Here is a 64,114-nt window from a genome sequence, read left to right on the forward strand (position 1 = left end):
TACTAATAGACCACACAGAAGTCTGACTTTCAGGCCTAAAAAACAAGATATGTAATCTTGAAAATTTAGACACAAAAAATAAAGACAATGAGAGGCCATGGCCAGAATATTCAGGAAATCCGAGATGTGATGAATCCAAATATAAGAACTACTGGCATTGAGAAAGACAGTGAGAAGGCAGAGAGATATGCACTAAAGGTATGTATAAATATTTCAGTGAAATAATGCTAGAAAAATTTCCAATCCTTGGAAATGGGATGAAAATTCAAATTGGATGAAAATTCAAATGCATGAGGCACTCAGCACCCTACAGAGTTCTGCCACAATTTTAGTTAAGAGGACCACAATCCCTTACCCCTTTTTTCCAAATTCACAGAAATTTGAAAACTGAAGCTTTGGGTAGCACAACCTGACCTAAAGTATTGTCCAAAGCTGACGTAAACTGTTGTTAGAGAATTTATAATCCTTTATTTTATATAATTAAATATTCACATTATTTTCAGAAATATATATGTATATATACATGTATATACGCATATATATGTACATACATATGTATGTATGTGTGTGTGTACAAACACACATACACACACACACACACGGAAAAAAACAACACTCCTGAGGTATCATTACATAGCATGAAGGATGAGATCTAACTTTTCTAAAATATGAGGAATTAATTTTCCAAACTATGTGGTCTTGGAATTTCAGACAATGGAGTGCAGACTTCTGTAAGGGAAATTAAATGTGTTGAAGATCATGAAAAATTATTAACATATTGCATAGGTTATTATTGGAAGTGAGTTTTAAACTAGAAGCAAGTTGGATTATGCTCCTCTTGTTGGTTATATTTGTCTGAAATTAGTATCTAACAAAAACTTCTGAAAAGAATTCATGATTGTTCAAGAAGATGAATTAATTTATATTGTATAGAAGCCAAGTATCAAAATAGGTTACCAGCAGAACCTATGATATCCATTTAAGGATCCTATTCTTTTTTATTTCTGTCACCAAATAGAAATCAGATGAACAGGTCAATTTCTATTGTTACATGAATCCTCAAAGCCTTTCCTCAACCTCTTTTTCTCTAATATGCTTTCCATTCTTCATTTGTTTTCCAAGGATAGGTGTGAAGATAAGTAAGGGATCTTTATATAGATTCAAAACAGTAAAGAGAAGCTACCCAATTAACACTCATTTATGTTTTAAAACTTTTTGATGGGAAGCATTGAAATACAGGGGACATTTAGAGTCTCTCAGGTTATCTCAGTCTGTGAGCACAAAGCTGTTGGGATCTGGGCACTTTCCTAGCATTGATCATCTCATCAGGGTCAGCTGATGGTCAACCATCCTGTTTCTAGGGAAATTCTACTAACATAGGTTAAGAATATATTAAGGAGTTCTTAGTAAATACTAGACTATCCTAAATATTTGAAAAATTTTACTTTTGAGGAGTTAATAAGAAAACATCTACTGTAGGAGTTCATTTGGAATCCCATGAGTATCATGGAATTTGTATTTATGTCTTTTTTCTGCATCTATATTCCTCAGTAAAGTGTTGTTCAAAGACTGAAAGAAATGTCTATAGCAGCTAATAATACTTCTAGACCTTTCTAATGCTTCTAATACTGACCAGTATTACCATGTGACCAACAGAAGAGAGCAGGAGCCAAGGGGTCTTAAATAAAATGAGGGAGTTCTCTTTTCGGTGCCTTCTAAGAAGCACACAGTCCTTCTCTTATACTTGGCACTTACAATCTATGTTTGCAGATGCTGACAAGGGAACAGAATATGCCTGTACTAGCACCAGACTTTGACATGCAGAAACAAACAAACAAACAAACAAAACTGTATATGCAACTTATGTGTTAACATTGGTGTCTGAGAATGCTACCTAGAGAAAAAGTTGCAAAAATTATAGAAGGAGAGAAAGCAGGGATGTTTCTCCCTGTGGACAATGTAGCAGGACCAGCACTGTGCCTTCTTTCATGGGAAAAGCAAAATTTCAATCCTCTAGGGCTGAAAATCTTGGATCCAAGAGATTCCTAAAAGGAGGTATAAATAGTTCCAGCTATGCTTTCTGTGCTTTGGGCATCTCCTTGCTTTCATTTTTTCCTCCTCTCAAACTGTTAGATATCTTCTGGATTCTAAGAAATCCAAGTAAGCAAACTGAGTTATGCTCAGTAAAGGTATATAGAAAATGACAATGAGGAAAAAGTTAGATTACTGCAGAAGATGCTTATTTTTTCAACAACTTAATAATCTCATGTATTCCTCAGTCTTGACACATATGATACTATTCTTAACTCTAGCTGAATTTGATCTGCAATTGTGGTATCTTTTCATGTTCTTTTATTGAATGAGTCATTCGAGACAAAATATTTTTTCCTTTTAGAATGTGTTTGTGCAATGGTTATTTTATTCTTTGAGTGTGGATTTGAATGTTCTGCATAGATTCAATGAACTTCTTGTAGTTAAATTAAGCCTAGTGGTTAAAACGTGGAGTAGTTAGAAATAATGTGTATATGTAAATACACACATATGTTCATATCTTTCTTCCAAAAATTTTACTGGTACTTATTATTCATCAGATTCTGGGTTAGGCACAGGTTGAGAGTCTGAATCTCAGATATTTAAACTCTATTCCTCATGTAATAAATGTGTTACCTTGGTGATGGGGCAAGAATAACATGTGTCCATCACTATGCTATTTGTCTGTGCCTTCTAAAAATAAATGACAGATTTGGAGTGAAGATTTTAATTGATATAATGTGCCCAGTATAAGAAAATACATCTTGGTCTTTATAGATACCCTAGATGCCTTTTGTCTCAATTTGGTAGCATAAACCAGAGGTCCAGAAAGGTTAAATTTGTTTAAAGTAACATTTTTTTATCATAATAATACTTATTTTACCATTGCCTAATGTCTTTGGACACTGTTTGGATAGAGATATATCTGATTTATACAACTATCATTCTAAAACACTTATTTAGAACTGATTCACACTTTACATTGATAGTGTTTTAAGGAATTTCAGGATAATGTATGTATGTATGTATGTATGTATGTATTTATTTATTTATTTATTGGTGGTGGTTTGGGGTACTGGACATTGAATTCAGGGGCACTCAACCACTGAGCCACATCCTTAGCCCTATTTTGTATTTTATTTAGAGACAGGACCTCACTAAATTGCTTAGTGCCTTGCCATTTCTGAGGCTGGCTTTGAACTCTTGATCCTCCTGCCTCAGCCTCCTGAGCTGCTGGGATTACAGGCAAGCGCCTCTCGGTGCCCAGCACTTAAGGTATTTTATAAGCAAGAGAAAAGTGACTGTTTCTATGTCCTCCAATCAGAATATGATGAAGCAAGCACTAAAAGTCAATTCTTCTGCCTTTCCTAAATGAGTCAGAATGTGCCATAAGTACCATTATAGAATGATGGGAATGCTTCAAGGAGCCCAGGCTTATAATCAGAACAATCACAGGCGATAATGTTGCAGTGGAAACAAATCAAAACCATAGTGTTCTTGGTGTTCTAAAAGATCACTGGCTAATACTCTGGTTTCTCTTCAGATCGTATAAATCTTTCGCCTTTTAGTAAAAGATCACTGGCAAAGAAGAACAACAGCATAATTTGTTTTCTTCACTTGCACCTCCATTTACATTTCTTCCTTTCACTCAGACTATTCCTTACCCATCCCTAATGCCCTTAAGAAGCCCCACTCACTGTAACCCAGCCCTCAGGATCCTCATCACTCCCAAGGCTCTGCAATGGATCTCTGTCAGGCATACTTCAGAATTAATCTTCTCTCCTCTCTCTGAACCATCAAAATCCAACTTAAAAAAGTTGAAAAAAAAAAAAGTTGACTATTGATTAAAGGGAAAATATTTGGCTTATGTACATAAAGTAGATGCATAGACATAAATTTCTTAACTTTTTATTCTAATATTTTTAATGAAACTTAAGCCAACTTAAGGCAAAATCAAACTGGGTGATCAAGTGGGCATTATATATTTAAATGTAATAAAAAGAGGGTAGCCAAGCAACATGGCACAAGCCTGTAATCCCAACTGCGTAGGAGGCTGAGGTAAGAGTACCAGGCAAGCCCAGACTCTACAACTTAGCCAGGTCCTAAGCAACTTATGAGACTTGTCTCAAAATAAAAAAAATAAAATAAAAAATGAACTGGGGATGTGGCTCAGTGTTTAAGCATCCCTGGGTCCAGGGTCCAAATATTTCAAGTCATGTGAAAAGAAAGCTGAGGATGTTTAACATAATAGAAAAAAAATTAAAGGTAGCAAAACTATACTATACATGGTTAGTATATTGAACTGCAGTGAAATCAAGGTACGCAGAGGCAATCATTTATTTTTTTATTAGAGCATTATAATTATAAATATTTTTTAGTTTCATTTTGACAAAATCATACAAGCAAAGAATTTTATTTCTATCTCCTTTCCCCCGACTTTTCTTCCCTCCTACCCTCCTTTGCTCTCTCTATTGTCCCTTCCCTACCAATTTTCCTTGTACTACTTTACTTTGATTGGTATTTTTTACATTTACATAAAAGTGAAATTACTTTTGGTGCCTTTAAAAATGAATATAACATGATTTTATTAATACATTCCATATTTCTTTTCCTTTCCTTTCCTTCCTCCCTCCCTCTCATTCTCCTTCTTGTACTCCACTGATATCCTTTATATCTTTATGATGTACTATCCCCTCTCCAACCACCTTATTTTCCTTATTTTGCTCTAACTTCCACATATGAGAAAAAAATTCAACCCTTGATCTTCTGAGCTTGGCTTATTCCACATAGCATGATTTTCCCCCATTTTTTATCTGTTTACCAGCAAATACCATTATTTAATTTTTCTTTATGATTGAGTAAAACTCCGTTGTGTATATATACATTTTCTCAATCCATTCATTTATTGATGGGAACCTTGATTGTTTAATTTGGCTACTGTGAATTGTGCTGCCATAAACATTGAGGTAGCTTTTTTGCTATAGTATGCTAATTTTAGATCTTTGGAATAAACATCAATGAGTGGTATAATTGGGTTATATGGTGGTTCCATTCTTAGTTTAATTTTTTATTTGTTTGTATGTTTTCAGAAATCTCCATACTGCTTTCCAGAGTCCCACCAAAAATGTGAGAATGTACCTTTCCCCCTACATCTTTTCCACCATTTATTACTATTCATGTTCTTGATAATTGTCACTCTGAGTGGGGTGAGATAAAATCTTAGTGTAGTTTTCATTAGTATTTCCCAATTATTTCTTAAGTTCATGTACCACGTTGGAGAAAAAGAACTTTAGCTAAGTTTTATCTTACAAATGAACTAGGAAAGAATGGTAGATACTTATAAATCACATATTGTGTCTATGTTAATATCTATGATTATACCTATAAATAAACACATATACATGCATGCACACGCATACATGTATATCCTGCCCTACTGTTGTATCTGCTACTCTGCCTTTATACCAAACATTTTTCTTTCTGTCTTCTACATTTATTTGGAGCTAATAATCAGCCAATTTTCTTCCTCCTTTTGTTTAAGGACTGCATTTGCTTTCTAATGTGAAAATACTGAATTATTTGCTGCGATGGTGCACTTGGTCAGATAAAGAACATTGTCTAATTTTTAATCAGTGACCTAAGTGTAATAGAATTTAATGCTTTTTCTTTATCACATACTAGGCACCTACATGTAAGAACCCAATTCAGCTTGGTATTGCAAATCTTTTAGATTTTTAATGTCTCATTCAGTTTTGAGGAATGGATTGATTAGCAGACAGGGATTAGTGTAATTCACTGTGTGTTATCAATGACTGGCATAAGGTTTATCGTCAAGACAGTGGTCAATCAATGTAAAAGGGGTCATATGTGCTATATTGCTTGAAATCTGTCTTGTCAACTTAATTTACTTTTTTACAAGAAGCAAACTCCATTTCATATCTATTTTTCTCAGGGATATGAAAACATTGATTCTATATTTTTGTATATTGTTTTTTTTTTTATTTTGAAAGGCAGTAGATGATAGTGGTTAAAACTAAAGCTTTTAGATTTACCTGGTCTGACAGAATCCAGTAGGAGCTATGGTAAAGGATAAAAGTATGTGGAGCCCCTTTTTCATATGTTATGGATTATTGCAGAGGTCTTTTCAAAAGGCCATTATAAAGACTTAAGTTTATGAATGTGTAATACTATGTCATGTTGGGCAGTTATTAAATGATAATTATTTTCTGAGATGCAAGAATTAATTAGGTTAGAGGAGAAATAGAATTTTAGGATAGGCAATCCATCTTACTGTCATTTCATGCAGATGAAAATACTGGGAAAAGTTAGATCAGATGACATTCAGCCTTAGGTGGTGCTCCTGAATCCTTGACCTTGCACTCTCCTTCATTCAAGGGAAACTGAGCAGCACAGATGGATTCTTCCCTTTACAACCACACCAGCCCTCAGGATGTGTGGTATGTCCTGACTGGAATCCCAGGACTGGAAGATTTGCATACCTGGATCTCCATCCCTATCTGTTCCATGTACATTGTGGCTGTAGTAGGCAACCTCTTCCTGCTCTTCCTGATTATAACTGAGCACAGTCTCCATGAGCCCATGTATCTCTTCCTCTCCATGCTGGCCTTAGCAGACATCCTTCTCTCCACAACCACAGCTCCCAAGATGCTGGCCATCTTCTGGTTCCATTCCACAGATATATCCTTTGGTAGCTGTGTAGCCCAGATGTTCTTCATACACTTCATCTTTGTGGCAGAATCTGCTATCCTCCTGGCTATGGCTTTCGATCGTTATGTGGCCATCTGTTACCCACTGAGATATACCACAGTCCTCACCTCCTCAGTCATTGGTAAGATTGGCATTGCGGCTATGGTCAGGAGCTTTTTCATCTGCTGTCCATTCATCTTCCTGGTGTACCGACTTTTATATTGTGGGAAAAACATCATTCCTCATTCCTACTGTGAGCACATGGGCATTGCCAGATTGGCATGTGACAATATCAATGTCAACATAATATATGGCCTGACTGTGGCCCTCCTCTCTACAGGGATGGATATAGTTTTCATCATTATATCCTACATAATGATACTTTGCACAGTGTTTCAGATCCCTTCCTGGGCTGCCAGATTTAAGGCCCTTAACACATGTGGTTCCCACATCTGCGTCATCCTTATGTTCTATACACCAGCATTCTTTTCATTTTTTGCCCATCGCTTTGGAGGCAAAACCATCCCTCGCCACATCCACATCCTAGTGGCCAACCTCTATGTGGTGGTGCCCCCTATGCTCAATCCTATCATCTATGGGGTGAAGACCAAACAAATTCAAGAGCGAGTGGTTTTGCTTTTCTCCTCTATGAGTACATGTTGTTAAAATGATAAATAGCATGCAATACTGTATATTTCCAAATAAAATGTTTTCTCTCTTAAAAATCTCTTTCTGTGAGGAACAGATATAAAAAAAAATCTATAAAAAACGACAAAATCTTAAAAGGATAGTATCTGCCAAAGGTCTACACTAAGTTATTGAAGGTAGTCAAATATTTTGAAAACTACTTTTTCAACATTTCTAGAAATCTTATCATCATGCATTTCAACTTATCCTAAGGACACAAAGAGAAACTATTAAAGTGGAAATATTTGGGGTGGGGAGCAAATACAGATGAAAATACTGGGAAAAGTTAGATCAGATGACATTCAGCCTAAGGTGGTGCTCCTGAATCCTTAACCTTGCACTCTCCTTCATTCAAGGGAAACTGAGCAGCACAGATGGATTCTTCCCTTTACAATCACACCAGCCCCCAGGATGTGCGGTATGTCCTGACTTGACTATTCCTATGTAGATCTAGGAAATGGAAGTGGAAAGTCATTGAATATTGTAATAGTTAATATGAATTTTTGCTGAAATGTAAACCACTTCTACTGCTAGAAACAAACACAAAGACCAAAGACAGGAAAGCACCATATTATAATTATTTTGCTATGACATATTTCTTGAATTAAAATATTATGTCTAAATGAGACATTGTCTGATTCATGGATATCTCAGTTTATTCTATGGCATAAACAAAATATATACATTGAATGAGTGGATAATGTTGAATATAAAATAATGAACAACATTAAATTAACCCACATGGGAACACATGAATGATTAAAAGCTATTTTCTCCTACTCATTGGGGATGTTAGGCCAAAATCATCAAAGGAACATCCTGGTATCTAACAGAGGGTTTATTAAACAAGTAAATGGTTGAAAAATTCCATACCTAGCAACAACAAAAAATATTTAGAAAAACTAAAAATAAAATCCAGTAGAATACTATCTAGAATGTTGCACAGAAAAATCGCATTTAAAGAGGATATAATCACATCAGAAAAAGTTATATTCTATTAGCTTGTCTTGATCTCCTTCAGATCAATACACATTTGTTTTAAAAAAAAACATTTATTGGTTCTTTTTAGTTATACAGGACAGTAGAATTCATTTTGATACAATTGTACAAGCATGGCATACATCTTATTCTAGTTAGACCTCCTTCTTATTGATGTACATGAAGGTGGATTCATTATGGTATATTCATATAAGTTCACAGGAAAATTATTTTGGATTCATTCTCTGTTTTTTTTCTTTTTCTATCCTCATCCTTTTCCTTCATTCCCTTTTGTCTAATCTACTGAATATCTTTTCTTCAATACATATTTTTACAAACTCTTCTCTAAGACCCAAGACAATGCATTGTTTTTTCTCCACACACTCTTATTAATCTCTCCCTATAGACAAACTTATTTGTGTATATTTACAAACTCACACACATACAACAAAAAAATGAAGAAAAGCTATGAATAGACTTTTATATATTATTTTCATTGCTAGAGTAGAATAAAACAAAGACTATTAATTTTTACCACTCATACTTTGTCAAACCTTTGCAAACTGCTTAGATATATTTTTAATATAAAAACATTTGTGTTTCACACCACATTTTAATTAAATGTAGTTGAATTTTTTCTTTACTATGCTTTAGTCATTCTGCCATAAAACTTATACTCCTTCACAACAATTTTAAAAGGTTATTTATATTTAAATGTGAGTAACTGTACCTGTATTTCATAGACATTGAATCTACAGGTAAATTCCTCAAGTTCTTAGAGCAAGTGTCAATAGAAACTAAGGTCTGTAAGTTTTAAATATTAATATTTTGGTATTTAAAGCATCACTGAGTCATAACTTTAGAAAATATGAAGAGAATTTTTTATTTTCTTTTGTCTTCTTGACCACTAAACCTCTTTCAGCTAGTTAAAAATGACATCACCTCCAAAATTAGAACACCATAAAACTTGGGGAGATTTAAGAAAATGAACATTCTCTCCCACATAGAATTAACAAAAGCAAAAACAAAATATTATAAGGTTCTGAGATTGATAAAGTAAGAATAGAAACACGCATGAGTGAGAAGCTAGACAGTATTGTCAAAATCTGAGAATCAGAGAGTCAGGATATATTGTCTAGAAAAGAGAATAGCAATCTGTCTTCAACCTGGAGGCAGATTCAAGAGACTACATAGTCTCAAGAATAAAGTTTACTTCTGTGACTTTTGCTCTGCCCTCAGTGACCTAAAAAAATGATAAAACTATGTGACAAAGACCACAAAGTATCAAGAAAAGAAGTCCCATTTTTGCATGTGTTTTCACAGTCATATGAAAAAAAAATCATTGTTGAGGCCAATATTATGGAGTTTTCCACTATATTCTTCTAAGAGTTTTATAATTTCAGGTCTTATCTAATGAGATAATTCAGTAATCTAATCTAATGACTGATATAAAATGGGGAAATAATCATTAATGTCAATACAACACATGCAATTTCTGGCTATTCTCAAGTGTTCTGAAATACTGTAAAGATAAGAAAGTGTGAAAGGCTAAATATTTTTAAAATATAGGGGAAATATTAACTAAAAGTAGTAAGGACTTTATAGTTATTATTAAGCTTGATTACTATTCTACAAAAACAATGAAAAACTGAAATATTCATTGACAATTAACAGCTAGGTGTCTATGGAGACAGTATGCAGATTGGTTGCCAGATAGCCATAGGAGGGAGGGATGAATAGGTGGAATACAGAGGACTTTTACGTAAGTAAAACTATTCTGTGTAACATTACAATGGTTACATGCCATTATACATTTGTCAAAGTACACAGAACGTTCAACTCCAAGAGTGTATCTAATGCAAACCTTGGACTTAGACTGAGGATGCTTCTATTTGGAGCACCTTTTGACTATATCATGTACCACTCTGCCATGGGGCATTGTTAGTGGAGAAAACTTGTGTGCTTTAATGCAGGGGTTATATGAGAATTTTCTGCATTTTGCTATGAAACTAATTCTACTCTAAAATAATATCTAGTTATAGAGGTATTTTTAAAACTAAAAAAAAAAACTTCAAAATCTGAATGGGTTATCCATAGGGTCTAATTGGTAGAAGAACAAAAGGCTTCTGTCCCCTGAATCCAGGGCACAAAGAAAGATAAAACCAAGTCTAAGACTTAATGGCAAGAGTAAATAAGCTTCACAGAAAGCTAACTCCCAGCATCTGCAGGTTATGATCTTGTTTGAAAAGAATAGATCCCTGGCACATTGAAGAGGTACAGTTCGCATTCACATGAAACAGAGAAGACAAAATGTATTTACCTTCTCATTAAAAAGCTTTGTTACCTTTCTTCCCCTCTGTCATTGAAAAAGGTGGACTGTCTCAACATCACACAACTTACAACACTGACCACTGTATTAATCGTATTGTGCTAATCTGACTGGATTTAAAGAAAGGTGGCATTTGGGGGCCTCAGTAAAATATGTTTTCCTCTTAGGGAGGGAGAAAAAAACCTATAACAATTCAGGTATTCCAAAAATAAATAAATTCTTTAGTTATAAATTGCCCAGGAGTACAGAGAGCGTTGACTTGAACCATGTTTTCTGACATGATTGCCTCATGGCTGTGTTTGCACTGAGAACTTCTTGTGCAAAGGTACAGATAAACATAGCTGAATCGCTATTGTAATCCTGACCCAAAGATGATCCTTGCAAAAGCACCAGTCAGGACCTTGAGCTTAGGCGCCAACTCCCAGGGATAGAGAATTTTGAGCATAATAAGAGAACCCTAATGTCTTGCCAGTCCTGCATCTTTCAGATTACAGGCTTTGCTAAAACTTTGGATGAAACCTGTATAATAAACGTGGTAAATTATCTCTGGGTCATCATTCTCCATCATTGATGATGTTCCACTTGGCCTCAGCTTTTTATCTCAATGAGTGTCTATTTGTCTTTTCTTAATCCCCCATCACCCCTTACCTGTTTTTTCTGAATTAACAGTCATGGCTCAGAGATTGGGCCCACAACACAGGAGTATTTTGGACAATCCCCTAATTAAAGAAAATAAAAAATGAATTTTTCACCCTCTACCACAAAGAAGGAAACAAAACTATTACTTTTTGAGTTGATTAGAAAGAATATTTTATGCTTGAAAAAGTTTGTTAAATAACATAAAATGCTGAATGTGATCCAGATAAGAAAAGTTGTTCAAGCAGGTTCAAGGTGTTGTAAAAGTAGCACCCTATCAAATAACATGATATAGTATATCCTATAGTATTAGACATATTAGTGATTGGAAAATGTGCCATGTGACACAAATGGCATGCCCCAGTTGGTGAATCATAATGCAGAAATCAAGAATTCTGGAGCATGGACATATATTTACAGTGGAAATTATGCATATTCTTAAAAAGAGCTGCTAGTATGTTACTTGTTTGGAGTATTAAAATAGGTTCTCAACATGGGACACAAATGAACAATATAGGAAGAATTACCCATAATTTTTTACATATGTCATAAACCATAAGCTATAAATTCTTGCACAAGATGAAAACAGTATTTATTAAAAATGGACCCGTAACCATGCCTGGTAGGCATAGTCAATCACACAAAGAATAGCCCTGATTCCTATGTCAACCCTCAATGTTGTAACAATACACATTTATAGTCATATATAGGATCTGTTATGACCAGATGAGAGAGAAAGAAAATTCTAAAGATTGGTTCATGGAGTAGTTAGCTTGATTTTTTCATGGAAACCTAAAAATGCTTTCTTGCTCTTTGATTAGGAATGATATTGGATATTGAAAATCTTCCCAAAGGCATAATATTCAGAATCGCACCTAGTAATCAATTTGCTATGAAATTAAGGGACCACTGCTTGTAGTATGCAGTGGCTTGTAAGAAGTGGCAAATATTTGGGCAGCAAGTCAGAGACTTGGGAAGAGAAAACTTGGAAAATTAAACGGCATTTGATTAGATGGATATGAAAGGTTTATGGGAGTGAGAGCAAACCATAAATATATTCTTATTGAATATTATTGCCAACCAGAGTACATTCTATGAAAGAGAAGACAATGTGGAAGAAGAGATAAACCACTATAGATAAACAGAATTAAAATCTGATGTTCTCTGGATACTGATATTAAACACATTGGTATTTGTATAATATACCTATAAATGGTATAGCCATGATGGCAAAGATGGAGATCACAAATGGTCCTGGCAGCTCTACTTTGAGACATGCTGGTCCAGCTACAACTATGGATGAATGCCAGCTTGACCTGACCTGGTATAATTCCTCAGGGAGGCAAACAGGCTACTTAGTTGTAATTATTTGATTTTACTTGGCTGCCTCCAGCTGAATGGGCCATTTATCTATTCTTACAGTTAGAGATTTGGATGTTTGCCTTTCCTGCTACAGTGATGTATTCAGTGACTGATATGAGGTCATAAGATTTAGCCCCTTATCCCAACTTGGTACAATTGTCAACTGCATTCAAGCTTCAGAACATTCTATAAAAACAGCTAAGATCTTGTATTAGACTTCAAAAAAACTCATCTCCCTAAGTTTCTTTCCATTTTTTATATCTGAAATTAATACAAATCTTAGTTTTTAATTGATCTTCTCTACAAATCTCATCAAAGTTTGCTTCCAAGGCAACTCAATCTATAAGGAGCACAAAACCACAAAAATAGCAGAATTACAACAAAATGCAAAATTGTAAAATGTAAATTAGGGAAACAAACATATATTTAGGAATGAATACAAAATTAGGTGGGGGATAGTTAGGAAAAAACAAAGAATAAGGAAAGCACATTCAGCTCAAATTTGTCTTTGGATAAATTATAGGTGAAAGAGAAAAAGGAGATAATTAGATAACAAAGGAAGCAAACATTTCTTGTTTTTTAGATATAAATAGTAGGTGTAAGATGATATTTCATAAACATGTTGAATCTCTTAGCAAAATTCATCAGTGAAGTAGAATTCATCATTACTATAACCTTTTCAGGAACATAAGGTCCTGATGTTGAGTCATGCTCTTCTATGTAATAAAACACTATGGATAAATGAATATATTTCTGATGTCCTACTTAAGAAAATAAATCATAGACATCCAATTTATTAATCATTTTCACAATATTTTTATTTTATTTGCTTATTTTTATGCCATACTAAGGATTGAACCCAGTGCCTCATACATGCTAGGCAAGTGTTCTGCCATTGAGCTACAACCCCAGTCCCAATTTTTAAAGTATTTTTTTTAATTTAGTTTACCAGTTTATATTTATTTATTTATTTATTTAATTTTTTATTTTTTTTATTGGTTGTTCACAACATTACAAAGCTCTTGACATATCATATTTCATACATTAGATTGAAGTGGGTTATGAACTCCCAATTTTACCCCAAATGCAGATTGTAGAATCACGTCGGTTACACATCCACAATTTTACATAATGCCCAATTAGTAATTGTTGTATTCTGCTACCTTTCCTATCCCCTATCTTTTAAAAGAGGAGAGAAATAGGTTTAATGGATTTTACTCTGCTAAAGATTTAGGATGTCATATGGGTCTAGGCTTCAGAATGAATGCATACCTATGAATTCTAGGAAACAGATTAAGATTGATGCTCCTTTAAAGAATGAGCAAGATCATTGCATTGTCTTGAGCAACTAATAAAAAAAGAATGAGCAGTAGAGTAATGAAAAAAATTATTAAAATGGATAGGTATTGGTCCATGAGTGAAGGTGTTTCCAAATTTTACATGTAAACTGGAATTAATTGATTGATTGATTTTTGCCTACTCTGGAGCTAAATGGTCAGTGACAGTTTTTCAAACAATGAAGTCATGAACTGAAATTTGGGTGGGACATGCTGGCCTACCCAAAAGAAGGAAAAAATTCTGAGCTGGAAATAATGTTAAGAGTATTAGTAAAATGAAAGTAATAACTAAATTATTTTGAGCAGGTGGAATTACTAGTAAGTTTGTGAAGTTTTAGAGGGAAAAGACTCAGGATAGAACTTTTAGGGTTCCAAATTTTAATTAAAATAAAAAGAACAGAAGAAGAGGCAGGAACCAAACTATCCTAAATTATTTGTTGACGATTTAAGAAGTTCAGGATTGGCACAGATGCCAACCTGTTTTTATGATCAATTCCATTCAGTCTAAACCAATACCATTCTTATTTTTTCTTCACAGAGGAAATTCTGGAAAGAGCTGTATATTGTCATCCTTCTCTCTTACACTTGCTGAAATCCACTATGAATGTCATCCACAAGACCATTCTTACTAAATTTACAAATGTCACCACATTACCTGAAGTGCTCCTTAGTTAGCTAAATGTAGGATAATGTAGAAATTTAGAAATTGTCAAGGAGAAAGATACCATGTGCATTCATCTCTTAAATTTCACAGAAGCTTTCATGATAAATGACGTGCCAACTTGTAGCCCCACAGAAATAATAATGTGAAGATTGTACCATTTGTTTGTTTGCATCCGCAGAACATGGCATGATTTCCTCACAATTAAGAGGTATATCACAACTGCTTTTTGAAAGAAGAAAAGAAAGAAAAATAGCAAGGAAAAAGGGGTAAAAGGGAGGGATGAATTTAAAAAGTAGTGACGTGTAATAATTTGCTTAGAGTTCTACATGGTAGAACTTAGAAATGTCTGTTCTGGTAATGTTATTGAATTTACAAAAAAAAGTTTCAATAAAATAAAATTGAAAAGAATAAGACTTAAGACCAAGAGAGAAATACATGATAAAAGGTAATTAAGTGTAAATATACTTTTCTTTCTAGAATGAATGAGAAGACCTTTGCTTTAATGAAAGGAAATATCACAAGGATTTGTAAAGATAGAATGGAATTGGCATAGGAATATGTAAGCATTTAAGAACACTTTGGATTTTTTTTTTAAGTAAGGACAGCTGAAAAGGAACTTTGTTTAAAGGAATAAAACTTTTACATGTCAATTTCTTTGCACTTATCCTATTGGGAATGAAATAATAAAAGAAGAAAATGAGGTGATTTCTGCGAGTATAGAAATAATTGCAGGTATATTGAGTGTGCATGAACCCAAGAGGACTGACTTAAAATTCACTAGCTCTCTCAAGGCTTCGACTAGGGATGAGGAAATCCCTCAGGCCATGTTTATACCTCCACTATCTTCAACATACACTTGGTAGAGAACAGTATACTCAGTAGCCAGGAGCTTTCTTCTACAATTCAATCTCAAGAAATTTATACTGTGCTTCAGAATGCTAGAGAACTTGCTACGAGTTTTGTAGGAGGATGGACACACAGCCATGGTCTCAGACAGATGTAGAGAGAGAGAGAAATGTATCTGTATTGCAGAGACAAAAGAAAAGTTTGAGAAACCCCTCCCAGAGATGTCTACAATATGATATTGGCAGATGACCCTGGCATCAAATGGTTTAGAGTTCATGACAATAATTATTTTCTGTCACGAAGAGCACAAAACACAAAACTCAAGGGAATGAGATGAATCCATGGAGGAGAAAAAATGACGAGCAATGAGTAACAGTAATATGAAGAACTGACAATACTCTGCAGGTACCTGGTAAGAGTACAGCCATCTTACAACAAGTAGAGAGGAAGTCTCACTATCCTCAAGCTATCTCTTTTTTAAAATTTTTATTATTGGTTGTTCAAAACATTACATAGTTCTTGACATATCATATCTCATACTATTTTGTTACCAGTGTTTCCAATTACAATAGCTCCATTTAACAAATAGGTACTTACATGCTCCCTTGCCCACCCCACCCCCATCTGTACTTGTCAGGAAATGTTCACACATTGCCTCTTTATTTTTGAATAAGTCAGAGACACTGTGATTGCTCTAGGAGAATTCCTATTCCAAATGATTATCGTTGGAGAAGTAAAAGGTTGTTCAAATTGAAAAACTGACTGTACAGAATGTTGTCATAGATTAAAGAATTGCAAAACTGTGGAAATCACTGTATTGAGTGAACTGTTTAGTTTCTCCCAAATGCATGTTCTCGGATGAACTCATTCTTTGACCAGACAATCAGAACTATTAACTACATATGCTTTATGAATTTCTGGCATATTGTGATAGTTAGCATAGGAATAAGTGATGATTCATGGGTCTGCTAGAATAGTGAGTCATTTTGGAAAGTCTAGGGGAAAAAGAAGAAAGAACCTAAATCTATTTTCATGAAATCCTAAGTATTTTTTCAATATATAACTTGAGATTTTCTTGATTCAAGATGCATAATTTTTAAAGTAGCATTTTTGAGAAATTTCTTTTTTCTCGAAATAGGGTCTTGCTAAGTTGACAAAGCTGGCTTTGAACTTACAATCCTCCTGTATCACCTTCCAAAATTGCTGGAATTATAAGCATGTGCCACAATGTAATGAGAACTTTCTTATAAGATGTCAGGGGTCAAGTTTGGAGAAAGAAAATTCAGTCATCAGACTAAATAAGTCCTTAAATTTTCTTCAGTTATTCTATAGACCTCTTCTGAATCATTTCTGTTATCTCAAAGTCTGTCTTTCTTGTCTAGTATATTATTTGATTCCTTTTAAGAAATCTACTTTTTATCCCTTTATTTTCAATTAATTTCTTTTAACTGAGATCATGAGATGATACAAATTTTCCAGATGATGTAAAAACATTATAGATACATGAATATATTGTGCTTTTGAATTTTAAATATTTCTATTTCTAGTCTCTTCTACAGAGTTCTTTTACACTAATATTCTGAACAGAATCTTAGAATTTACTAGACCAAAATGACTATTCCTCACATGAAGGCAATTGAGAATAGAGCTCTGGAGGAGTAGCTGAAAACTGGGATAAGTAGGGACTCACCAAACTCTGATTAAATGCACATTTCCAATCAAAATAAATAAATATATATATTTTTTTCTTTTTTTTCTTTCTTTTTCTTTCCGCATGTTGGGTGGGGGGTGTCCAGAGTTCTGTCAGGGAAATAACAGACAGTTCAGTAGTTTAATCCCATATCCAGGTGATTTTGCTGATCCTAAAGCAATAGTCCTGCCAGGCTTCTAACCTCTTATTCTGGCACAGTACCCATAAATGCCCTTACTGAAAACAGTGATATGTCTCTATAGAGGTCATTTCTCTTCAGTAATAGGTGGATGATATGATCTTAGAGTCCTATCATAAGCAGAGAGAATCAAAATGATGAATTTTGATAAAAGCAGAAAGTAGAGTGCAATAGCACTGACTGAGAAACTTCTTTTGTTTCCATCAGGAGGCTCAAGAGCACAATGTTCCTCTCCAACGTGACAGTCTTCATGCCCTCTGTCTTGACACTAATTGGGATCCCAGGCCTAGAGTCTGTGCAGAGCTGGATTGGGATCCCATTCTGTGCCATGTATATCCTGGCCATGACTGGAAATTCTTTGCTTCTGTTTATCATCAAATCAGAGCCCAGCCTCCATGAGCCCATGTACATTTTTATAGGCATGCTAGGAGTCACAGACATTGTACTTGCCAGCAGCATTATGCCCAAGATGCTTGGAATCTTCTGGTTTCATGCGCAAGATATCTATTTTGACTCCCGCTTGCTTCAAATGTGGCTCATCCATACATTTGAGTGTATCGAGTCAGGCATCCTGCTAGCCATGGCCCTGGACTGGTATGTGGCCATCTGTTATCCACTGAGATATGCCACCATCTTTACTCACAAGCTGGTTGCTCAACTTGGAGCTGTTGTAGTACTCAGGGCTGCCATTCTTGTAGCCCCATGCCTAGTATTGATAAAGTATCGATTTCAATTTTATCACACGACAGTCATCTCCCACACCTACTGTGAGCATATGGCCATTGTGAAACTAGCTGCAGGAAACATCAAGATCAACAAAATCTATGGTTTGTTTGTGGCCTTTACTGTTTCAGGGTTTGATCTCACATTCATCACTTTTTCCTACAGCCAGATATTTGTCACAGTTTTTCATTTGCCCCAGAAGGAGGCTAGGTTGAAGGCCTTCAATACCTGCATAGCTCACATCTGTGTCTTTCTCCAGCTGTACTTCCTGGCCTTCTTCTCTTTCTTCACACATAGGTTTGGTTCTCACATCCCCCCTTATATCCATATTCTCTTTTCTAGCATGTACCTGCTGGTTCCTCCATTTCTAAACCCACTGGTCTATGGTGTAAAGACCAAGCAGATCCGTGTTAGTGTGGTAAAAATGTGCTGTCCATAAAATCTACCTTGATTGACACCTGGATCCTTTCCTTTTTGTTCACTAGTAATAATCTCTCAAAACAAAACAACAAAAATGCCTGTTATTGAGATACCTGAGTTTTTCCCAGTTAGGTGGTATTTAAACAGATTGCTGTTCTATAAGTCACCCTGGGTTGTGAATCCTACTTAAGGAATGAGAGTGAGACAAGCAAAAAGAACAAAATAGTTGATATTTGAAATATTTTAAAAATTTTGTCCCTGGTTGAGTTCTTCTCCTAAAAGTTATTCTCTGGAATGATTGAAATGAATTATGTATCTGTCACCAAACTTAAATGCACACAAGGCTTATTGTTCTGGAGTGTGCAGGCACTCATTAATATCAAGTTATTCATTCACTTCTATTTAGTCTCCAAGTAATTTGTAAAAATTGAGGAAGTATATTTTAATTGTTTACTTTTTAAAAAAAATTATAGATCTCATGAGATAAAGTATAAAATTCAAATATTTTCCCAGGGTCATATGGATGTTACAGGCACAAAGACCATGGGAATGATGTGTTGCATTTTACACCTCTCTCTTTCTATTTCTCTCCATAGATATATATGTATGTGTGTATATATTTGTGTTGTGTGTGTGTGTGTGTGTGTGTGTGTGTGTGTGTGTATGTATACACACACATTTGGAGGTGTACTGGGAATTTAACCCAGGGAAGCTTTACCATAGAGCCTTTTTCATGTTTTATTTTTTGACAGATCTTCTTAATTTGCTTGCTTACTAACTCTCTGGGGCTGGCCTCAAACTTGTGATCCTCCTGCCTCATCCTCCCGAATTCTGGGATTACAGGCGTGCACCACTGCACCTGGATATACATCAATATTTTCTCTGCTATTGACTTAATTAATTTCTCTAATTTTATTGCTAAAATTTTCCGAGTTTATAATTGGGTATTTATGGGAGAAAGAAGGAAAAGAAGGTAGGAAGGGATGGAATGACGGAAAGATAGGAAGGGGAGAAGAGAAAGTTGTGGTTTTTAGTTAAGTATTGTGATTCTTAGGAAATGATAAATGAATGGCCAAGAAAATGAAGGAATACAAAATCAGGTAGCTAACTGAAGAGATTTCAAATACAGACTGTAGTTTAAGTTAACTGCACAGATTTTTCAGACATTTCAAATTTTTCTTTGCAAGATACAATGTGGGGAGACTTGGAAAATATGATTAATAAAAAATAACCATTAATGTTGTGAAAAGTTGTTGGTTTTTTTTCAGATATAATGTGTCAGTGGAAGTTTTATCTCTGTAACACTCATACATGTATGTATCTACTGCATATGTGACAGCATGCCATTTCAGCAGATGTAAAATATTATGCTTTTATATGAGTCAGGGATATTATTAATGAAGATATAAAGTGTTTTTTTTGTAAGACTAATGCTCTGAAAACTTAGAAATAGTTTATTATTCCTGAAAACTCAAGTCATGGATGGTTTTTGAAAAAACTATGGAAAATATCATATGTGTGCTGATGTCCATAAATTGATCCGCGAGTTTGAAATGATTGTATGTGTAAGAAATATTGTACTGTATGTCATAGAGCTCGTGGACACTGTGGCTGATTTTATGCATTTGACTATTTTATTGGACATATGTTGCTATTGAGGATTATATTCCAAAATACAAAAACTATCTTTGGGAAATCTGTGAGAATAAAACTTGAAATTTATTGGAACTTGTTGGATTGGATTATCAACAGGGGCAGTTTTTTTTAGATAGTATAATTTCTTAAAAATATAACTAATATAGCATTAGGATTGATGTTGTCATGAGTATTCAGAGAATTTTTAAGTAAAAGTTCAAGTAAAAAGTAGCTGAGGATTTGTAGACATAGAGTCAAATTTGAGAATATTATTCAATATCTATAAAACAAGAAAGAAAAAATTTTATTCATGAAATTAAAAAATAATTATGGAGCATTTCCTCTAATATAGATCTATTAAATAGAAGAATGCAAATCACTTTTTATTAAGTGCATTCGCTAGCTTAAGTGCAGCTAGAAGTTATACTATATCAGTGATTCAAATATTCATCTGGAAAACCCATTTTAGCTAATGGGTGATGTATAAAAATAGGAAGTAGAGCAGATTTGGATGGTCCACAATACTTCTAAGCAAACTTTAAAAAAAAATTGTAGTTGTAAATGGACAGTATACCTTTATGTTCTTTATTTTTATGTGGTGCTGAGTATCGAACACAGTGCTTCACACGTGATAGGCAGTGCTTTGCCACATAACTATAGCCCCAGCCCCAGTTCTAAGCATATTTGGAGAAGTTTTGAAATTGAACTGGCTCTAACAATCATCCTTAAAAATGTGGAAATATAAGAGTTATATAAAAAGTACAAGTGAAACTACAAAACATTTGTTTGTCAAAAAAAAATCTAGTCTAGATTCTGATTATTGAAATGTTTCAGAATGACTTACAATTGCCAGGACTAGTTTCAAACTGACTTAAAAATTTAAAAAAGAGAGAAAAATGGGTTACTGCAAGGACAAGAGGGTAACCACAACTTTATGTCAACTCATGAAATGAATCAAGACAATTATAAAATAAATTATTAGACATAAACTGAGAGAGAAGAATGTATTTTATAAACAATAATTTTCAATAGGAATCTTAAAATTGAAGCCCAAGTCTATTTCATCAGTTTCAAAACTGACTTAAAAAAGTGTTTGCATGGATATTCAATAATGCTGATGACTATCAACATTTTTAACCTTCAACAGTCTAATAGCTGAAATATGATTCTCCTGTAATTGGCATTTAACAAAGAACAAGCTATTCATATTGTGGGGTTTTCTTTCTTTTCTTTTTATGCCCCTTTCATTCAATACTGTCTTCTTTCCCTTCACTCATTTTAAAATCTGTGTCCTTTTTTTCTTCTTTATTTATAAATCTGATGAATAAAACTCTATTTATTATTTTCAAGAGTCATTCTTCAAGACTGCACAACAGGCCTTCCATCAGGCTAATGGTGTTTTCTAGTAAGGATTCACATGGTGGTTTTCTAACTAATAGGGGCAGAATTGATTCTTTTCCCTTGTATTGTTGGCTTTCAGGTGAGGGAGCAATAAAGCTTTGACCCTCCTATGTTTCTGCTGCCTTTCATCTAAATTGACAGTTTTGAAAGAATATCTTGTAAGTTTTGTGTATCCCCACCTTTCTTTACTTATATAATGTTCTAAGACATACAAAACTAATCCAATGTAGAAATTTTTTAAATTATTGCTTTCTTCTGCAGAGGAGGGAAGGGACATTTTGAGGGAATTCTTTTTAAGAAAAATCTCTTTCTCCTGAAGGAATAATGAAAAGAATATGTCAGAATATAAGCTTAAGATCTGCATATTTTTATGACATTACACAGTTACAAAAGGTAGTATAACTAAAAAAAATCAATAAAAATGTATAATTCTAAAAAAAAGCTAAACATTTGTTATGTTTGCTTTTCATCAGGATATTGACTGGAAATATGCAAATTATTTGGTGATTATTATAGGCTTAAAAAAATGATAAATATTGAGGATAATTAAAAATAATTTCCATACTATTGAAGAATTGTTTTTATAAAAAACTTTGGGACCAAAACTAACTTTAGGGATTTGAATTTTTTCATTAGAGTTGTATGGATTCATTATTTTTAATAGATATGAAAACATAAATCTAGTTCTATAGCTGCATATATGTGTTTATTTCTGCATGTGTTTCCTACTTCTGTCCACTGATAGGAACCAAAAGTAGTGAGCAAACAATGGTGATGAACAACGTTCCTTTCACAACCTTGGGTTGTCAGTAAGTTTGTTTGCTAAGAGATGAGGACTCATTATTTTAATTGATGTGTAAACATAAATCTAGTTCTATAGTTGCATGTATGTGTTTATTTCTGTGTGTGTAGTTTAACTCTCTCCAATGATAGAAACCAAAAGTAGTGACAAACAGTGGCATGAGCAATATTCCTTTCACATCTTGGGTTGTCAGTAAGTTTGTTTGCTAAAAGTGATGAGAACTCCTTCGAAAAAGAACTGCTTCTGTGGCTTGGGCTAGAAAAATAAAAAGTTATTTGAAAATAAAGCAGTTGGCCAGAAAGGGATGCCCAAAGTGTGATGGGGACCTGTTTAAATATTAGGGGACAGACAGATAAGGATGGTAGGAACATGAGGTCAAGAGATTAATTTTATAAAATGGGCCCACTGTGCTGACCCCCACATGCTTTTTTGCTTTTTTTTTTTTTTTTTTGCCAAAAAGCAATTTATCTATGGCCCTGCCTGGACTGAATGGACAGCATATGTCACATTTCTCAGAAAACTACCTGTTTTCTGCAAGGAAATTCAGGCAAGAAATAATGTTGGCAAGAGGAACCCAAGTTACTTTGAAGTGAGAGACTTTTTTGACCCTCTTCACATACCAGATTCTGGAAGATAAGGAACTCCTTCTACTTTTTAAAACCTGCAAAAAATGCTTAAGAATCAAATTAGACCTGATCTGCCTGGGCCAAGTGACATAGAGTTGCCATGGCAGTCGGGGTCAGTCAACAGTCAAGAGGTGGACCTGGGCAGGACTCTCCCTGGGATCCCCCAAAAAACTGGAGTGCCAGAGAGGCACATTGTCTCTCTCCTCTCTGAGAAAATCCACGTTTCTCCCTTGAGAGTGTCCCTTTTCCATTTTCTTTCAATAAACACATTCTTGTTACTCTGAGCAATGTGTCTAAAATCTTTCTGACTTCATCGCAAGAATTAGGATTTTTTTTTATGTTGACATTTCAGATATTTCTTATTTGTAAGTCTTTTAAAGATATTTTTCAGGCTCCTTTTTTCCTTCTTAATAAAAAGCAACCAACAGCAATACTCTGTACAAGTACAAGAAACATTAGAAATACACATCATTTTAAAATAGTTACAAGAAAATTTCAGTTTAGAGTCCGAATCAAGATGTCCTGTTCATATGTGCCCCCAAGGGGGAAAAAATAAATCAACAACAAAAAAACCTATAGTATGTTAAACACACAACTGCTATACTACTGTGTAGTAGTCTGAAAACTCAGAAATTTGGACTGTTGAGGCAAATCAACATCAGTCACCAAGATTTTGTTTACCTTAAAAAGTGCAATCAAGCATCACAAAAAATAAAATAAAATAAAAACAAGCCTTTTTCATCCCAAATGAAATACAAATAAAAATCAACCACATAGTTGACCCCCACTCCACACCCACACCATCACCTCTGAAACCTCTGACTTTACAAAACATAGATCCAGTGGAATCAATTGTGCTGAAGGCTGGATGGAGGTCATTTTTCACAGGTGCCAGTTGTCACTAGATTCAACTTTGGAGGCATAAAGTTTTGCTCTTGGGAGAAGATATCAATGGCCCAAATCCCCTGAACCAGCTGATCACAATCGTCAACCCTTTCATGCACAGTAAATCCCAGGTTAGTTGCTTTCTAATGTGCACCTGTCAAATACTGAGCAGAAAGCTCAAACCATCTCCATGGTTCCAAGGAACTCTCCAAATTTTAGTTCATTGTTCCTGGGAGGGCTTGGGGAAGAAGCTCAGAAGCACTTTCCTCTTGCCTTGGATCCACCCCTAGCCTGTCCTTTCTATTTACACCTTAGTCTTTCCTTTCCAATGACTATGCTGTAAATACCATGGCCACCCCCAGTGGCCCTGTCCCCAGTCTTCTCCAGGATGCAGAGCAGCAGCATGACATTCATGTTTCCAGCTCATTTGGAACACCAGATCTCTTTAAGAATCAATGTTTGAAGAGGAGACTTTCAAGCCTCCTCTGTTTCCCAGAAGCCCTCAACTCTGTAAAAAAAAGCATTCATTATCTTCTGTGAGAAGGCTCCTCTAAATTAAATTTAGTAAATTTGGAGCTACAAAAATGAATAATAATGGTAATTGATTATAGCCCATCATATAAAGTCATATTCTAAATGTCACTCAGATGAATAAAGCAATACATAATCAAATGACTGAAGAGCAAATCTTTTCTTATAATCTAGTGACAACAAATAAAAATATAAAGTACGATGAATTGAGAATTTCATTGATAGAATAAAAAGGTTTTAGGAGGAGTAGCTATTTCAATAGTTTCAAAGTATCTCCCCACAGATTTTCATGAATTACAAAGGGAAGAATAATGGCATTACAATAAAGTAATAGATGACACTCATTATCCAAGTGATTGAAACCAAGTTCATTAAATTTAGAATATGTAAATATTACATGATTAATGATGCAGAGTGAACAGAGAAATGATATATTATTCTGTGGTATTCAAGTAAAAATAAATCTCATATAACCTAAGCCATATTCATGAGGAAACATTAAAGAATGGACAGGCTATGTAATAAATGATACGGTTATTCAAAAATTTCACCGTCAAGAAAGAAAAATAGTTAAGTATTGTGGAGCATTTTGTAATTCCAGCAACTCATGAGGCTGATACAGGAGGATTATTATTTTAGTCCAGCATGGGCAACTTAGTGAGATCCTGTCTCAAAAAATAAAAATACACTGAGCATGTAGCACAGTGGTAAAGTTCTCCTAGTTTCACACCCCAGTACCAAAATAAATAAATAAATAAATACAGATGAATATTCAAAAGGTATAGTCAAATGTCTTTAAATACAAAAGAGAAGGTCTGTTGAATCAGACCAGATGCAATGACACAAGACGAAAGCTGTGTCTGTCATATGTCATCATTGTGTCTCTCAAAGATTTGCGTGCAATCCAGTCTTGGTAGCCCATTTCCTGTACTATGGAGAAAATGGGAATTTTCCTTCCTCTTTTTCCTCAAGCTAAAGGTTTAAATTCCTTTTATTTTTTTCTTAATTGACACATAAAATGTGTGTAAATTTATGGTGTACAGTGTGGTATTTTAATCTATGCATACAATGTGTAATGGCTACACTGAGATTTCTAGCATGTGTATTACCTCAACTGTTTTGTAGTAATATTACTTACAATCTAGTCTTAGCACTTTTCAAGTATATAATATATTGTTATTGACTGTACTCACAATGATGTACCACAGACCTCTTGGAAATTTTGTGTCTACCTGAAATTTTCTTTGGACCTATATCCAAAAGATTCTGCTGGGTGGGGGCCACCCATCCAGCCTCTCTGGTAACTGTCATTTTCCTCTTTGATTCTATGAGTTCAACTCCCAAAGTTTTTTCTAAGCTATATATTCTTCTTTCAGCTAAGTAAATAGAGGCTTCAAGATTATGTCTGAGATTATAGATATAATAATTGACAATAACATTATTGAAGATACATTTTTTTAGGTCAAAATTATGGACATAGCAAAAAACAACTTGGTAAGGAATGGTTGAATACAGGAAACATTTATGTTACCCATGTTCAAGTAAAAAAAAATTAGGTTCTGAAAGAATTTTGGGGGCCCTGTGGTGTACTTTCTAAAGCCAGACCCTTTCATGGGCCTAATAAGAAAAATCACTCTTTGTCACACTGGAATTTAAAAGATTCCTTTTGTTTCTCAGTCAGCAAGAGTCTGCCCAGATTAATCTGAATGTCAGAAATTGTTTCTTTTCCTTTACAGCTCGTTATTTTTGTAAATAAGTGCCTTGTTTTATTTTGTGTCATCATTGAAAGCTGACTTTCCTTATAAAATTTTAAAAGGACAGTCATTTTGGTTCCAAGTTTCAAAGAGATATCTGAGTTTGAGAGGAAAACAAAACAGACACAGAACCCCTATGAGACAAGGAATTTTCTAAGTTCATAACCATGTTATTCTTTCATTTTCCCATCACAAAGGATTAGAAAAACCCAATCCCACAGGGGCACATTATGGTGTAAAACACTGATTCTTCACTGCCCGAAACATCCAAAAGATTCTGCTCTGTGGGTTCTATTTATGCTTCAGTAGATAGTCCCTGGTAAATCTGGGGGCTGGATATTCTGTAAGGTGAGTGGGGAACTGACAGATTTGTTTCTAAAAGAATACAAACCCCATATGACTTCATATGAGGGCAGGAGGATAAAAAAGCAACACTGTCTTGTTTTGGAGAGTTTCAACTCTAGAACGATTTTGTCTCATAGTAATTCATGCTTTCCGGAATATTTTTCAAATAGTTAATAAAAAATAGGGGGGCAAATTATAAAGTCTGACAAGTTGTAGGACCTCTCCAGAACTAAATTAATATATGAATGTAAAGCTTGTCTGCCAAAAAGGTCCAGAGACTATTCGTGCTTAGACTGGAGGAGATTCAAAGGAAATTTCTCTGTATCTTCAAATATCTGAATTTTTCCTGGGAAGGACAGAGTAGATTTCTGTGGGTTAATATCTGGCATTATAGAAGAGAACAGTACATTTCATAATTCTTTCTAAATGGTTGAAATCATTCCCCCTTTCACAGTCATCCTCTAATGCATTTCTGTCCGTTAGTCTTATCTTACCAATGGTGACATTGAGGAACTTACTTTCAAAACTGGCTCAGGAAGAAAATGAAAGCTATTTGCTGGAAGATTCAGAATTTGAACTGTCTAGATTGGCTTCAGATTTTGTACAATTCACTGCTATGTTCCATGGAAAATGTCTATTATGGGAATATATATTTAGGACTTTTATTGTTAATTAGAAGGGAAGCAGTTTGGAGCTGATTCCTTGAGGTTCTGTAATGTGAGACTACCTCAGAAAAAATAAAGGGATTTTCTGTCACTGAACATCTTGAGTCAGAGATCAAATGGCAAACATCACACATGAGATAAAAGGAAGAGTTCCTTGATATCACAGCCCTTTTAGGAAGCTTGGACTTAGGTCATTAGATTTCTTTAAACTTCTGTGTGTTGCTAATTACCATGAGTCAGAACAGGAATTGTAGGTAACAATAATGGTTCAAGGTATAATCATACAGAGAAGATCTAAATTTCTGTATTGTTTGTGTCAGAGTTTTCAATGGTTAAAGAAATCTTTCCTTGGGGCTGGGGATGTGGCTCAAGCGGTAGCACACTCGCCTGGCATGCTTGTGGCCCAGGTTCGATCCTCAGCACCACATACAAACAAAGATGTTGTGTCTGCCGAAAACTGAAAAATAAATATTGAAATATTCTCTCTCTCTCTCTCTCTCTCTCTCTCTCTCTCTCTCTCTCTCAAAAAAAAAAAAAAAAAAAAAGAAATCTTTTCTCCTTCTTTTAAGGATGTACATATTTATGGACATAAAGTACTTCCCCCAGTTGCCTTTTGCCATCCAGTCCAGTAATTCTCAGCCTAAGAGTAATTCTCAATCTCTTCTTTCTAAATTTCTCCTGCATCATATCAGTGAGTACCATAGATTTTTTCTGCCTTGCTATTCTTTCACTGTTTTTACATAATTTCATGAAGGCGTAGCTTTCTACTAAGTTATTCCTATCCAGTATTTTCAAGCTCTTCAGTTTATTCATTAAGCTGCTAACACATTGGACTTTTAATGGGCAAAAATTCGTCCTACCACCTGCAAGATTTATTTAGCTTAAACTGGTCACCTCACTTGGTCATCTTCCCTATTCATTAGCCACAATTCTTATCATGCCTGCTTATCAGACAATGTTCTGCTTATGCTAATGCTAGCATATATCACGTCTGCAATTTTGAACCATCTATTTTCTTTCCTTGGAATTCTCTTCTTTAATTTTCCTAGTTAATATCTACTGAAAAATTACTCCTCTGGATAGCCAGTTTTATTTTGCTCAATTTAAGTTATATAAGTTCGTCAATCCTTATTCAACAAAAGGTTCCTCCCCTTCCCTTGTGTAAGACTCTTGAACAAAGGTTAGCACCCCTCTTTAACAAATCCTTCCCCAAATGTCCAGGGGACATTTGGCAATGCCTGAGGTAGTTTTGATTGTTCATTCTGATATCTAATGGGTAGGAGAAAGGGATGCTGCTAAATATTAAAATTACAAAGACTATCCCCACAACAACTGAACATGATTTGGTCTAAAATGTAGTTAGGCTGACATTGAGAAAACCTGTCCTTGAAGATTATCAGTTAGATGCTGCGAGACTCAGAAAAGGAACGTTATCAAGAAGCAAGTTAATTATTTTCTCAACATAATCCATGGTCCTTTAGACTGAAAATATATTTTTTCTGTTTTATTTACTTGCTATTTTGTTTACTTGCTTCATTCTTTTTTTTAATATTTATTTTTTAGTTTTCGGCAAACACAACATCTTGCTTCATTCTTATACTTTTTCTCTCATTCCTTTGATTGCTTTATATACACTTTGTCAGAGTCAGCTTCTATCTTAATTCCAGTTATTCTCCAGGTCAATTATCCATCATATGGCAATATTAAATTTCCCAAACTAACATGATAAAAATCGAAAGTATAATTTTTTAGATAAATCACAGATTTTTTTTTTTTTTTGGTTACTACATGATGATATTCTATGGGATGTGTGGTCATATATCAGATAGGCAGATAGAAACTTTAATCATAGTGTGATAACTTTAAAGAAAAGGAAGCAGCAAATGCTCCTCCAGTTGACTTCATGTGGATTATAGTGGCCCTTTCAGTTTATCAGGGGAATGGAAAAAGCAACAACATAGCACCTTTGCAAAATGATGGAGAAGGAATGTTTTCAGGCCACCCTCACTATCTCTATCAATTTTATGTTTCACTTAAATGGTTTCAGAAAATGACTGTTGCAATTCCTAAAAGAAGGAGGATAAACATGGATTGCAATTAAACATCAGGCAGGAAAATGTCCTTAAACTTAAGAAGATGTAGGACAAAGCCCCTCTATGCTGAAGCAAATCCATTGGTAACCAAGATGGAGGGTCTGGATGTCTGCAGTGTCATAGGTGGGGGTGACCAGTGAAGGGCAGAGACAGAACAGGATGGAGAGAGTCCTATGGAAAACACTGTGGAGAAGACAATTTCACCTTTTTGGAAATTGTAGTTTGGTTAGATAGAAGATCTACAAGGTTGAAAAGAAAACAAAATACTCTTCTATAAGTCATTCCATGTTATTTTGAATGGTTAAAGAGAAATAGCTGTTCATTCTTAGAAAACTAAGATTATTGCTGAGAGAGAGCAAGAGAAGCAGAGAACATGGGTTGGCACTGATGTTAAACACAAGTGATGTGCGCATAGCAGGTCATGGAAGGTGAGAACAAGTTCTGAAAGTGTTGGGTTTATTTTCTCAGAGGACAAACAGAACAAAGTACAAAATGAATGATTGAGTTTGGGAATAGTGGAACTTTGAGAAATGAGTTTGAATGTATTCTGAGGGAATTTATGACAGAAGAGATTATAAATAGACTGACCTGAGAAATCCAGCTAAAGAGCTGCAAAACTGGAGAATGTTCCTGGAAAATTTGTCTTCTAAATTTGAGAAAACTGTGTACTATTTTGTCACCTCTGAATTCTTTATCGGGTGCAGGTAGAGCTTAGTTCTTGAAGTATCTTTATAATTAAATAATTTCTTTGCATGTTCCAATTCACAAGTCACAATAAAACCATACATGATTAGTAGCAAACACAGATAAAGGGAATCCTCTTGGTTCAATAGTCATGGAGCAGAAATTTAGTAAATTTAATTTAACTAGAAGAATCTGGTAAATTTAATTTTTCTCATTCAATATGAACATGGTATGCAGAAACATAAATCCTGATGTTTGATTTCTAAATGACTTTGGAAAAGAAGATAGAAAAATAATTAGAGATGAGTTGTTGGAATGAAAGGGTTAATCCTAATCTAACAGCAGTATATTTTTCTAACATACATTATTTCCTCCTCATTTTCCATTCATCCAGTCTTGACATGGATTAGAAGATGAAACAGTAGCACATGGCTCTTCTGACCAAGTCACCATGTTCACATTCAATGGCTCCTTCTTCATGCCTTCTGTTTTTACACTAGTTGGGATTCCTGGCCTGGAGCCAGTGCAGTGCTGGATTGGGATTCCATTCTGCGCCATGTACGTCATCGCTGTGATTGGGAATTCCCTCATTTTGGTTATCATCAAAAAAGAAAACAGCCTCCACACACCCATGTACATATTTTTGGCCATGTTGGCAGCCACAGACATGGCACTTAGCACCTGTATTCTTCCCAAAATGTTATGCATCTTCTGGTTTCATTGGCCAGAGATTTCTTTTGATGCCTGCCTTCTGCAAATGGGTCTTATTCACACATTCCAGGCAACTGAATCAGGCGTCCTGCTAGCAATGGCCCTGGATCGCTATGTGGCCATCTGTAACCCCTTGAGACATGCTACTGTCTTCTCCCAGAAACTCTTGACTCATCTTGGAGTTGGGGTAACAATGAGGGCTACTTTTCTTATATTACCATCCCTGCTGCTTATCAAATGCCGTCTTAAATTCTACCACACTACAGTTATTTCCCACTCTTATTGTGAGCACATGGCCGTCGTGAAACTGGCTGCTGAAGACATCAGAGTCAACAAGATATATGGTCTATTTGTTGCCTTTGTCATCCTAGGATTTGGCATAATCTTTATCACCATGTCCTATGTTCGAATCTTTGTCAGTGTCTTCCAGTTGCCCCAGAAGGAGGCCAGAGTCAAGGCCTTCAATACCTGCATAGCTCACATCTGTGTCTTCCTACCGTTTTACCTCCTGGCCTTCTTCTCTTTCTTTACACACAGGTTTGGTTCTCACATACCACCCTATGTTCATATCCTCTTGTCAAATCTTTACCTGTTAGTCCCACCTTTCCTCAACCCTATTGTCTATGGAGTTAAGACCAAAGAAATCCGTAGGCATGCCTGGAAAATGTTTGTCTCCTTCCAAAAGTCTTGATTGTTAACTACTCCCTACAGAGAAGTTTTAGTTTGGTTATCAGTAACAACTTCACTGAAGTAAAAATTCATGTCTTCTTCAATAAGTTAAAAAAAAGGTTTATATCTCAGATGCTCATAATTTAAGCAGGTATTCAATTGATTGGCTAATTCATAAAGAACAAAATCTCTGTTATGTTGAGATTTCAATTTATTGAAATCATTCTTCTGTTTTTATCCTGTCCATTTAAATTCAAAGCTTCCTCTTTGGCACCATCTATACCTATACAGAAAATAAGATTTCAGAAAACAGCATTTGATTCTAAATAAGTTTGAAGGATATATGAACATTCTCAACTGGTAACCAAAAACACGATTATAATTCTGACCGTCTTCCATTTCCTAGTATTTTTTTTTACATTTCAAAAATTTGTTTTTTTTAGTTATACATTAACAGTAGAATATATTTATATATTTTGACATATTTGTAGACACATGGATTATATGTTTTCTAATTAGGATACCAGTCTTGTGGTTGGAAATGAGGTGAAGATTCATTGTGGTGTATTCATCCATGTACATAAGAAATTTATGTCAGATTCATTCCACTGTCTTTCCTATTTTTGAATCTATGTTTTAACCAATTTGGAATCAATTATATTTATGGCATCATAATTCACGGTAGCCAAGTTATGTAACCAGTCCAGGTACCCATCAACAGATGAATGGATAAAGAGAATGTGGCATACATACACAAATGGGTTTTATTCAGCTGTAACAAAAAAATGGACTTATGACATTTGCTGGCAAATGGTTGGAACAGGGGAACATCATGCAAAGTGAAATAATCCAGATTCTGTAAGTCAAGGGCTGAATGTTTTAACTTATATGTGAAGGTTACATTAAAGGAGAGGAGTGGAGATCAATGGAAGAGATCAGTGGAGTAGAAGAAGAAGGCTGAGGGAAAGGCAGGAGGGAAAAGAAAAAAAATGTATGGTGGAATGAAACAGAAAATTATACTATGTACACATATGAATGTATCACAGTAAACCTTACATTTATGTATATCTATAAATCAGCAATTAAAAATGTAAATAAAGGAACACTAGTGGAGTAGAAGAAGGGGAGTGGGGAGGGAGAAAGAGAGGAATAGAGGAAGTACTGAGGACTAAAGTAGAGCAAATTATATTCCATGCATGTATGATTATGTCAAATGAGGTATAATAGTATGCACAACTATAATACACTAATAGAAATATTTTGAAAATTAAAAAGAATCATGTTGATTGATAGGCAGACAAGATAAAAAATGTTAATGTGATAATAAAGGCTAACAACTAAATAATTCATTTTAATTCTGCATTGGAGAATTAGATATTCCAGTATTTGTGGGATCAATAACACAGAGTGAATAATTGATGAGGAATCATTCTCTTAGAAAAATATGTGCCAAATATACGAATTCTTTCATAAAGTTATTATACATGAAAATTAAAGAATAGAGAGAGTACATATATGGTACTTATTTCCAAATAAGAAACAAAAACAAATAGAATATAATGATAACTACCAGTTAATCATGAATAAATTAAAAAGTGAAATTCAATATATCAAATATAAAATATATCAAAGTAAAAAAAATCAAATTAGAAAAAAAAATGCCTTTTTGGAAGAAATCAACAGAAAATATAACAATCCAACCTTGTTGCATCAGAAAAAAATGAAACCTGTTATGTGCCCTTAGGAATTCATGTTTTAATGTTTTATATGGAATATGAAGGAAGACAACAAAAATCTTAAAATACACATATAAATTAGAAAAATAATTTTTTAAAAGAAACTCTTATAACATCAGAATTAACTATGGGAAAATATTTTAGGTTGTAATAATTTAGCAACTATTTTCTCTATTTAAAATAGATTAGATTTATGTAAATTTGTAAGAGAAGATAGTACAGAAGGAAATACAAATGTGGTAAAAGCCCTACTTTAACTATGAATAAGTAGTTGCACTGTCTTAGATTTACGTGATTAGAAAAAAATAGGTAAATAAAACCACTGGTGGAAGTTTTTTTTTCTTTTTCTTTTAGTTCACAAGCATAAAAGGAGAAAACTTATCATAAAGAAAATGACCATGATATTACAATGTAGGTGAAGAAATAAATCATTATTCACTATCAACATGTCCTGTAGTTGTCCCTTTATTAAACTCTCACTTCCCCTAAAAGGGATAGACTTCCTTGTTATGTCTAATATAATTATTTCCTTTTTTCTTTTATTAGATATACTTTATAGCCTATGCAAGCACTCCAATGTCTTATATTTTAGTTTTGCTTGTGTTTGAATTTTGTATGAATGGACAATGTATATTTTGTGTGTTTTCTTGTTAACTTTGTCCAAGTTGTTGATTATACTCTATTTTGCTCATCTTTCCTCCTGAATAATATGCCATAGAAAAAATACCATAATTTGTTGACCTTTCTTCTGTTGATGTGCATTAAGAAAGGTCAATTATGAGTAATATATTCATATCTAAGTGTCTTCATGCACTTTGAATGCTGATTGATGCATCTAAGAATCAAATAACCAATTCATAATATCAACATTGGTAGATGTTTTTAAACATTTCTAAAATGTGTCTATGAACTAAAATCACTTGCAAAGTTTAAGAATTTTGTGTTCCTTAACATCTTTCCTGAAGCTTGAGAATGGACTGTGATTTTAGGCATGTGGTATACAAACAGTAGAAGCTCTAATTTTTTTAATACTTATTTTTTAGTTGTAGTTGGACACAATATCTTTATTTATTTATTTTTATATGGTGTTGGGGATCGAACTCAGGGCTTTGCCTGTGCTAGGCTAGTGCTTTACTGCTGAGCCACAACCCCAGCGCAGAAACTCTGATTTTTAATTGACATTTGTCTGAAAACTAATGAAACTGCATCATATTTTCACATATATAGACTGCTTGAATATTCTTTTGTATAAATTTAATAATCGTTTTCATTTTCTACCTGAATTATCAAATTATCTGCATTAGTTTTTATATTTAAGAAGTCTTTATATATTGTGTGCAATAATTTTGTGTTATACATATTGAAAATATTGTCCTCTTTTCTGAAATGCACCGTTGATGCAGTTTTTGAAGAACAGATATATTTGTTTCAATGTAGCCCAAATTATCAAACACTAAAGGCTAGTACTTTCTGCGCTGTATTTAAAAATAATCTGCCTCGTATGTTCCTATTAATGCATTCATTCTATCATCTTTCATTTTAAGACATAAAATAAATTCAGAATCACATTTTAATGATAGAAGTAGTAGATACTGTATATTTTTACAATTTATTATAAAAATAACATATGATTAACTGTACATAAAGTATATAATGATCAGTTTTGACACACACACACAGGTCTATAAAACTATTACTTCAATCAGGCCATCAATCACCCAGATTTCAAGTGCATCTGTGATTCTTCCCTCCATTTACCACCATCTCCAGGCAACCACTTGCTTGCTATTAGTAAAGATGAATTTTGCACGTTGTAGATGTTGATGCAAATGTAATGATAAAATATTTAATTGTGTTTGTTGTTTATTTTGATTATGATAGATTACTTTTAAGTTTTTTCATCAATTGTTCATTTTCTCTTGCTAAATAATATTACAATATATGGATACATTACAATTTATTTGTCCATGGGCATTGGGGTTCTTTCCAATTTGGGGGTGGGATAAATAAAGCTGCTGTTCACATTCATTTATAAATCTTTTTTGATCAGTGTTTTATTCAGGGTACAAACCTAGATGTAAAAGGATTAGGTCATTAGATAGGTGTGTGAGAGGCTTCAGTGATCATCTGCCCAGTTTAGACAGCTCCTCATGCACCAAACACCTTCACATCACCTCGGAATTCAGGTGGAACACTGCAGTGCCTGGAAACACACACTGAAGAAGGTAGGAAGAAAAGAGCTGTCAGGGTCAGCCCTCCTCCAACCTCAAGGAGCCCAGTGTGCAGAGAGTTGTAGGAAGCAGAGATTAAGCCCAGATGTTAGACTTGAAACCCAGTGTGGTCCCCAACAAGGGAAACTCAGTGCTGGACAGGGCTCATAGACTCTACCGCCCAGCTGAGCCTCCTGTCCCTCTTAGTAGGTGGCCAAGGTACTATGCCCATCACCCCTCCTACAACCTTGGACAGATAATAAGGGTCAAAGCTCCAGCTCCTGTTGATTAGGACAGGAAAGTGAGCATAAGACCTTGTCTTAGAACTCAGTATAGGGCTGGTAAAACCCAGCACTGTGTGAATCAAAATAGTCACCGTCCCCAGGACAGTGCCTCTGGACTCACGTGGGTGTCTGTTGGTGACTCACAGACCCAGGTACACAGACTGATATCCCAGCCAGCACCAGCTGTAGCTGGTTGCAGCAGTCTTGGGCCATGAGTCCCCTGCAGCAGTAGACAGGCCATAGCAGAGTGCATGCTGGTCCATTCAGTGCTGCACTGCTCCTGGTAGGTTCTGGGCTCAGGGTGTAATCTGTGATTGTAGACCATGCCTATGGGACTATCCACTCCTTCCTCCCCCCCCCCCCCCCCAACAAGGTTGCACCACACAGATAAAACAATTTTCTCTTAGGTGGAGTAAAAGAAGGTAGCTGTGAAGCCACTGCCTATTTGCTGTGTGCTGGTCTCTTCACAATAGGGACCAGAACCCAACAGAATCCTGTGGCACTTGACCACAGGATGAGGAGTGTGGCGTATTCTCCTACCAGGTAGGGGATGTGGGGATGAAGCATCTGATTTAGAAACTCCCCCAGATCTTTTGGAACACCACAAGGAGGTTTTGGGACAGGACTGGGCTTGGGACGCCCTCTAGTGCTGAAAACAACACTTAGCAAACCTGGACTTAGGGGACCATACAGTGCTGAAATAGTAGACATGTGCAGAGAGGAAACAAGTGGTCTGCTTACAGTTTTTGAAAAGATGGACCCCAGAAATGCCAGATTCTAAAGATTTGAATTAAGACCTAATCTTTAATGAAAAGACAAAATGGTACACCAACAAATACCAAGAACTTGCAAGGAACCATGACCTCCTTAAAAAACAAAATAAGGTGACAGAATCTGACTCTATAGCAACATAAAGAGAAGGCTGAAACTTTCAGATGTTAAATTAAAATCCACAGTTTTAACAAGGAACTAAACAGACTTCAAGAAAACACAGAAACAGTCCAATATACTGAGACAGAGAAAGAATTTTATAAATAAAACATAAATCCTTAGCTGAAAAGGATACTCAGAGAAATTAAAATTGTGAAAGAAGGCATCAAATAGCAGAGCAAACCAAACAGATAATAGAATCAATGAACTTAATGATGGACTATTTGAAAATATACAGTTGGGGGAGAAAAAAGAAATGATAAGAATAAAGAAAGCTTAAAGGAACTTTGGAACAGCACTGAAAAAGAAAATATTCAAGTTAATGGTGGTTCAAGAGGGTATGGCATATACCAAAGGGGTAGAAAGTTTATTCAAAGATATAATACTAGAGGTATTTGCATTTCTACAGGTGGATATTGTCGGAGTCCAGCTCCAACAGGGGGTCTCAGGAGACAAATGGATGGTGAGGAGTTGGCAAAAGGGGGGTGGAGAAACAACACAGACACCAAAGTGAAGGTGCTGAATCCCAATCTTTACTTTTGAAGTTGATCATATATACTTTTCATTTTGGCAGGCTCACAGTACTTTGTGGTTACAAAACAGAAATCATTGTTCAAAGAAACAAAGTATTACGCACCTAAAATTAGATAAGAAGAATGTCTCTTGGCTTAGGTAGGCATAAGCAAGCATTTTTACTTTCAGTTCGAGTTTTGCTTTGAGCTGTTTCTGCTTAATAATAGTTAGAAATGTCCCAGACTATTGGCCTATACCTTGACTATTCTTTCTTGACTTACTGACTGGAACCGTGCCATGGTTATGGCAAGTGGTTAACTTGTTATTAATTTTAATCAATCAAGAGTAAGAGCACAAACCATTGAACAAGTTGCCCAGTACTAAGCACTAATCTGTCTTCTTAACATTAATTCTTCTTCTCTAGATTTTAACTTAATTTCTCAAAAACTTCCTTGACAGGAATACAGGGAGTTTTTCATTAAACATTAACAATTTACGCTCCACAGCTGAATCATTGCATTTAGAGCAAACAGATCTATTCTTTAGAAGTAGTTGCATTAATTGGGAAAGTCATGTTTTTTCCTTCATACTTAATGGTCATATGAGAAGTCGCAACTATACTTATTAAAGGAATACAAAAAACAAACCAGCCCATTCCCAGAAACATACTGCGCTCCTCCAGAGGATGGACGCCTTGCGCCATCCACCTCAGGAGGCCCTTGTCATTGCCTGAGTCAGGGGAGAGGCGCAGCAGGATATGTATATCCAGGCACAGGAAAGCGAAAGGACCATCAAATTAAAGTAGACCAAGTCACTGAAAAGAGTAACTACACAAACATATTCAAAATATTCTAAAGTAAACATGATGTTTGAACCATTCATATTTTTAGTATGAAGAGTAAAAAAAATTAAAACTGCAATAATATATTATGAGATAGGCAATATAGAAAGATGTAAATAGGGACATCAAAAGTTTGAAAGGTGGAGAGCTATTGAAAGAAATAAAAAACAATGGAAACTATGCAAATATATAAAAATGAAGTAACTTACTCATGAACAACCAGTGGATCAAGGAAGAAATTAAGACAGGAATTACAAACATTGTTGAAACAAATGAGAATGGAAAAAGAGCATACTAAAAGGTATGGAGACAAAGCAAAATTGGTATCAAGAAGGAAGTTGATGGCACTCTGTGTGTATGTGTGTGTGTGTGTGTGTGTGTGTGTGTGTGTGTGTGTGTGTGTCTGTGTGTGTGTATAGTCACATATATGTCCCACATAAATATAATGTTACATATTATATGAACTTATATAAATTTTGTTATTGCTGTATCTCAAGGAACTAGAAAAACAAAGTCATATCAAATATGACTACTGAAACCGAATTTGTGAGATGAAACTTGATTACCTGCTTCTGCTGGTGGGTGGAGTCTGTGTAAAGTTGCAGGCCTTTGTAGCCCAGAAGTGTTGCAGCATTTTTTTTAAAAAATATTTTTAGTTGTAGGTGGACACAATACCTTTATTTTGTTTATTTAGTTTCTTTTTATGTGGTGCTTGTGACCAAACCCATGCTAGGCAAGCGTTCTATCAGTGAGCACAACCCCAGCTCTTAATGGTGGCCCATGCCCTCCAGTATTGCAGCAGACTCTAGCAGCTCATTGTCAATTTCTTCTGCCAGGGTTCTTCTCTCACAAATTCAAAGAATGAATTCCACAAACCAGGATGAATGAAGGTAAGAGTAGAATTTATTGAGGAAAAGGAATAGGAACAGAACTCCTGCACCGCAAGAGGGGACCCTGAGCAAATTTTCCCATCCAACTATGCTAGCTAGGCTAGAGGTTTATATTGGGTCACTTCTATTGTTCCAAACTTATATTATTTAGAGTTTGGAAGAAGTACCAATGATATTGGTTCAAACTAATGCTAATTAGAGTTTGAAAACTAACACTATTGGTCAACTGAATTCCGACTTCCATTCAGGTCTGCCCCAATTCCATTTTATTCTGGGTGGGTCAGGAAGCTAGAGGTTGAGTTCCTGGGATGGTGTGTATTTGCAGGTTCAGGGCTGAAACATTGGGTGGAGTGGGCTTGTGTAGCAGTCATCTGTACCATGTCCAGTACAGGTTGGTGTACCTTGGCCCACAGAACCTCAGGATCTCTACGCCTTCATGGTGGGCTCCACAGGGACCCAGGCAGTGATTGCACCCCACACTTCAACCCACTCAGACTGCTACTCTGCCACTCCACCACTCCACTGCTGTTTTTCCACAGGGGATCAATAGGTAGGCAGGGCCAGCTTGGCAGCTTGGGAGTCTTGTCACTATCACTGCATCTAAAAGGAATTGGTGGTGGTGGTAGTGTTGTTGTTGGTGGTAGTGGTGTTGTTGTTGGTGGTGCTGGTGGTGGTGGTACCCAAATTAGTACTAGGCAAATGTTTAGTCAGCTTTTTCACTGCTGTGAGTAAAAGGCCCTAACCAGAACAATTTTAGAGGAGGAAAAGCTTATTCAGGGGCTCACTTTTTTAGAAGTCTCAATCCATAGACAGCAGGCTCCTTTCCTCAGGGCTCACAGTGAGGTAGGGCATCATGGTAGCAGAGTGAGGCAGAGGAAAGTAGCCAGATAGTGAGTGAGACACAGCGGGTGGCAGGGGAGAGATATGAAGCCCACTGGTTGGTGTTGGTGGTTTAGGTAGTGCTCTACCTGTAACTCTAAAGGTGGCCATTTGCCCATCACATTCTTCTCATCTAGGATAAAGATGAGACATACAGGATAGAGTTTACAAACTAGGTTGCCTGAGAAGCTGCCAGTAAAGGGTAATACAATTGCTTTTCCCCTCCCATTGTATCCTGAGTAATTTATAAACCATATGGCAAAGGTGCATATGCATATTAACCAATGATAATCCTTAAAATTAGGAGTCCTTGATTACATCCAATTTAGATAGTTTAAGTGCTTTTTAAATAGATATTAAATAATTAAAGTACCAAAAAATTCTTAGGCCATCCAGTGCCATTGAATGCCCTAAGAACAAATCATTTACTTGGTAATTTCACAAGAGGAGGTATAAAGATGGAGATGGCAAGGTTTTACACATGATAAGGTCTAACACCTCATTTTCATAGACTATCAATGGATGTTGAATTTTTTTAGTAATTAACAAAATTTTCTTTATGAGAATTGCAACTTCTCCTAAGGTCATGAGTTTGTGGGAAAAAAAGGCTATTGGTTTAATACATTGAGTACAGTAGCATCTTAAGATTAATAAGATTAGACACTAGGCCAGTTCCTGTACTAAGTGGGACTGATATTACAATTTAAATTCCCACCCTTGATTAGATATTTTTATCAGTTAGTAGTATACCTGCCAACTCTACTGCATGACGTAATCTGCACCAACAGGCATGTGGAAGTCAGTATTATTAATTGAGGATTTTATTCATTAGGCAAAGCTGCCATTTATAATCAGCTCAAATTTGCTTAATCTATTTTCTTGAGAACTCTATAGCACAGTGAAAAAGGTAGCACACTAGATAATCAGGAAATTGAGTGATAACATTGATTTTATTGATTACTTTATGATTTCGAGAAAGGCAAGTCAAATATCTGAGCTTCATTTTTACTCAGTATTGTTATTATATAGAACTGTACATAAGTCATTTCCAGCTTTATGTCCCTACTGGTATAAATACCTAATAGTCCCTCCGATTAGCTGTACTAATACTGAAAATTATTTATTGTCTTCTCATATTACGTATGTAAACTAGTAGTTCATGTCTTGTGCGTAGGATCATGTGTTTCAGACAATGATGCTACAGATATTTGATCATCTTCAAAACATTCTTTACTCTGATCTCCTAAATTGCATTGTCCTGTCCTGATGCAATCTGAAAATGGTAGCGAGAGGATCTCGGGAAGGTCCTGAACTGTTACTACTGGCAAGGTGGCAGCCATCATTCTGTGTTTATCCTGGGGCCTCATGTCTCTGAGGACCAGAGGAAGAAAGCTTTATTAACTCAATCCGCTTGCTCTGAGAAATAGAACATTGACTCATAGCAAGAGGAACTACTCCACCAAGTATGTGAGACCTGGGGAAAACAAAAGTGGGAGGAAATAGGAGAACTCAGAAGGTAATAGGAGAAGCGAAAGAGAAGGGCAGACGTCAAAAGTGTGAGGACACAGACGCTAGGTCAGGGAAGGAGCAATTCTAAGCGTGGTGAAGGACATGTCACCAACATGTCTTTATTGTTCATATGCATGTCTGGAATGTCCAAGTCTGACTCTGACTTTTCAGAAGGGCTTCCTTAAAATATCCTAGATGTTAAATGTCCATGGAAGTGTTGTTTACACAGGGTGAAGTTCTGTTTTCAAACAACAGAGAAGTCATTTCAGAATGAAACTGGAAATTTCACCAGATAATCTTCAAGGCCCCTTTTGGTCCCAAGTATCACTGTTTTCTAATCCTACTTTAAATACAGCTTGGAAGTGTTAGCCCTAATTTATAAGTCCTTTAGATTGTTGAGTTAATAAACTAACTCCCCAAACTCATTCTCCTTTTCTGAGGAAGGAAGGAAGACAACACAAGGTCATGAGGGTGAGTTTGAAAACATAACATCAGCAGCAGTAGGAATCGTATGGTGAAAATCAAGCAGTCTACAGTGTAAGGGATTATAAAACAGCAGGAGAACCAGTATTGCTCAATATAGATGTTGTACAGTGAATACATAAATTGTGGGAACTTCAGAATATGAATGTGACTGTTGAGGTTCATTGCCCACTAACATCCACAAACTCATTCTTTATTTAGGTGGAAATTCCTATTCTGCACTGAACACCGTTTTTCCCCCACCCCCCCAAATTTTAACACCGATGGACTAGAATGAAAAGCACATAGGTAGGCCCATGATAATTATTACAGGAATTTGGAATACAGAAAAAAAAATTAAGAAGTGATTCACATCTCTGTCTATGTTGGAACTTCACTGGATGAAACTTAACCTTCTCACCACATGGCTACTTTGATCACTTTGTGAGATGCACATGCCTGCTTCTCATCTCTGTGAGAGGACACTGCAGATGTGCCCATCTCTTCCACCCTCCCATTAGGTACCACAGGACTGCTGCTGCTGCCGCCGCTCATTGCCAGTGTTGTCAGCAGCAGCAGCAACACTTTGTGGTTACCCTGTATAGGATATAGTCTAAGTATTTTACCAACAATACATCCTTTTTTGTTGTATTTTAGTTTTAATTGATATGTCTTAATGTTTCACCAAATAGAAATGACAAATGACAAATGACAACAGATATGCTAAGTGTCCTGATTTTATCACTCTAAAATATCTCCTTTCATTCCCAGTATGATCCATTCAGGTTGCTCATATCTTGAATCTACAAAGAAGTCAATTTGTTTTTTTTTTTTTTTTTTTTTGTAACAAGGCTTGAAACCAGGGGCACTTAACCACTAGGCCACATCCCCAGATCGTTTTATATTTTATTTTGAGACAGGGTCTTCTTAAGTTTTTGCTTAGACCCTTGCTAAGTTGCTGAGGTTTTGAATTCATAATCTTCCTTGAGCCACTGAGATTACAGGCATGCATCACTGTGCCCAGCAGGAGTCAACTTTGTGCAGATAAAAAATTATTTATTCACTATTAAAAACTAAGCAAACATTGAAACCAGAATATAACCTAGGTGGGTGTTGACTGCAGAGCCAGAGCAGCTGAGTGTTAATGAGGGAGACACTGGGGACCTATGTCCTTAAAGCCTTAAGAAAGTCACTGAGATAACTAAGCAGGAATAAAACTGGTCTTCAACTCAAATATCTTTCAGCCTTCAATTTAACTTCATATTTCCTTCTTCTTGGCAGTGAAAGACAGGGGTTTTAAGATCAGAGAAACGGTCTCAACTGACTGAGCAGTGAGGGGAAAAAGACAGATGTGATTCTTAGATGTGATTTTGGCTGAGAGACTGGAAAGGAATTAAGAAGAAGGGATCAGATCTGGAAAGAAGGGCACTGAAAGTGATCAGGAGTGTGAGCATAGGAAGAGGGACAGGCACACAAGCCCAAGATGAGAGCAGCATGTGGGGAAGTTTTAAGGCAGATAGAGAAAAGAGAATAGCAGGGCTCTAAGTACCAGTGGATACAATATGTGGATAGAATTTGATTACAATATGAACAGTCAGCAAGACTGAATTCATTTCTGGAATTTGCTTGTTTGATTTCTTGTTTATGGATCTTTCATTTCCTAGAAAACTGCCATTATTAAACATTCCAGGCAAATATCTGCTGCATTTAGCGCTCATCTTCATGGGACTTAAGAAGATTGAAAGGGAATTGAGAGTCTCAAAGGGCGAAAATATACTTCACAAGACAGGAGGATGTTGATTTATTGATTATAATTGGAAGTAATGTGTCCCTTGGAAGGTAAATTCTTAGGCCAGTATTTGGTGAGCATGGATGTGTGCAAATGATGCACAAGTAGTCTTGAGAGGCAGTTCTCTTTATTTCAGAGATTTTTTTTCTTATCATAGAAGCGGGGAAAATATTTATCCTTTGGCTTCACAAAAGATTTATTATCAAAGTCAGATGTTGATAGACTCATTGTCTCATTTATTTCTAATATATATAAAAACTGTTTGTTAATTTATTTTCTGTTGATTTTTCTTTTAATTATAAGTTTCTAAACAAGTTCCAGTTCTGAAACAATAGGAAACCATGATAGTCAGTGCTCTATTTAAATTACATATTGTATACTTTACTATAAGTTTTTCTTTAAATTTCCTATATTGTTTACATTAAGCCTTTATTGCCCTACTTAACTCTTGGGGATCACAGGGCAAAACAAAACTGTTGTCAGTTGTCTGGAGGGAGCAGGACTATGTCATCAATCTCATCATTGTGGGTAGATAAAAATAGGAATCATTCTATTCCAATACAGCTTGAATTCTATAAATGTACCTTGCCTGGTGTTCTAACACTATGAAAGAAAACATCAAGTTTAGGAAGGTAAAGGGATTTAATATGAATGAATGCAATAGTCATTTTAAAATATGGCTAATGTATGACCAGCATCATGGCCAAGCAATCTCCTAAATAAATGATAAAATTAAAAATGTGCTATAGAATTTTGTGTGTATGCTGCTATGTCTGCAAAATGTCTTTGGAAGGAGGTCACTTATGTTTAAAGGGAATATTGAAGAAGTTTGCATCTGGGAAGGAGAAGTAAAAGTCCTGGTGTTTATAAAATGAATATTTTACTTAACTAAGAATATTGGCAATGAAATGGAGGAAATGAAGCAAAAATTTAGGGATGGATTAAAGTGTGATTAGAGGTAAGCACTGAAGTTTTGTTTTCTTTCTTTTTTGTTTTCTTTCTTTCTTTCCTCAGTTTTCCATGATGCAGATGCTGGTCTTATCAATGCTTTACCCATTGGAGTGTCTGTGGAATTGAGTTGTGGTTTAAAAGTCAGCCCTATGGGAGCCTCAAACTCCACCAGTACCCTGTCCTCCATATTCTATCTCACAGGGATCCCTGGCTATGAAGAATTTCACCTCTGGATTTCCATCCCCTTCTGCCTCTTCTACCTTGTTGGAATAACAGACAACTGCATCATCCTGCATATTGTCCGGACAGACCCCAGGCTCCATGAGCCCATGTATTACTTCCTGGCCATGCTCTCCCTCAGTGACATGGGCATGTCCCTGCCCACAATGATATCACTCTTACGGGTGTTGTGGTCTATTTCCAAGGAGATCCCGTTCAATATCTGTGTCATCCAAATGTTTTTGATTCACACTTTCTCCTTCACTGAATCATCAGTTCTCTTGGCCATGGCCCTTGACCGGTATGTAGCTATCTGTCACCCTCTGCGATATGCTAATATTCTCACCCCAAAGCTTATTGCCAAGATTGGAATTTCAGCCCTGCTCAGAAGTGCTATTCTAATAATTCCACTCCTGGTCAGTCTGGCCTTCTTTCCCTTCTGCCACTCCCATGTCCTTTCTCATTCCTACTGTCTGCACCAGGACATCATCCACCTCACCTGTGCTGACACCAAGTTTAATGTCATATATGGGTTGGTTTTGATTACCATGCTGTGGGGCATGGACTCTCTGGGTATTTTAGTTTCTTATGTCTTCATCCTTCATTCAGTGTTGAGGATTGCATCCCGTAGAGGGGAGGCTTAAGGCTCTTAACACGTGTGTGTCCCACATCTGTGCTGTGCTCATTCTCTATGTGCCCATGATAGGCTTATCTATTGTCCATCGTTTTGCCAAACATTCCTCTCCCCTTCACACACATCTTCATGGCTCATATCTACTTAATGGTTCCACCTGTGCTCAACCCAATCATCTACAGTGTGAAGACCAAACAGATCCGCCAAGGAGTCCTTCACCTGATTCTCCCCCGCAAAATCAGTTCTACTGTGATGTAGGCATGTCCTCAAGGCAGTGATAGTGTCAGTACTAATAATACAAACCTGTGGTGAATGGTCGGCTCTAAGAATTTGTAAACACAGTTGTCAACAAATTCTACCAAAGTAAAGTAGAAATAGAGACAACAAAGCATCATGAAGAGGCTCTGAAGAAGAGAGTGCCCACTGGGACTAGACAGCCTGACTGAACACTTCATCATTCCCCTTTATATCTGAATGCAGTGCAGAGGAATAGGTTAGAGATTTCCATGCCTTTTCTCCCTCCTCTGTCTTCAACCTTTATTCATGGCTGCTTATCCATGATGTTTTCCTTCATGATATCAAGCCCGAATATCTTTGGTTCTTGGTATTCTATAATATTTGCCATGGAGTGCGATACTACCTTTTTGTTTTATTATTATTGTGTTTGTGAACGTCCTTATTTTATCTTTCTGAAAGAGGGTGAAAGCTATCTTTGATATAATAATCTGTGTAGAAGTTATCAGCCCTTGTGGTACATCAGCATCACCTTTCAGATGTTCATATGTGTTTCTCCTGATATGAGGTTTAGTTTTTTTAGGAATATAAAAGAGAAGCTTCATATGTTTTTACTTTTATTTCATTCGTGGAAATAATTTTAATCTTACAGAAAGCCCATACAAGGTAATTGTTGAAAATTCACAGGTAGCATCAAGAAAAGCCAGTAAAACACAATGTTTAAAATGTATCTTATAGCTGGGCATGGTGGTGCACCCTTGTAATCTCATGAACTCAAGAGGCTGAGGCAGGAGGACTGCAAATTCAAGGTCACTCTCAGCAATTTAGCAGGGCCCTAAGCATCTTAGCAACACCTTGTCTTAAAACAAACAAACAAAAAAACAAACAAACAAAGGCTGTGGAAGTGGCTTAGCATCCATTTAGTTTAATCCTCATTTCCAAAACAAACAAAAACAAAAATCAAACAAAATATACCTTAAAAATGGGGTGAGCCCCTTATTTAGATACCAAAAAAGTAGCTCACTGAAGCCTAATAAGTTTGTGGTAGCAGAAAACAGAAAATGCAGGTCTTTTGGGTTTTGTATGGAATTCCTTTTTAATACATAAAATCTACCTTTCCTGTATCTTTGTATAGAGTTATATAATAATAATTGCAATGTGAATGACATTTTCTTAGTTCATGTGTCTATGACTCAAAGAAAAAAATAAACCTAGGAAAAAATAAAACTTAAAGTATGCTTTATGGGTCCTAATCTATGTATAGGTTTCAATAATAAGTAATATTCTTTCATATGTATTTTCTATCAAGGAGAAACTAAATCAATTAGCACTATACTCATTGTATAAGAGGTGTTCAAAATTTACTGAATGTATAAATTAATATGAAATAGATAATAAATTTATTTGCATATACACTTTTTCAATCTTCAAGATGTGAGCCCAGTTATCTGATAAACAGTTAATGCTTTTAATACAAGAAGCCCTCCTGTTTCTGCCTTGAATTTTTAATGATATGATAGAATCTTCTATTGCATTTGGATGTGAATTTATAAATTAGAAGACAGTCTTAATCATATTACCTTGCTATATAATATCATGAATACATTCTTGTCTTCTGAATTTACTCTTTGCATTCCTCTTTAATCTATATGATATCCAGTAACCCCCTAAAATTCTTCAGTTTTACATTCCAATCACCTACCTTTAATCAAAAATACAATGCAATTTTTTTATTTTTCACAATGTCAAATGTTATCCTTTTAATTTTGAATAAATTCATCATCTTTATGCCCTGATGATGATGATGATAATGATAATAATAATAGCAGAGAAGATCACTAAATGCAGTAGTAGAGAACCAACTAAATGTTTGGCATTTTTTTTTTTGTAGAAATCATTGTTAAGAACACTTCATTATTTCACTTAGACACTCAGTCATTCAACTAAAAAACTTAAACAGTAAAAAAGTATTCAAAAAACTTTATGGAGCTGTGCATGGTGGCACATGCCTATAATCCCAGCAACTTGGGAGGTTGAGGCAGGAGGATTGCAAGTTCAAAGTCAGCATCAGTAACTTAGCTTGGCCCTAAGTAACTTAGCAAGAACTTGTCTCAAAATTAAAACAACACCACTAACAGAATGGAGATGTTTCTCAGTGGTTAATCACAGCTGGGTACAATTCCTGATACAAGGGAAAAAATTTGTGTATAAACATCCAATTATACATCAAATCTAGAAACAGCCACATCTATCTGTGAAAAGAAAAATGCCAATATTTTTTTAAAATGAACTCAGTCCAATTAATTAAACTATCAGACTGTGTGTTTGTTTGTGTATGTAAAATGGGGTATCAAAAATACAAAACATAGGGAAGAATGAAGTAAAAGTGTAGTTTTCTTATTAGTATATTTCCTCTCATTCTTTTTTTTGTTTCTGTTCTTGTCTTTATGATCATGTTAAGTCACTAGCATTTCAGAATAACTTATTATAATAAAAAGATATTTTTGTAAGCCCCATGGTAACCACAACGCAAAAGTCTTTCAGAAACAGACCAAAAATAATAAAGGAATCAAAACAGCCTCGATAAAATAATTTAATAACAAAGACTAAGAAAATGAGAAAAAAAGAAAGCAATTGCAACAAAATAGTAAACAGTTATCAAAATGGCAGCTATATGAGTATATCTATTGATAATTATCTTAAATATAAATGGACTCATGTTCCAAATTAAAAGACAAATAATGACCAAGAGGCTATACAAAGGAACAAAAAAATTAATACGACCAAATTGCAAACTGTCCAAAGTAACTCACTTTAATTCTAAGGTCATGTAGAGATTGAAAGTGAAGGCATGTAATAAAATATTCCCTGCAACTGGAATTCAAAAGAAAGCAAGAGAAGCTCTATGTTCATCAGATAAAATAGACTTCAATCAAAAGCAGTTCAAAAAGGAGACAAGGGAGGTCAGTATGTAATGATAAAAAGATCAATTCAGCAAGATAATGTAATAATTCTTCACTTATATGCTCCCAATTTTGAAGCAAACCAATAAACCTAATGGGAGAGAAAAATTTCAATACAATAACCATAAGAGACCTTAAAATACCACTTTCAGAAGTGGACAAATCATTCAGATAGAAAATTAGAGGTGAAAATGCAGAGTGTTATGGTTTATATATGTGATGTCTCCAAAAACCTCATGTGTGAGACAATGTAAAAAATCTTAGAGATTAAATATTGGGTTATGAGAGCCCTAATCTAATCAGTGCATTAATCCCCTGATAGTAATTATCTGAGTAGTAACTGATGGCGGGGGTGGGGGTGGGTTGACTGGAAAAGATAGGCATTGGGGATGTGTCTTTGCTAACACCAGTGTGAAGTGACATTTGGTGTCTGTTCCCCTTGACTACATTGTGACCTCCAGCCAGACTTCAGCACATTTGATTCCACTGGATTTGTATTTTGTAAAGTCAGAGGCTCCAGGGGCCAGGGCGTGGGGGTGGAGTGGTGGTCAACTATGCCGCTGATTCTTATGTGTATTTCATTTGGGATGAAAAAGCCTGGTTTTTATTTTATTTTTTTGTGATTCTTGATTGTGCTTGTTAAGGTGAACAAAATCTTGGTGACTGGTGTTGATTGGCCTCAATGGTCCAAGTTTCTGAATTTTCAGACTATTGTGTAGCAGTTGTATGTTTAACATACTGTAGCTTTTTTCCCTTGGGGCCACATATGAACAGGACCTCTTGATGTGGACTGTAAACTGAAATTTTCTTGCAACTATTTTGAAATCATGCATTTTTCTAATGTTTCTTATACTTGTGCAGAGTATTGCTGCTGGTTGCTTTTTTTAAAGGAAAAAATAGCCTGAAAAATATTTGTTAAACACTTACACAAAATAAATGTACAAAATGTCAACATTAAAAAAATCCTGATTCTTGTGATAAAGTCAGAAAGATTTTAGACAAATTGCTCAGAGTAACAAGAATATGTTTATTGAAAGAAAAGGGAAAGGGGACACTGTCAAGGGAGGAAAGTGGGTCTTCTCAGAGAAGAGAGAGACAATGTGCCTCTCTGGCACTCCAGTTTTTTTGGGGGGGGATCCCAGGGAAGTTTCCAGAGAGTCCTGCCCAGGTCCACCTCTTGACTGTTGACTGACAGCAGGGTGATATCAGATTTTCCAACCCCACTGCCATGGCAACTCTATGTCACTTGACCCAGGCAGATCAGGTCTAATTGGATTCTTAAGCACTTTTACAGGTTTTATGGTAGGAGGAATTTTCCTTATCTTCCAGAATCTGATGAAAAGAGTCACAAAATCTCTCACCTCAAAGTAACTTGGGTTCCTCTTGCCAACATTATTTTCTGCCTGCATTTCCTTGCAGACAACAGGTAGTTTCCTGAGGAATGTGACATATGCTGTCCATTTAGGCCAGGCAGGACTGCAGGTAAACTGCTTTTTTGGCAAAAAAGCATGTGGGGGTCAGCACATTTTATAGAATTAGTCTCTTGACCTCATATTCCCACCATCTTTATCTGTCTGTCCCCTAATATTTCAACAGGTCTCAATCATACTTTGAGCCCTTCTTTACTTTCTTTATTTTCCAATTACTTTGTATTTCCTAGCCCAAGCCACAGAAGCTGTTCTTTTTCCAAGGAGTCCTCACCTCTTTTAGCAAACAAACTTACTGACAACCCAAGATGTGAAAGGAATGCTGCTCATGCCACTGTTTAGTCACTACTTTTGGTTTCTATCATTGGACAGAGTTAAAAAACACACAGAGAAATAAACACATATATGCAACTATAGAACTAGACTTATGTTTACACATCAATTAAAATCATGAATCCATACAACTTCAATGAAAAATCCAAATCCCTAAAGCTCATTTTGGTCCCAAGGTTTTTTATAAAAGCAATTCTTCAATAGTATGGAAATTATTTTTAATTATCTTCAATATTTCTCATTTTTTCAAGCCTATAGTAACCGCCAAGTAATTTGCATATTTCTAGTCAATTTCACTGTGAAAAGCAAACATAAGAAATGGTTAGCATTTGTTTTTTTTATTTTTTTTTTATTTTTTTTTTTTAATTTTTAATTTTTTTATTGGTTGTTCACAACATTACAAAGCTCTTGACATATCATATTTCATACATTAGATTGAAGTGGGTTATGAACTCCCAATTTTTAGAATCATATTTTTTATTAGTTTTTTTTAGCTACATTACCTTTTGTAGTATACAATGTCAGCAAAATATGTGTCTCTTAAACTTATATTCTGACATTTTTTTTTCACCATTCCTTCAGGAGGGAGAGAGCTTTTCCTTAAACAGAATTCCCTCAAAATGTCTCTTTCCCACTCTGCAGAAGAAGGACAAATTTTTAAAATTTCTACTTTGGGTTAGATTTGTATGTTTTAGAATATTACAAAAATAAAAGAAGGGTGGATATGTACCAAAGTTGCAAGGTATTCTTTCAAAATTGAACAATTTAGGAGAAAGGCAGCAGACACACAGGAGGGTCAATGCATTATTGCTCTCTTATCTGGAAACCAATAATTAAAGTTAAAAGAATCAACTTTTGTCCCTATTAGTTAAAAAACCACCAGTGTTAACCCATCTTCCTTTCTTGAAATCACTCTTACTAGGAAAGATCAGAAGCCTGATGGAAAGCTTATTGTGCAATATTGAGGAATGGCCCTTGAAAACAATAAGTATATTCTTATGCAACAGATTCAGAAATGAAGAAGAAAAAAGGGACACAAATTTTTAAGTGAGCAAAGGAGACGAGAAAGTACTACATTAAAAGTGCATAAAAATTTTAAAAACCTCACAATATGAATAGTTTATTCTTTGTTAAGTGCCAATTATAGGAGAATCATATTTAAGCCATTACATTGTTGAAGGTTAAAAATCTTGATAGTGATCAGTATTATTGAAAATTAATAAAAGTATTATTGCTTTAGTCAGTTTTGAAACTGATCAAATATTTTTGGATATTAATTTTGGGATTTCTCTCGACAATTATTGTTTATAAAATACATTATTTTCTCTCAATTTATGTCCAGTAATTTATTTTATAATTGTCTTGATCTATTTCATGAGTTGATAGAAAGTCCTGGTTATCCTCTTATTCTTGAAATAACCTATTTATTTTTTATTTTTTATTTTTAAGTCTCAGTTTGATACTATACTCCTGGTAATTTTAAGACAAATTGGACTATTTCAGTAATTGGAATCTAGACTACATATATTGTGAGAGATCAAAAATATTGTAGTTTCACATTGTATTTTTATATCAGTCTTCTATTTCCACAATTTTCAGGATGATTATTAGAGCTAGTTCTATTTCAAATCTTCCCCAATTATGCTTAGAAGTATTGTGGACCATCTGTATCCACTCTATTTCCTATTTTTATATATTGCCCACTAAAAATGGCTTTTCCAGATGAACATTTAAAATTATATTACATATTATATATATAATATATATTACACAAACCATATGTATATGTATGTGTGTATTATGCATATGTATGTATGTGTGTGTGTATGTGTGGAAAGGAGAAGGTAAAATGCAACACATAGTACTAATGGTCTTTGTGCCTGTAATGTCCAAATAACCCTGGGGAAATATTTAAATTTTATACTTTATCGCATGAGATCTATAAAAGTTTAGTTTTTGAAAAAGGATACATTTAAGATATACTTCCTTTGTATTTATAAATTATTTGACATTAAATAAAAAGTGAGTGAATAACTTGCTTTTATTTGTGCCAATACAATCCAGAGAAATGAGCCTTGGGTGCATTTAAGTTTGGCGACATACATAATTCATAAATCATTCCAGAGAATAATTCTTATTAGAACTCAATGAGGAACTAAATTTAAAAAAATATTTAAAATATTTACTATTTGGCTCTATTTACTTATTTTACTCTCTTTCCTTAAGTAGAATCCACAACCCCATTGACTTGTATTACAGCAATCTGGTTATAAACCAATTAACTTGGAAACTCAGGAATCTCAAATAACATAGCGTTTTGTTGTTTTGTTTTGAGAGATTATTACTAATGAACAAAAAGGAAAGGATGCAGATGTCAATCAAGGTAGATTTTATGGACAGCACATTTTTACCACACTAACACGGATCTGCTTGGTCTTTACACCATAGACCAGTGGGTTTAGAAATGGAGGGACCAGCAGGTACATGCTAGAAAAGAGAATATGGATATAAGGGGGGATGTGAGAACCAAACCTATGTGTGAAGAAAGAGAAGAAGGCCAGGAAGTACAGCTGGAGAAAGACACAGATGTGAGCTATGCAGGTATTGAAGGCTTTCAACCTAGCCTCCTTCTGGGGCAAATGAAAAACTGTGACAAATATCTGGCTGTAGGAAAAAGTGATGAATGTGAGGTCAAACCCTGAAACAGTAAAGGCCACAAACAAACCATAGATTTTGTTAATCCTGATATTTTCTACAGCTAGTTTCACAATGGCCATATGCTCACAGTAGGTGTGGGAGATGACTGTTGTGTGATAAAACTGAAACCGATACTTTATCAATAGTAGGCAAGGTGCTGCAAGAATGGCAGCCCTGAGTACTACAACAGCTCCTAGTTGAGCAACCAGCTTGTGAGTAAAGATGGTGGCATATCTCAGTGGATAACAGATGGCCACATACCGGTCCAGGGCCATGGCTAGAAGGATACCTGACTCGATACACTCAAATGTATGGATGAACCACATTTGAAGCAAGCAGGAGTCAAAATAGATTTCTTGTGCATGAAACCAGAAGATTCCAAGCATCTTGGGCATAATGCTGCTAACAAGTACAATATCTGTGACTCCTAGCATGCCTATAAAAATGTACATGGGCTCATGGAGGCTGGGCTCTGATTTGATGATAAACAGAAGCAAAGAATTTCCAATCATGGCCAGGATATACATGGCACAGAATGGTATCCCAATCCAGCTCTGCACAGACTCTAGGCCTGGGATCCCAATTAGTGTCAAGACAGAGGGCATGAAGACTGTCACGTTGGAGAGGAACATTGTGCTCTTGAGCCTCCTGATGGAAACAAAAGAAGTTTCTCTGTCAGTGCTATTGCACTCTAAATTACTGTTTTTACCCAAAGTCATCATACTGAGTCTCTGATTTTGATAGGACTCTAAGATCATATCATCTACCTTATTTCTATTATTGAAGTGAAAAGAGAGCTCTATACAGACAGATCACTTTTTTCAGAAAGGACATCCATGGGAACTATGCTAGGATAAGATGTTACATGTGTGGCAGGTCCATTGCATTAGGATCAGCAAAATCCCTTCCGTATGGGTTTAAACTACTGACCTGTCTGTCATTACCTTGCCGTATCTCTGGACACACACACACACACACACACACACACACACACACACACACACACACAAGGAAAGAAATAAAAGAAAAATATATAGATTTACTTATTTTGATTGTAAATTTGCATTTAATCACAGTTTGGTGAGTCCCTACTTATTCCAGTTTTCAGCTACTCCTCCAGAGCTCTATTCTCAATTGCCTTCAGGTGAGGAATAGTCATTTTGATCTAGTAAATTCAAAGATTATTTTTAGAATATTAATGTAAAAAGAACTCTGTAGAAGAGACTAGAAATATAAATATTTAAAATTCAAAAGCACAATATATTCATGTATCTATAATGTTTTTACATCATCTGGAAATTTTGTATCATCTCATGATATCAGGTATAACAAATTAATAGAAACTAAAGGGATAAAAAACTAGATTTCTTAAAAGGAATCAAATAATGTAATAGACAAGGAAGACAGACTTTAGGAAAATAGAAATAATTCAGAAGAGGTCTATAGAATAACTAAAGAGAATTTAAGGACTTATTTAGTCTGATGACTGAATTTTCTCAAAACTTGACCTCTGTCATCTTATATGAAAGTTCTCATTACATTGTGGCACATGCCTATAATTCCAGTAATATTGGAAGGTGAGACAGGAAGATTGCAAACAAAGCCAGCTTTGGCAACTTAGCAAGACCCTGTCTTGAGAAAAAAAAATTCTCAAAAATACCACTTTAAAAACTATGCATTTTGAATCAAGAAAATCTCAAGTTATATATTGGAAAAATATTTATGATTTCATAAATAATAGACTTAGGTTCTTTCTTCTTTTTCCCCTAGACTTTCCAAAAGGGCTTATTATGTTAGCAGACCCACGAATCACTTATTCCTATACTCAATATCAAAATATGCCAGAAAGCAGATGTGGTTAATGGTGCTGATTCTCTGGTCAAAGAATGAGTTATCAGAGAACATGCATTTGGGAGAAACTAACAAGTTAACTCAATACAGTGATATGCACAGGTTTGCAATTCTTATATCTATGACAACATTCTGTAAGTTAATTTTTCTATTTGAGCATCTTTTTTCTTCTGCAAAGATAATAGGTTGGAATAAGAATTCTCCTGGAGCAATCACAGTGTCTGACTTATTCAAAAATAAAGAGGCAATGTGTGAGCACTTCCTCACAAGTACAGATAGTGGAGAAGGGAGCACGTTAAGTACCTAGTTAGTTAAATGGAGCTATTATAATTGCAAACACTGGTAAGAAAAAATTGTGGGGTAGCTTGGGGATAGTGAGTCTTGCTCCTTTCTTATTTTAAGATGGCTGTTCTCTTACCAGGTATCTGCAGAGTACTGTCAGTTCTTCATGTCACTGTCATTGCTCATCTTTTTTTTTTTTCTCTCCGCATTCCAGTCTCATGTCCTTGAGTTTTGTGTTTAGTGCTCTGTGTAACAGAACACAGTTAATGTCATGAATTCTAATCCATTTGATGTCACTGTTATCTGCCAATGTGATACTGTGGACATCTCTGGGATGGTTTCTCACACTTTTCTTTTGTCTCTGCAATACAGATATATTTCTCTCTCTCTACATCTATCTGAGACCATGGCTGTGTGTCCATCCTCCTACAAAACTCCTAGCAAGTTCTCTAGCATTCTGAGGCACAGTATAAATTTCCTGAGATTGAAGTGTGGAATAAAGCTCCTGGCTACTGAGTATAATGTTCTCTACCAAGTGTGTGTTGAAGATGGTGGAGTTATAATCTTGGCCTGAGGGATTTCCTCATCCCTAGTTGAAACCTTGAGAGAGCCAGTCAATTTTAAGTCAGTTCTCTTGGGTTCATGCACATTCAATATACCTGTAATTATTTCTACACTTTCAGAAATCACTTCACTTTCTTTTTTTTAAAAATTTTATTCCCAATAGGATAAGTGCAAAGAAATTGATATTTAAAAGTTATATTCCTTTATACAAATTTCCTTTTCTGCTGTCGTTACTTTAAACAACATCTAAAGTCCTCTTAAATGCTGAAATATTCCTATGCCAATTCCACTCTATCTTTACACATCCTTGTGATATTTTCTTTTATTAAAGCAAAGTTTTTCTCATTCTTTCTGGAAAGAAAAGTGTGTTCATATTTAATCATCTCTTTATCATGTATTTATCTGTTGGTCTTCTGCAGTCTCATTCTTTCCAACTTCACTTTATTGAAATATTTTTCTTTTTTGCTAACTCAGTGACATTACCATAATGACTGATTATAATAGACATTCTTCCATGTAGAACTCTGAGCAAGTTATTGCACAAGTCACTATTTTTTTATTCGTACTTCCCCTTCTCTCCCTTTTTCTTGCTACTTTCCTTCCTTCTCTTCTTTCAAAAAAGCAGTTGTGATATACCTCCTATGTGTGAAGGAATCATGCAAAGTGCTGTGGATGCAAACAATAAAAATGGTATAATTTTCAAATTATTAGTCCTAGGGACTACAAGTTGGCATGCTATTTATCATGAAAACTGAGAAATTTAAGAGATGTATGCACATGGTATATATCATTCTCCTTGACAATTTCTCACTAGGTTCTATACTTTCCTGTATGTAGCCAACTAAGAGGTACTTGAGTTAATTGGAGACATTGGCAAATGAACAAGAAAGTTAATGGTGCATAACATTTACAATGGATTTCAGGGAGCATACGAGAGAAGGATGAAGATATAAGTCATCTGCTCTGCTCTTTCCAGAATTCATTTGTGAATAAATGGAAAAGAATGATATTTGTTTGGCTGAGCAGAATTGACTCTAAAAGCATATTGGCATCTGTGCTAATTCTCAACTTCTTCAATAATCAACAAATAATCTATATTATTTGGTTCCTTTCTCTTTTTTCTACTAATGTCCGGTAAGCCCAAAATTCTATTCTGAGTCCTTTCACTCTAAAACTTCTAGAATTTGCTAGTGATTACATCTGCTCAAAATAAAGTAATTAGGGGCTGGGGTTGTGGTTCAGCAGTAGAGTGCTTGCCTCACATGTGTGAGGCACTGGGTTTGATTCTCAGCACCACATAAAAAATAGATAACAAAATAAATATATTGTGTCCATCTACAACTAAAATATATGTGTATGTATATGTAAAAATAATGTAATTATTACCATTATCATAATTCCTATAACATTATTTCCAATTCAGATCTTCTCCTTCTTTTTTTCCAGGTACAAAGGGTCAGCATGTCTTATCTAAATCTCAGTTCATGACTGTATTCTTTGAAAAAAGTCATTTAGGAATCCATTTAGCTTTAGAGTAGGTTAAAAAAATCAGTTTACATGTAAAGTTTGGTAATACCTTCACACATGGATCAATGTCTATATATTTCAATAATTTTCAACTTATCTACTGCTCATTTATAAAGGGGCATCAAACTTAATCTGTTTCCCCCAAGTACAAATGTATGTATTCATTTTGAAGCAAAGACCAATCTGACATCATAAGTCTTTAGCAGAGTAAAATCTATTAAGCCTATTTTCTCTCCTTTTTTTAAATGAAGAAAATTTCATTTTAAAATATTGTAAAAATGGTAATAAGTTGAATGTCCATAATTTATTCTTTTAAGTAGAACATCAGAAAGATATTCCTTTATTCCACAGTGTTTTGTTATATAGAAGAGCATGATTCAGCATCAGGACTTTATGTTCTTGGCAGAATAACAATGACATTATAATGAATTCTACTTAAGTCATTCATTTTGCTAAGAGATACAATGTTTATGAAATACAATCTAACACCAACTATTTAGATCTAAATACCCAGAAATGTTTGCTTTCTTGCTAATTATCTTCTTTTTCTCTTTGATCATCTAACTCATCTAAAGAAAAAATTGATCTGAATGTGCTCTTCGTGTTCTTTGCATTTCCCTTATTACCTGCCTCAATTTTCTACCCATCTCTAAATGTATATGTTTGTTTTATTAATTTACATTTTACAATTTTGCATTTTGTAGTAATTTTGCTATTTTTGTTGTTGTCACTTGTGCTCCTTATGGATTGGGTTGTATGGGAACAAGACTTTGATAGGAAGATTTGTGGAGAAGATTAAAATCAAAGCTTGAATTAATATCAGTAACAAATGGAAAAAAATCTTAGGGAGATGAATTGTTTTGCAACCACTAGAGTGTTCTGAAGTTGAATGCAATGTATCCCAAGTTGGGATAAAGGGACTAAGTCTTATGACCTCACATCAGTCACTGAATACATCATTGTAGCAGAAAAGGTAAACATCCCAATCTGTAACTGTCAGAATGGATCAATTACCCATTCAGCTAGAGGTAGCCCAGTATAATCAAATAATTACCACTAAATAGCCTGTTTGCCTCCCTGAGGAATTATACCAGGTCAGGGTCAAGCTGGCATTCATACACAGGTGTAGCTGGACCAGCATGTCAAAGTAGAGCTGCCAGGACCATTTGTGATCTCCATCTTTGCCATCATAGCTACACCATTCATAGGTATATTATACAAACATCAGTGTGTTTAATATCAGTATCCATAGAACATCAAATTTTAATTCTGTTTATCTACAGTTGTTTATCCTTCTTCCCATCGTCTTCTCTTTCATAGAATGTCCTCTGGTTGGCACAAAAATAAGTAATAAGAAAGTATTCACACTTAGCTTTCACTCCCATAAACCTTTCATACCCACACAATCAAATGCCTTCTTTATTGTCCAATTTTTCTCTTTCTAATCTCTAACTTGCTTGTCAAATATTTGCTGCTTCCCACAAGCCACTGCATATTATAACCAGTGGTCCCTTAATTTCTCACTAAATTCATGACCAGTTGCAATGCTAGACATTATGCCATTGGGAAGATTTTCAATATCCAAGGTCATTACTAATCAAAGAGAAAGCATACTTTTTTAAGTCATGCACAAATTAAGCTAACTAGTTCATGAACCAATCTTTAGAATTTTCTTTCTCTGTCACCTGTTTAAAACAGATCCTTTATGTGACCATAAATGTGAGTTAATGCAAACTTGTTATAATATTGAGAGATAACATAAAAATCGGGCTAATGCTTTTGCAAATTGACTATGCCTAACAGGCATGGTTAGGGTGTCTATTTTTAATATACTGTTTTCATCTTGTGTAGGAGTTTATACCTTATTGTTTATGACACATGTTGAAAATTGGTGGGTAATCTTCCTATATTATTCATTTGTGTTCCATGTTGAGAACAAGTAACATACTACCAGCTCTTTTTTATTAGTTTTAATTACTTATACATGACAGTAGGCTGCAGTATGATAGACCATACATATATGAAGTATAATTTCTCATTTCTCTGGTTGTTCATTATGTAGAATCCCACTAGTTATTTAGTCATGTATATAAATAGGATAATAATGTCTGATTCATTCTATTATCCATCCTACTTCCATACTCCCTTTCCTCACTTCACTCCCCTCTACCTAATCTAATGTAACTCTATTCTTCCCTAGCCCAGCTGCCCTTATTGTGAATTAGCATCTGCATATCAGAGGACACATTTTGTCACTGGTTTTTTGGGATTGGGTTATTTCACTTAGAATGATGCTTTCCAACTTCATTCATTTACCAGCAAATGCCATAATTTCATTGTTTTTTAAGGCTGAGAAACATTCCATTGCATGTATATATCACATTTTCTTTATTCCTTTATATTTTGAAGGGCACCTAGGTTCATTCCACAGTTTAGCTATTGTGAGTTAAGCTGTTATAAACATTGATGTGGCTATATCACTGTTATATGCTGATTTTAAATCCTTTGGGTATATGCTAAGGAGTGGGATAACTAAGTCAAATGATAGTTCCATTCCAAGTTTTCTGTGTCTAGCAGCTCTTTTTAAAAACAAGTATAATTTCCACTGTAAATGTGTGTCCATGCTTCAGAATTCTTATTTTTCTGCATTATAATTCACCAAATGGTCATGCCATTTCTGTCACATGGCACTTTTTCCAATCACTAATATGTCTGTCTCATACAATAGAATATACTAAATCATGTTATTTGACAGGGATGCTGCTTTTGCGATACCCTGAACTTGCATGAACAACCTTTCCTATCTGGATCACATTCAGCATTTTATGTCACTTGTTATATAATCTAAACCAATTGATTCAGATATAAAATATGCTTCATAATTAACTCAAAAAAGTGAGTTAATTAAAAAAAGTGAGTAACTCTTCATAGTGGAGGGTGATAAATGCATTCATTTTTCTTTTCTTTAATTTGAGGATTTTCTTTCTTTCTTTTTCTTATTCTTCTTCTTCTTTTTTTAGGTTAGTCCTGCTTTATTGACATGGTAGTTCTCACCTGTTTTTTTTCCCAGCAGGATAATTTTTTTTTTCTGATTTACGTAAGTTCACAGTTCTCTCACTATGCACAAAACTTAACTCAATGTAGATAAAGGAACTAGGAATTAAACCAGAGACTCTGCGTCTAATAGATGAAAAAGTAGGTCCTAATATTCATCATGTGGGATTAGGCCCCAACTTCCTTGATAAGACTCCTATAGCACAAGAATTAAAACCAAGAATCAATAAATGGGATGGAACAACTAAAAAGTTTCTTCTTAGCAAAAGAAACAATCTGTAAGGTAAACAGAGAGCCTACACCCTGGGAGCAAATTTTTACCCCTCACACATCAGATAGAGCAATAGTCTCTAGGGTATATAAAGAACTCAAAAAGTTAAGCACCAAAAAACCAAATAACCCAATCAGCAAATGGGCCAAGGATCTAAACAGACACTTCTCAGAAGAGGATATACAATCAATCAACAAATATATGGAAAAATGTTCATTGTCTCTAACAAGCAGAGAAATGCAAATTAAAACTACTCTTAAGATATCATCTCACTCCAGTCAGAATGGCAGCTATTATGAAGACAAACAACAATAAGTGTTGGCGAGGATGTGGGGAAAAAGGTACACTCAAACATTGCTAGTGGGACTGCAAATTGGTGCAGCCAGTATGGAAGGCAGTATGGAGATTCCTTGGGAATCTGGGAATGGAACCACCATTTGACCCAGATATCTCTCTCCTCAGATTATACCCAAAGGACTTAAAAACATCATACTACAAGGACACAGCCACATCAATGTTTATAGCAGCACAATTCACAATAGCTAAACTGTGGAGCCAACCTAAATGTCCTTCAGTGGATTAATGGATAAAAAAAAATGTGGCATGTAAACATAATTCTGAGATTTTTCAAAATACTCCTGGGCAATTTATATCTAAAGAATTTACTTATTTTATGAACACCTAAGTTTTTATAGGTTTGTTTTTCTCCCTTCCCAGGAGGAAAAGCATATATTTTATTAAGGCCCCCAAATGCCTCTTATTTTTATAAGTCCAGTAAAACTAGCATGGTATGACTAATAGAGTGGTCACTGTAGTGGACTGTGGAATGTTGGGCCTCTCCAGTTTTTTTCAATGATTTGTGGGGAAGAAAGGTAACAAAGCTTTTTAATGAGAAGATAAATATATTATCTTCTCTGTTTCACATGAATATGAACTGTATCTCTTCCATATAGCAAGGATCTATTCTTTTCAAACAAGATCACACTCTTACAACAGATGACCTGCAAATGCTGGGAATTTAGCTTTTTGTGAGGCTTGTTTACTCTAGCCATTAAGTCTTAGGCTTGGTTTTAGCTTTCTTTGTGCCCTTGCTGCAGGGGACAGAAGACTTTTATTCTACCAATGACATCCAATGGATAGCATTTTTAGCTTTGTAAATTTTTATTTTCTAGTTTTAAAAATAGTTTTTATTTTATAGTAGCATTAGGTTAAAAAATAAAAAAAATTAAAAATACAGAAAATTCCCATTTAACCCCTATACTAAAGCACACAAAATTTTCTCCACTAACAATGCTCTGTGGTAGAGTGGTAAATGGTTTAGTTGAAAGATGCCCCAAAAGGAAGACTCATCAGCCTAAATCCAGAGTTTATATTAAGTATAGTTGAATATTCTGTATACTTTTGACAAATGTATAATGGTGTGTATCCATTGTAATATCAGAATTATTTCACTGATCTGAAAGTCCTCTATGCTCCAACCTAGGTGTCCTTCAACAAATGGATGAAGAAATGTGGTATATATGAACAATGGAATATTATTCTGCCTTAGAGAAGAATGAATATTTGTAAATTAAATAAAGTGTTTATTTACCTAATCTAATATAACTCTATTCTTCCCTAGCCTGGCTGCCCTTATTGTGAATTAGCATCTGCATATCAGAGGACACATTTTGTCTTTGTTTTGGGGGGTTTGGCTTATTTCACTTAGAATGATATTCTTCAACTCCATCCATTTACCAGCAAATGCCATAATTACATTCTTTTTTTAAAGCTGAGTAACATTCCATTGCCAGTAAATGGATGGAACTAGAGACTACCAGGTGAAGTGAAATAAGCCAATCCCCAAAACCCAAAGGTTGAATATTTTCTCAGATATGTGGATGCTAATTCACAATAAAGGGTAGGGGCTAGGGAAGAATAGAGGTACTTTGGGTTAGACAGAGGGGAGTGAAGGGATGGAAGGGGATGGGGTTGTAAGAAGTATAGTAGAATGAATCAGACATTATTTTACCCTATGTGCATATATGATTACATGGCCAGTGTGATTCTTCATAATGTACAACTAGAAGAGTGAAAAGTTGTACTCTATTTATGTATTATGTGTCAAAATGCATTCTAATTAGAACAATAAAAAATCAAACTTAAAAAAAAATGTTGCACAGACTGGTAGACCAATCGTACCGAATGGAGGACACAGAGACTAACCCACATAATTTATCTTATATTAGACAAAGGTGCCAATAACATACATTGAAGAAACAATAGCCTCTTCAACAAATGGTACTGGGAAAACTGGAAATTCATAGACAACAAAATGAAATTAACCCATATCTCTCACCATGCATAAAACTCAACTCAAAGTGAATCAAGGACCTAAGAATTAAGCCAGAGACACTGCACCTATTAGAAGAAAGAGTAGGCCCAAATTTCCATCATGTAGAATTAGCCCCCAACTTCCTTAATAAGACTCCTATAGCACAATAATTAAAATCAAGAATCAATGAATGGGATGGATTCAAAGAAAAAAGCTTCTTCTCAGCAAAAGATACAATCAATGAGATGAACAGAGAACCTACATCCTGGGAGCAAATTTTTACCACTCTCACATCAGATAGAGCTCAAAACTCTAGGCTATATAAAGAACTCAAAAAGCTAGACACCAAAACCCAAATAGCTCAATCAATAAATGGGCCAAGAATCTGAACAGACACCTCTCAGAAGATGATATACAATCAATCAACAAGTACATGAAAGAATGTTCAACATCTCTAGCAATTAGAGAAATGCAAACTACTCTAAGATATCATCTCACTCCAGTCAGAATGGAAGCTATTAAGAATACAAACAACAATAAGTACTGGTGAGAATGTGGGGAAAAGGCACACTATACATTGCTGGTGAGACTGCAAATTGATGCAGCCAATATAGAAAGCAGTATGGAGAATCCTTGGAACTCTGGGAATGGAACTACTATTTGACCCAGCTATCCCATTCCTCGGTCTATACCCAAAGGACTTAAAAACAGCATACTACAGAGACATAGCCACATCAATGTTTAAAGCAGCACATTTCACAATAGCTAAACTGGGGAATCAACCTAGATGCCTTTCAGTAGATGAATGTGTAAAGAAATTGTGGTTTATATACACAATGGAATATTACTTAGCAATAAAAGATAATAAAATCATGGCATTTGCAGGTAAATAGATGGAGTTGGAGAATATAATGCTAAGTGAAATTATTCAATCCTGCCAAAAAACAAATGCCAAATGATATTCTCAGATATAAGAAGGGTGATTCATAGTGGGGTGGGGAGGAGGAACATGGGTGGATGAGATGAACTCTAGATAAGACAAAGGGGTAGGAGAGGAAGGGAAAAGACATGGGGGTAAAAAAAAAAGATGATGGAATGACATAGATATTATTACACTAAGTACATGTATGAAGACACGAATGGTGTGAATATACTTTGTATACAACCAGAGATATGAAAAATTGTGCTCAGTATATGTAATAAGAATTGTAATACATTCTGCTCTCATATATAACAGAATAAAAAATGAATTTAAAATGGTGCACATATAAGAGGAGACAAGAATTTTACTGTTCTAAGGGTTGTAAACATTATTGAAATATTTTATAAATGACTCACAG

At 35.1% G+C, this 64,114-nt stretch overlaps 5 protein-coding genes across 5 annotated transcripts; 4 read left to right on the forward strand and 1 right to left on the reverse strand.

The window, feature by feature from the left end:
* The first annotated feature begins 6,444 nt into the window (after positions 1-6,444).
* Positions 6,445-7,404, forward strand: LOC101970535 (olfactory receptor 52Z1P). The gene has a single exon (XM_005342111.2). It carries the CDS (start codon positions 6,445-6,447, stop codon positions 7,402-7,404), a length of 960 nt encoding a protein of 319 aa, XP_005342168.2.
* A 10,285-nt stretch (positions 7,405-17,689) lies between these two features.
* On the forward strand, positions 17,690-18,628 carry LOC101964172 (olfactory receptor 52A1). The gene has a single exon (XM_005342091.2). It carries the CDS (start codon positions 17,690-17,692, stop codon positions 18,626-18,628), a length of 939 nt encoding a protein of 312 aa, XP_005342148.2.
* An 11,853-nt stretch (positions 18,629-30,481) lies between these two features.
* LOC101970235 (olfactory receptor 52A5) lies at positions 30,482-31,432 on the forward strand. Its single transcript, XM_005342110.2, has one exon. The coding sequence runs from the start codon at positions 30,482-30,484 to the stop codon at positions 31,430-31,432; it is 951 nt and encodes a 316-aa protein (XP_005342167.1).
* Positions 31,433-44,553: 13,121 nt separating this feature from the next.
* Positions 44,554-45,515, forward strand: LOC101969949 (olfactory receptor 51L1). Its single transcript, XM_005342109.2, is given in 3 exon segments — positions 44,554-45,252; positions 45,254-45,373; positions 45,375-45,515. Coding segments are annotated over 3 exon segments (960 nt in total).
* Positions 45,516-52,604: 7,089 nt separating this feature from the next.
* Positions 52,605-53,543, reverse strand: LOC101969666 (olfactory receptor 52A1). The gene has a single exon (XM_005342108.2). The coding sequence runs from the start codon at positions 53,541-53,543 to the stop codon at positions 52,605-52,607; it is 939 nt and encodes a 312-aa protein (XP_005342165.2).
* Positions 53,544-64,114: the final 10,571 nt, after the last annotated feature.

Source organism: Ictidomys tridecemlineatus, chromosome 4, assembly GCF_052094955.1.
Source record: "Ictidomys tridecemlineatus isolate mIctTri1 chromosome 4, mIctTri1.hap1, whole genome shotgun sequence".
Classification (NCBI taxonomy): Eukaryota; Metazoa; Chordata; class Mammalia; order Rodentia; family Sciuridae; genus Ictidomys; species Ictidomys tridecemlineatus.

Excerpts from the sequence above, each read along its gene's own strand:
- LOC101970235 (XM_005342110.2), top strand. The coding sequence starts at position 30,482 with ATGTTCACATTCAATGGCTCCTTCTTCATGCCTTCTGTTTTTACACTA.
- LOC101970535 (XM_005342111.2), top strand. The coding sequence starts at position 6,445 with ATGGATTCTTCCCTTTACAACCACACCAGCCCTCAGGATGTGTGGTAT.
- LOC101964172 (XM_005342091.2), top strand. The coding sequence starts at position 17,690 with ATGTTCCTCTCCAACGTGACAGTCTTCATGCCCTCTGTCTTGACACTA.
- LOC101969666 (XM_005342108.2), bottom strand. The coding sequence starts at position 53,543 with ATGTTCCTCTCCAACGTGACAGTCTTCATGCCCTCTGTCTTGACACTA.